Below are 71,580 nucleotides of genomic sequence, written 5' to 3'. Positions count from 1 at the left end.
ATGGTTCTCCCAAGGAATGCATTTATTGAACAATGACCCTGGAATGCATCACATTTTGGTTGGGTTATGTTTATGGTTTTGACACATGGACAAAATTCAAACTAATGAAAATTGCACTGGCTGTTTCAACCAGAAGTTGAACTGAGATATTATTTATTGTACACTGACACGGGATACCATCTAACATGAAGACAACATTCTTTAAAACTATAATGTCTAAGTAGACAATGTAGTGCATGATCGACAGCATAGGAGCTGTTCAGATAGATTTTTGCTTGGGTAAAAACTACAAAATCACTATACTTTAGGACAAATGTATTAATAGTTCTTCTCTTTCTGTGTGATTTGGAAGGAAGAGTGCTACTAAGTGGAGGAGCAAATCTGGTTTAAGATCCATGCAAATATTTATTTTTTTTGTTGTCCTATTCCGTAAATTAGCTTATAGCAATTCTTTGTTTGTTTCATGGAACATTTATTAATATGCATTTCTTAAGTTGCATATCATTGTTTTTCTGCAAGTATGATAAAACTGGAACATTTGATTTTGGATGTGATGACATGAATTTGGATCTACTGCAATCACTGCATGTCCATACTATATAAGGGAAGTGTGAGATTTGTGAGCAGAAATAAGAATAGCTCATAGTGCCAAGTGGGCCAATCTCTGCTAGGGTTGGCCTTGTTGGTTAATAAAGTTGTTAGTCAATTGTTAACAGTTAGTTAATTAGTTATCTAATTGTAGTAACAGAGAGGATATAAAATTATAAATAGAGGAAGGGAGAGTAAGTGAGGGGAGTTAGTTTTGATGAGTGGATTTTAGGTGGGAGAATCAGGCTCTCGAATTCCATTCAGATTGAGTTTTGAGTCATTCACAGTTCTCTTTCTCTTCCATCTCTTTTTCACTCTTTTTCAATATCTATCTCTCTTCTTTCCCTATCATACCCCATATCATATCTTTCATTTCTCTCTCATTTCTTCATCACTCACTTAGGTGGAATGGGAAATCAAGTGTGAACAAACATTTATTGCATTGAGACTCTTTCTTAGATCTTACTGATCCAGGGGCAGAAGGCTATCCAATAGAAATTCCTTTGTTGTTTTTTCTGTTTACTTTCTTTCTAATCCAGTACCTGTCAAGAAAACTCTGTTTTTCTATTCTGATCCAATACACAAAAAGAGGGAGGGGGAACAGTTTTGGGGTTCAACTCAGTGTCAACTATCTCCCAAAATAATAATGATAATAATAAAAGCTCTTATTGGGCCATTGAACCTAGCTCTTTATTTGCATAAAAGTAGTTTGCTTAGTGTAGATTAATGTGAAGAATAAGGACATAGATAGTAGGGAGAGCTTTGCCACTCATATCATAGTGGAACACAATTGACACACATGTGGTTTAAACTAAAAAAGATAATATTTAGGAGCACTGATAAAAATGGATCTCTTCCCATATAGGATGAAGAATAACCTATTTCGCTTTACGGGCTACATCTGATCTCTGTTATATGGGCTCCATGCACGTTTGATAAATTCATGACATTGTGAATCTGTCTTGCAGATCAAACTTGTCATATCATCCAATGTGAATGACCCTGCTTGATAGCCAGCAATTCAGCGTTTGTAACAAGTCCTTCCAATTTACAAACACCGTCCAAAATGACAAGCAACCCAGCTGGAGGCCTGTTCACTGACCATTTCTTATTGGCATATTTTAGAATTACAATTCGTATTTACCTAGAAAAAGAAATCACAGGTTGTGATTTGCTTTCATTTGTACAAAGGAAGAAAGCCAGTGTGCCAAAGTTTGAAACAAATTTTTTTCTCTCTGTTTATATGTATCATGTGTTTTAGTTTAAATTTTACTCATGGGGGACACAGTTCAAAGCATAACTTTAGAAGTTACACTTTGTATCTTCTCATCATATGTAATGCAATCATGGGGCTTTCTACTACAAAATAAAATACGTTCTTAGTATTGTAAATGTGTATGTTAATCAGTATTAAACGGTATATACTTTCAAAAAAAAAATAACGGTATATAGTTTGCAAATGTGTGTAATGTGTGGAACATCAGATACTAGTGAGGCAATGGTTTAGCAAATTCATGCTTTGAACATCTAACTTTCTTTCATTTTTGTTTAAAATTTACTCGAGCATCGCTAGTGCAAGTAATTGATAAACCACCGCAATTCCATTCCATTTCCAAATTTTAAAATTATGTTTAAGTTAAAGTTAATTCAAAATCATTATTTTATTATTGTTACATACTGGTATAAGCTTTGTTTAGATTGAGGGTACATAATGGAGCGGAACGCCATAACCGATATCCCGCCATATGACTGTCATATTCCGCCATATTTCACAATTATTTGTCATGTATGGCGGGATATCTTTCCGTCATGATTGCACAAATAAAAAACCAAATTCATGCTAATTGCATTTACAAAACAAATTGTTGGTTTCTTAAGCGTTTTATTCTGTGTCATACTCTCATAATCTCATCACGAACTGAGTGACTAGCTAAGCTTTGAAGCTGTTTTGAATTTGCCATTACCTAGTAGTACTAGATTGTTATAATGACATGTAAGAGAAACAGAGCAATGACAGAGCATGGGCAGTGACTAGTTTAGTTTGTATCCAAAGAAATCACGAGATGCTTGCGTATTAAGTGGGGTCCTCCTGCAGAAAAAGACTGAGAGGTACGAAATCCAGAAGCAACTGATAGAGAGACTTGCAGAGAAGAGAAGAGAAAAATGATCCGGTTCAACTAAACCAACCAACAAGATGTCTATTCATTCCACCTGTGAAGAAGAATAAATGCAGAGTCAGAGGGTCAAAAATTGGTCAGATGGTCAAGAATTTCAGTCACTGGATCCAACGGTGACCCATTAAATGGATGGACCCTGCACTGTTTTTGTGTTTTTGTTTCTTGTCCTAACCTCCTCGTGCTTCCATTTATTGTTAGAATGACTTGACTTTCGCATCCCAGCCAGCCTCGTCACGCATTTCAATATCAAAAATCCAGTTTTATTAATAACCGAAATTGAGGAACCTGAACTGAAGAATAACTGACAACAAAAACACTATACTGCTAGTAGTGGTAGATATGTATATTAGTATATATATCTTACCTCCCTCTGCTTCATTCATGTTACAATACAATTACTTACACACATCACACATGACATGACAAAATTGCTGCATTTGTTTGTTATATCAGTAGCGTTTACTTCTGTATCTGACTCACTGACTGACAGGTTTCTTAGTACGTAGTACTTGGGTGTCACTGATATCTGGTCCTGAATTGGATTGGGATAAGGAGGTGATTCAGAGGCAACTTGGCAGGTTATATATATGAAGAGGAAAGCAATTACTCAATTAGTAATAAGGTTATATATATTCGGATCCGCACTTTATTTCAGTGAAACTATTATCATGAATTAGTAGTAATAAGGTTATATCCATGCCCTCAGCTTCGCGGATAGGAAAAGAATACTCAATTCTCCTAAGGGTATGTTTGGAATGTAGAAGAAAAATGAGAGAACAGAAAAGAAAAGAAAGAAAAAAGAGTAGAAAATAATATGATTTTTAGGTTATTTAGTTGAAGAGAAAATGAAAAGAGAAGTGAGAGAAAAGAAAAGTGTATGCTTAAAGAATGACATAAATATCCTTAATTAAAAATTCAATATTGCTTTTTTAATTGATATTAAAATATAGTTTAAATATTTATTGCTATGCATTATTTTTTAATGTTTTTATTATTTTTGTAATAATTATGAATTATGTGATGAGAGGGTGTTTTGGTCAAAACAAACATCCTCTTACTCTCATGCATGTTTTCTTTATTATTTTCTTTGTATGTTTTCATCTCTACTAAATGAGAGAAATAAGAAGAAAAAAAAAGGGTTGTGTTATATTAAGAAGAGATTGTGTTATATTAAGTGAGAGTTGTGATAGTTGAAAATTGAAGATGATAATTAAGAGATATAATATTAAATGAAAATATATAAGAAAGAAAGAAAGAAAAATAGGTTTTGAGTTTGCGAAACAACTTATATTTTAGATCATGGTACAAATGCTTAAATAATTTATATTTTGGAACGGAAGGAAAAAAATTAATTATTTCTCTCTTGAAATTAAAAGTTAGTTAAAAAAAGAAATTATAAGTAAATAGATATATTAAAAAAATCTTCTAAGTGAATAGTGAAATTATATATATATATATATATATATATATATATATATATATAAGTACGAAATAAGTGTTCAGATGAGAAATGTAGAAGGGCATCGAGAGCATCACACACGGGTTAAATCTCTTTTTATTACACCTTAACCTGTAATCTTAAAACATTAAATGAATGAATTATTTTGAAAAGTTATATGGCTCTCATTCTCTACGATCATTTTCAAGCTATTGTGGTTTGACCAGTCAATGAAATCATAAATTCAAATTTCTTGTCATCATTAAACTTGATATATTTTTTATTTTCAATTTAATTGTTCTCACCCATGCTTAGTTCTGGAATTATTGAAAATGCAATAAATGATTGCACTTTGTTTGATAGGTGAGAGAAAGAGCGGAAATAGAAAATAAGTAGAGAGAATTTTTTTTTTTAGAAATAGAATATATTTTGTAAATTGTTTGGTATGAGGAAAAGAGGGGGAAGAATTAGGTGGCAAAAATAGAGAAAATTAAATTGTGTCAAAATATTTCAATTGGTAATAAAAAAACAAATTTCTAGCAGTTTATGACCGCCAGTTAGAGATGAAAGCACACTAAATTGTCGGTAGGAGTCTATGATCTAGTGTACATCAAACACAGATCATGTCAAAGCTGATCAAGTTAATAAATAAACAATGCTAAAGTTTTTTAAAATTCTATTTAGTTAAAAATATCAGACTTAGGGTACTCAAAAAGTCTTATACGCCTAACATGTTATAATTAATATAAAATTACTATTATTTCTATTATATTTAATTTGAATTTTTGTAATAATATCGTATATGTATATTGACTTAGTTATATGCTTAAACATGTTAGATTATATAGAGATTTAACCATATATATATATATATATATATATATATATATATATATATATATATATATATATATATAAACCTCTTCATAAAAGGATTGATGACATATTTACTTTGACTTAGCTAGACGATATAAAATTTTTAATGTATTTCAGCTCGTTAGCCTATAAGTTTGTTGACATGTTTACAAATAAATTTGTCATTTTACTCGAATGTCTTATTATAAAGTAGGATTTTAGTCTATCGCGTCAGTCTATAAGGCTCAGGCTCAGGCACAAAAGAAAGTCTATGACAAGTAATAGGCCAGGCTCAGACTTTGAGTTTTTTAAGTAAATAAGACTTATTTAAGCAAAATACAGTCTATTTCCACCCCATCGCTAGTATAAGGGAAATTATGCACGCGGGGGCGGGGGCAATGAGTGCCTCCCTGCTCACTGTCTTCACATCTCTCCTCTCTACTTGTCCCTATCCTTATCTCAATCCTTGCAACGTGATGAATTTTACCCATTCCATGCTCCCACGAGGACCTCGAACATGTCCCTAAATATTTTTAAAAAATTAAATTTAATTTAAAAATACATAATATATGCAATAAATTTGAAAACCACATGAAATTTAATGCAACTACATCAAATTCAATAAAATTCCGATAACAACAAATGTAAATTCATCCCACGATATCGGAAGTCTACAAAAGAAGCAATTCAGAATGTAAAGTAAAACTTTTAGACCATTATAAAAGTGAAGCCTAATAGTTAAAATATTTCCTCGACCATTTTAATTATCCGAAATGAAGTCATAATTATAAAAGAAAAATCCAATATGTGCAAGTGTGTTATTATATATATATATATATATATATATATATATATATATGAGGCAAAGACAATGCAAGGCAAAGATAGTGATATTCATCCTCATCCTCGTAGGGAAATTTCTTAAAATCATGGCCCTAATGTGGTAATCTTTGCGGGGTCCTCATGTGAAAATTGTCATTCCTACTCCCCCTTTCTCGATCTTCATTTTGAAAAAACCCCTAAAAGGCTAAAAGTGGTGAGACCAACCCATCGATCTCTCTCTGCCCCCACCAAACAAGATTAATTTTCTTCTCTCTTTTCTATTTCTTTTCATCCTCTTTATCTCTTCACAAACCAAATTCTACCAAACAAAGCATTACAAAAGGGCTTTTTTTCCCAGTTTGTCTCTTTGTATTGTGCATTTGTAGTGCTTCATTGCAGTGTTATTAAACTCAGCTCGGTGATCGACTCGGTCAGGGCACTGGATCAATGGGTCACTGGTCTGACCACTGAGTCACTGGTTGAACCGCTTGACTCGGTTTACATTAAATAAAATTCATAATAGGTTAGGCATAACATAAAATTAAAATTTATATCAAAATTATTTAAATAACTACTGAATAATCAATACTTTTAATAATTTATCTTGTCAATTTGTTATTAATAACTTCATTTTTATTATCTTTCATTTTTGTATATATTTATAAGTTAGGATTTGAATGGAAAAAAAAAGAAGACTATTAGGGCCCGTTTGGTGCGACGTATAGTATAAGGCCTGATAGTATAAGACCTGATAGTATTAGGCCTGATAGTATAAGCCCTGATAACTTTCTTATACTATCCAGCGTTTGGACATACTCTGTATAATTTACCATATCGTTTAAATTAATGCAATTTTATGTTTAATGAAGTATTGAATAATGATATATAATAAAAATCAAATATGGAGGTGATTATAACGGTGGTGGCGGTGGTGATGGAAGTAGTGGTAGGTTGGTGGTGGTGGTGGCAATGGTGGTAGGTTGGTGTTGGTGGCGGTGGTGGTGACAGTGGAGATAGGTTGGTGGTGGTGGTGGCAGCGATGGTGGTTGTGGTGGTGGCGATGATAGGGTGGTGGTGGTGGTAGTAAGGCGGTGGCGGCTATAGTGGAGGGTGGAGGCAATGGTGGTGGTGGTGGCGATAAGGTGGTGGTTGTGGTGTCGGTGGTGGCAATAGAGTGGTGACGGCGATTATGGTGGTGGTGGCGATAGGGTGGTGGTTGTGGTGGCGGTAGGGCGGCGGCGGTGGTGGTGGTGGTGGCAGCGATGGTGGTTGTGGTGTTGGCGACGATAGGGTGTGGTGGTGGTGGTAAGGCGGTGGCGGCTTAGTACGTGGCAGCGACGGTGGAGGGGGGAGGCAATGGTGGTGGTGGTGGCGATAGGGTGGTGGTTGTGGTGTCGGTGGTGGCAATAGAGTGGTGGCAGCGATTATGGTGGTGGTGGCGATAAGGTTGTGGTGGCGGCGATTATGGTGGTGGTGGCGGTAGGGCGGCGACGGTGGTGGTGGTGGCAACACCAGTGGTGATGGTATGGCAGTGGTGGCGGCGGTGGTGGTGCCAATGGTGGTGTAAGTTGGCAGCAATAGAGGGTGATGGTGATGGTGACTTATACGTCACAACCTTATCATGCCTTATCCATCACTCACATAATGGATTAAATAATACGTCATTTTAACGTATAAGGGGACTTTGATGGATAAGCTTATACAATACAATGTCATCACCAAACAATGGATAAATTCATAATATATTGTATAAGCTTATACTATCATGCCTAATACGGCGTGCCAAACGCGCCCTTAAGAAACACAGCAACTGTTAGCATGTTAATAAAAAAGGGCTGGTACATTTTACATAGCAGTAAAAGCGTTAAGTAGAGAAAGAGTATAAAAAAAAACACTATAATGAACCCAACTTTACATGGGCCTAGCATAAAATGACCCAACTTCTAAACCCTATATTCACATCTTCCTCCTTATAACTTCCTTAATTCCTTTACTGCGCCATCTCTTCTTCATTCATGCAGGGCTTTCCTCTTCAACTTTTTTTTTTCATAAATTTTTACTGCTTCTCCTAATGTGCCGTCTCCTCCACATTTTTTCTCATACATTCCAACTGTTTCTCCTACTGCGCTGTCTCTTGGATTGGATATATTAAATTCCTATTGCTTCTGCTTCGTAAAAGATGAGTTTGGCTCTACAGATCTGAGATTTTTTTCACCTTTCAAACACAACCGGTCCAACCATTACCGGCCGAGTCACCGATTTTTACACTAAACCGCCCGAGTCTAACGGTTTTTTCCGGTTCGATTGCACCTCCGATCCAATCACTGACTAGAACCGACTACCTGGCCGGGTCCCGGTCTAACCGGTTCAACCGGCCGGTCCGGTCCGAGTTTAATAACACTGCTTCATTGTATTGCTCTCAACATAATTTGGATACTTAAGTGTTGTTTGACTTGATTTCACTTTTAACATATTCTCCTTGAAAAAAAAGCATGATTATTCATTCATTCATGTAAACGTTTTCAGTGAGTCAAGCTGATTAAACCATAACTTGCTAATCAAACATGTTGTTCAAGTTGTGTGATACAAATAGATTGACCAAAAAAAAGTTGTGGCAATAGGATTGTATTGAAAGTGAATGCAAGTAAGTGTGGGTTGGCATAGCAAAATTGTTTGGATTGAATTAATTAGAGAGGCCAATGGCATGACAAAGAGATTGGTTGGGCGGTTAGATTAAACCCCCAAACAAAAACATGTACACCATCAGTATCATATATAATGCCACATGCATATATACATGTCAGACAAACAATTCCTTTTTGGTCGGTGATTGGCCCATTAGGTACTTGTCCTTCGATCGCCACCACCGCCCCTGTACTGTGTTGTGTAGCCCTACATTATTTCTTAATGCAACCATTTTTCATTTTAACATAGTACTACTATTATATATAGGCATAATCAATCAATAAAAACAACTTTTTGATTCTTTTTTATTAATAATATTGTCTTATACATTTATATGTATAAATTGAGTTTAATAACCATTCATTAACAGTGTAAATTTGTTTACAAAAACATCTAGAATTTACTTTTTTATTACATTTTATAAATAAATAGAAATAAAAAATATGACAACATATATATATATATAACTGAATATTTATGTAAAATATTTTGGTGACAAAACTATTAAGCCCGTGAAGTATTCTATGTGGATTTGGTATATACATTTAATAATTTTTGGCATGATTCTAACTCTAAGAGAGGGTCAATTTGTCTGTATATATTTGTAGAATTAATATCTATAACTAAATAAAATGTCTTATTAGAGATTATTGATGTCCACGTAAGATTTGGAGAGGAGTCGATTATTACCGCCAAAATGGTGGAAGCCACGAGCGTGTTAATGAGTGAGTCACCCTCAACCACAAGGACAAGTAGCCCAAATGGGTGGGTCCCTTTAAAAATGGTCCCATAAATTATCCATGCTCATCTTTAACTCTTATATTATGCCACTTTACTTCACTCTTCAATCTTCATATATTCTTACACAAAAGGCTGCTTACGTCATTATTGTCGTCATACACATACACTAGTTTTTCATGAATTATGGAACTTGGAGCATCCATCTCTCTTTGAAATTAATTGTGCAGTTTTTTGCATCTATTATATATGCAATATTTAATGAAGAGAAAAAGTTTGATGCACCGACGGTGTAAAGTTTTTTTACACCGTCAACCAATCAAATTTAAAGGATGTGCCACGTCAATTAATGAAATTAAATGAAAAACGAAATTTTCTCACATCCTTGAAATCTGATTGGTTGACGGTGTAAAAAAACTTTACACCGTCGATGCATCAAAATTAAACTCTTTAATGAATTATAATTATATATGTGTGCTTTTTAATTAGTTGAGTCCAACCAAACAGAGCGGTTTCAAAAAGATAATTCAAGTAGTAAGAGTTAGGAAATATGTGAGTTGAGAGGAAAAGATTCAGAGATCAATCCTAAAAAATAGAGAGATGCACAAAAAGAAGTGAAAAAAGTCGACCCTTTCAATTTTTTTAGGAAAATTTGGAAGTGTATTATTTAAAATAAATTTAAGTATTTTTAATGCAAACTAAATCAATACATACTCACTCTACTTCTTAATATAAAAAGTTAAAAACCACTGAATGATGTATCTTGATCTTTTTTCTAATAACCATATTAAATCTTATATGATATTAATTATTTTTTATAATATTATCCTTATTTAATCATGAATATGTAAATGTGTTACGTTAATTACAATATCCCTCATTTTTACTCTTTCCACTTATGAAGGCTATTTTTTTCCATTTAGTTAAGGATATATTTTAGAATTTCAATAGTATATGAAAACAATTTTTTTTCTTTACAAGAGGAATTCGTATGAAAATCTATTTCTGTTACCTTTCTCGTTTCTGTTTCTATTCTTTAGCTTTTGTGGCATGTGTTGTGATGTGAACTGTTATTTCAGCACTGCTAGCTTGTGTTATTTAATTTTAATGAATTCATTTTGCTTACCAAAAAAAAAGAAAATGCGTATGAAAACAAATTTAACTAAATTAACTATATAACTTTCTTAGTTTTTTTTTTTAAAACTATATAACTTTCTTAAGAAATGTGAATTGGTTAGTTTTTTGAAAGTTAGGAAGAGTACTGTACTTAATAGAAATTCTTTTACATTTCATTTTGTCAATTAAAAATAATATGTTGGGTGACCAAGTCTTTCCGTCGTCTATCATGGTGTTCTAGACGGTCCTTGTGACACCAAATTAAAGAATTAAAATTTCAAGTCAAACAAGTAAAGGACGAAAAAGGTGGAAATACTTACAAGGTCAATTCCAAAGAAATCACGTCTCCGTGCCAGGCAGGTCTACCAGTTTCATTAGGGGGAAAATGTTTTATTCACACCTCATTTTAAGGTGAAAGGAGGTGGAGGAGAAGAGAGATAGGAAGAAAATAAAAAGTAAGAGAGAGAAAGTTTTAGATGTGATAAATGATAAGAGAAAAAAGGTATAAACAAAAATAAGTGGAAATGAAGTGTTTGAAAAATGAGGTGTGTATATATCATTACTCGTTTCATCAGAATTTTGTACCAGTGAGTAGTGACAATGATAATTGATAAATATCAGTTTCAATCTTATAAAAGGGGTGATTAAGTAATTAGATATTTGGACAGTTTATCCAGAAATTATTTTTTACATGATTTTATCAACAAATAAGCCTTCTATACCGTCGATCAAGAAAATTAATATGTATGGTTCACAAATCAAAGGAATTTTTCTTTACATTAATTTTACCATATGAAAAATATTAATATAAATATTATATATTGAAGGTTTATTTTACAAGAGGAAAACAATATACATTGAAGGTTAATTATAAAACATGATTTATAAATTAATTAATTTTTTATATGATCCACCAGTAGACTGCTTTTACTTAAAAGAAGGTATGCATATTATTTTGTTGATCTAAATTGTCTCATGCTTTGTTGTTTGAGTACATTGTATGTACAAGGGGGAGCTAATCCATTTTAAAAATCTTACTCCCAATCCTAGCCCTTGACATTAAAATATGACATACTAAAGACGAACAACGAGAGCAGCTCGTGAAGGTTCTCCCTCAAACCACATTAAAATTTAACATAATAACTAGGTTTAATACATCAGAAGGTCCCTGAAATTGTAAAGGGAATCAGTTCCAGGACCTGTAAAATTTTTGCATCAAATTGGGTCCCTAAGAAATTTTTTTTAATTCAATTAAGACCAAAGTGTGTCAGCCTTCAATTTTATCCTAGTCATCAATTCCACGTGGCTTTTTCAAATTTTTAATTAAAAAATTATAAAAAAAAATTAATTTTTAATTCCAACTCAATTATTAAATCAGAAAAAAATTAAAAAACTTAATAAAATCCCTTTTTTAATTAGTTTATTATTTAGATTATGTAATTGTTTAGTTAAAGGATTATTAGATTAGGATTTTATTAAGTTTTTTATTTTTTTTCTGATTAAATAAATGAATTGGAATTACTAACGTAATGTTAAAGAATTATTAGATTATGTAATTGTTTAGTTAAAGAATTATTAGATTAGGATTTTATTAAATTTTTTATTTTTTTTCTGATTAAATAAATGAATTGGAATTAAGTTTTTTATTTATTAAGTTTTTTACACTTTTCATTTAGTATGTAACATTTTATATAATGCAAATACTAACGTAATGTTCTCAAATATGTAAAAGTGAGAAGCACAGTATAGAAACTTTAGAAATATTTTCATGTTTGGGCGTATTGTTTATAAAAGTCGATGTGATATATAAGTATAATAGAGATATTTTTTTTCTATTGCAAATATATCACTGAATTATTGTAAAAAATGAAATTAAATAACAAATTATTTTATGAGTTTTGCATATATATATATATATACACTAAATTCCACATTAGCTAACCCTAAATCTTAAAAAGTTAGAGTTGGCAGTCATCTCAACGGGTGCGCTGCGTAGACATCTGATACCAGTTGTATTGATGTGAGGAAAGGTACATGATCACAATTATGGAATTAGAGGGGCAAAGTCATGAATATATTTTTATTATCACACTGGATGAGAAGTAAACTACATTAGCGGATGATATAACATCTTTCACCCAAAATATAGGGCAATGTGTCCATGAATCCTTTCACTTATATACTATTTAACACTCTCCTTTTCACTCAATATGAGACTTCTTTATTTTAATTTTTTCGCACTTGAAAAATTTTCAACAATCTCTCTCTCAAATGTGAGTTATCATCATATTATCATGCTCCCCTTAGCAGGTTGTTGTCAGCTATCAGAGTTGTAACCATCGACTTTGATAACATATGTCAAACAATCAATTATTTCAAAAGTTTAAGTTATTGGTAAGGGTGATATGAATGGTTTTATATTATTATTTCTAACATGTTAGGAAGCTTTTGAGATAATTTGTTATTTGACATGGTTTTCACAACCTTTATGATCAAGCGGTCCAAAGTTCGATCATTGCAGCTCACATTTCTAATTAAAAAAAGAATTAAAGCACATGGTAGGTGGATATGTGCATTCGCCACACTTGAAGCCCAAAGGGAAAGTCCAAACGGGCTATTGCATGAAGAGACGTATTAGAAATAATAATATAAAAATATTCATATGAACTTTACCCAACAACTAAACTTTTAGGATAATTAGTTGTTTGACACGCCCAAACCGACTTTACGAGTTAACTTCAACCTTTTAACGTCCGCCCCGACATCAACGCTAAATTAGTTGTTGCGTCGGGATTTTGCCCATTAAAATCCGATGCTATTCAACGTTTTTTTAGTGTCAGATAAGAAAAAAATAAAATGCAAACTCCCACCAATCATAAAAAAAACCTACAATGAAAAAACATTAACCCTATCGCTTAAGATTAAATCTTAAAAAAAAATCTCAACAAATCATTTTTCAACATTATAATTGGCAACCAAGTTAATATCTTTCTTTTTTTTTTTTACAAAACTAAGATGTGATTATCCTATCAATATATGGTTTATAAACAACCACATTCGGAACAAGAACCACAATAACAGAAACCACAAATGATACTCAATTTTAAACAAATCAACTGGCATAATCATAATTCATAAATCCTAGGGTAAGCAAGCAGTCTAGCTCCTCCAACTTCCACCACCGCTGTCATAGCGGGAACCACCTCCACCTCCATATCCACCTTCAGGACGACCACCGTAACCGCCGCCGCCTCCGTACCCTCCTCCACCATATCCACCGCCACCGCCTCCATAGCCACAAGATCCACCACCACCGCCATATCCACCTTCACGACGATCGCCGCCGCCTCTATATCCTCCTCCACCACGACCGCCCCCGCGGGTCTGAGCTTCATTCACATTGATGTTACGACCGTAAAGGTCCTAGTCGTTCATCCCCTTGATCGCGTTCCTCATGGACTCCTTAGAAGTGAAGGTCACAAACCCAAAACCCCTGGATCTACCAGTCTCACGATCGTTCACCAAGTTAATATCCTAGTCCTAGTATTAACTAATAAAAGGGTTTTACTTGTATGTGGGCTATATGGCTCAGATGAATTATTAGGTTTTCACTTGCCAGCTCAACTCTGTCTTACTCTCTCACACACACACACACAAAGGAACGCGGTTTATCATTTTTGGAAACTTCTTGTTTTGGAAATATTATGGAAAAACTGTCTTTAATTTTTGGATGCATATGTGAGCAGCCACCCTCCTCCCATGATGCAAGTCAAGAGAGATGCTGGCTGGTTGTCAAATATATACTTTTCTTAATTAAGATCGAGAAAAGACAAATTAAAGTGTTAAAATCAAACAACTTGTGATTTACTACCTTCCATCCCCAAGTTGACACCATTAATTCCATGCACTTACTATCTTTGTTTCATTTTTAATTTCTTTTATTTTGAGATATTGGATAGTCTCTCAGCCTCAAATTGTTTTTAGTCAGATCAAGAGGATGATGATGATTCATATTTAGGACGCTTTGGCTTTAAACGACAAGAAATTGGGGAGGTACGTGTGCAAAGATTAGTACATGGTTGAAGATTAATTGGAAATGAAGTGAATAATGAATTAGGTCCATGATTGAGTGAGTTAAATATTTATATATATAGAAAAAATGAAAATGATATGAAGGAAGGAGAATATAATATAACAAATATTTAAAAGAGATAAAAAAGAAAAGTGAGTTGTTGTTGTCAGCAGAAGAGGAGAGAGTTGTCACGGGTTTCCCTTGACTCTTTGACAGGGATAACTACTTTACATAAACATATATGCATGCTGCTGCCTGTATCTGTAAATTGTAAATGACTAAATGCTATTCCTCCCAACACGTACACAGATAGCTATCTCAAGTAAGCAGGCACCAGCTAGCTAGCAAATTAAACCTCGTCAATTTTTTTCACAGAATTTGAACAGCCGTTAAAACTTGCATATATGGTACCAATAAATTCACAACTCCACCTTTTCTCCATCACCATTTGTCTTATTACTAGAGCAGGCTAATAAAAGAACAACCCAACCAGCTGCAAACACTATATAATCCCTTGCAAAAGCACTAACTTATAATTAAAATTAGCATTTACCAATGCTTCCTAGATTTCTACACACAATATTAGTATAATTTAGCAGTGTTGGGTAATTTATGTCTTAATCTACTTCATGCATGAGTATGTAGATTATATATCTATATTTGCAATGTAAACTCGATGATGACTTATATAATTTTCTAACAAATTGAAGGCCTCTAAGTTGGTTGTAACGTGCTGGCCTAACAGTTCCCCTAGCTTGGAGATGCTAAGTATAGCAACTTCAAGTTATGGATACTACTAAGCCTAGATGAGACCGACCAATTTAAAAGCCCTTAAGTAGTGAGCAAATGATTGTAATTCATCATACATTTGCATTGACAACCTTCATTAGCATCGAACATATATGATGCTATGTTTATAAAAAAATTGAAGTTTGTTGTGGGCTTAGCTGACGCTAAGTATTGTAAATACAAAATACAATCGGCATATACGATTAATGCTAATGGAAGGATAATAGAGGTCAGTCATCTAACTCTAAAGCAGTGACTTCAGTCCATTTAATGCCAGCCACTCAAAAATTAAAGGTCTACTTTAGAGTAAAAAGTTAACATTGGTCTCGACTCCAAAGCTTTTTAGCATCATTCAAACTAGCACGAAGATGGCACAAATCATTTATTTTAAATTTTACCGTACTTACATATATCGTCAACCAAGTCGTAGCGCTAACTAGCTTCACCCTAAATACTCCTTCACTATTTCTCATGGTTTTGGAAGTATGTTGAATGGGATGCCGAAGTTACCTTTTAGGCTTGGTTAGCTGAGAATTGAGACAATAACTTGTTCTATAAAATCAAGAGTAGTTCATTATACTTCCTCCGGTCCTTTTTATAAGAAAAATTTGGACAAAATTACACAAACGAAAGAAACTAATATTTTTTATAAAATTAACTACTATGCTTAATTCCAATGATGTTTTTTCCTTTTTACAAGAACAATCATGCTAATTATCATAAATGTTGATCATACCTATTGAGTGCTTGCAATTTCCCTCCATATTTTTGTATTGGGAATAGGTCCTTTTGCATTGGTATTGATTATTTGACTTAATTTTATAAGAGTGTTTCTTATAAAATGGACCAAGAAAAATCTCCAAAGTGTTTCTTATAAAAAGGACCGGAGGGAGTATAAGATATCTTATTAGATTTTAAAAATGAGTTTAATGGATATGCACTGACAGTGTAAAATAGTTTTACACATACATCCAATTGAATTCCGCCAAATAAAAAAATATCTTATTCTTTTAATTAAAATTAAAGTCAAATGTAATTATCTCTCATATGTGACATGCTTTGATTGGATGACTGTGTAAAACTATTTTACACTGTCAGTGCATATCCATTAAACTCTTTAAAAATAATATTTATTATTTTTTCCATGTATACATTTTGTATTTATTATATTTTAAAAATATTTATTATTGATTATCGTGAATACTCTTCCACACTACCCAATACATTTATTGAGGCAAATGGAAGATTCTATCAACATTTTTAAAACCAATGCATTAATTAATTTTCTTACTACATCTGTTTCTTATTAACTGTCAATTTTGAAGAAATTTTTTTATTCATTTATATTTGTCCATCTAGCAATTCAAAAGAGTATTAAATGATGTTTTTCCAAATAGTGTCATTGTAGGAGCAATAAATGAGGAAAGTTAAAACACATTTAGAGGGTAAAACAGGACAAAAAAATAATAATTTTCGGAAAATCAACAAAATTAATTACAATCCTTATTCTATATGTTTCTCATCTCTTCAAACAGTTAAATAGGAACGGAAATAGTACATATTTTTTTAATAAATATATTTGTCATAACAAAATCATAGAGGAAAGGAAGGGAAGTATTAGCTAGGGAGACCAACTCTGTCGTTTTTTATTGTTTCATCCTATGAGTGGTGAAAAAACTCGAAGATTCATGCGCTGCACGTGAAGTTGTAATGTACGGGTGCAAAATAAAATAATTACGCAATAACGAACTCATGAATTTGTGGAACATATAAAAGTCCAAGCGTTCTACCGGTCATGATTTGAAAAATGTTTGTTCAATATTGTATGAAGAATTAAACTGATGTCTTGGTCACATAATAGTGCATTTACCATTAATCTTTCATTTTCTAGATAAACGTAGTGTTAGCTAGCTTCACTAGATAATATAATAGAATATGATGAAAAATTTGCAGTAGTAGTTAAAACAATTTGTGAGACCTGACATAATCATTATCTACATTGGAAAAGGACGTAGAGAAAGAGAGATCAGAATCAGATAGCGCACGAGTGTTATCTTTTTCAAAATTAATTTCGTAGGGTAAAAACTGATCGATGCGAGCTGAGTGGTTTAGGTGAGATCGATCGATATATATTTGTGATACAAGCTAACTTTCAATAATATATATATTATATATTGTTGGGTGAAGGAAGAAATATATAGTTGAAAGCTAAGGGTGGTTTGAAATTTGTATGTATGGTGAAAGAAGAAAGATCCAAGGGCACCGCTTCTGGGGTGTGGCCACTCTGTCTAGTTCTTACAATGTCATTTTCTCATCTTAAAAACACGTTAGTTAGCGCGCGTATGTATACCCCCTTGCCATGTAGTGTAGGGCCCTAGACCTATACATGTAGTAGATCTTTCTATTAACTCCCCCCTCTCTTTTTTTCTTCTTTCTATATATCTATATAAAGACAAACTACATTAACCCGGCACAACAATGTCGGTCAGAAATTAAAAGCGAACTTAACTCTAAAGGAGATAAGTAAAATACAAATTTAAAGAGGCTAGCTTATCAGCACACGCGTTAGTCACTCTTGGGAAAACTCCCCTCTCTACCTTCTTTTAATTATTTATTTTTTGTCAATTTATACAATTAAATTAATCCATGTTGTCCAACTTTCTAGAGAGAGAAAGAGATAGACAAAAAAGAAAAGAAAAATCATTAAACTGATTATCATCTTCATTAATTTTCTTGATATATAGCAGCGAAAAATCTGTTATATATGTTTAATTTGCCTAACACTGTTACTATTGTACTTTTGGAGTACATAAAGAGGATGTGAGAGAGAAGGCAAGGCAAAGCAAAGAGTAGTTAATTTTCAGTTGCAGAGAAGAGAAGAGAAGAGAGTCAAAGCAGCAGGGAAGCATGAGCCATGAAGATGGAACCACCACAACAACCACATCCTCGGCAAACGAGAACTCTAACAAGCAATTATTAGATGATCACGAGAACGACACGGTGATGCCGGGGTTTCGATTCCACCCAACTGAAGAGGAGCTGGTGGAGTTCTACCTTCGCCGTAAGGTGGAGGGCAAGCGTTTCAATGTTGAGCTCATCACTTTCCTTGATCTTTATCGCTATGACCCTTGGGAGCTTCCTGGTATATATACTATACTATTACACACGCATGTACATACATACAAATAACAATTATTATTTATTCAAATTTGAAAGCAAGCTTCCCTTTTCTTGAAGCAATTTCTGTAAGAAAATTCATCATTTTTCATTTTCCACGCCGCCTCCTCTTCTTCCCTCTTTTTTCTGCCATCTATCTCCCTTCAATTTTATATTTAACTTTTCTTGATACAACTAGCTAAGCTAGGTTTATTTAATATATAGTTCATTGCACGCATGGGGGTGTGCAATCTTCTTTATCCCATGCTTATTAGTTAATATTTTGCTTGTTTCAAATTTTAGTGTTGTTTAATGTTTATTGTTGGATCTGTTATTGAATCTTTAATGAGCTGAGTTGAATCAATATCTATGATGAGGTGCAGCTTTGGCAGCTATTGGTGAGAAGGAGTGGTACTTCTATGTGCCGAGAGATAGGAAGTATCGCAACGGCGATCGTCCCAACCGTGTGACTACTTCTGGGTATTGGAAGGCAACCGGAGCTGACAGGATGATTCGAACTGAAAACTTCAGGTCAATTGGGCTGAAGAAAACCCTAGTTTTCTATTCTGGGAAAGCTCCCAAAGGCATCCGAACCAGTTGGATTATGAATGAGTATCGCTTGCCTCAGCATGAAACTGAACGATATCAAAAGGTACCGTACACACACAAATCTACTCTTACCATGAAGACGTACACTCAGAATCAATTATTAAACTCGGAATCTATTTACAGAAGATTTTCCACCAATTCTAAAACTCTAAGAGGATTTTAAAAACCTGCAATGTTACACGGGTATTTGATAAAAGCTTTAAAAACCAGTTCTAGTACATAGCCTTTTTTGCTCATTCTTCTTTCATGAAGCTAGCCCAGTCAAAGGTTTAAAATTCAACCCTAGTTTTAAAGCTATGATCATTAATTCTGTGTCATGTTGGTTTTCCCAGCTCTTTTGATAATTCGATCATTAGCAATTGCCATACATCATAAATCATCTTAATTTCTCTCACACACTTTAAGTAGCAAAATTTAGATCCAAAGCTAGCTATAGCATGCCAAACCAGTAGGTGCGTGAAACTCGCAGCCACCCATTAAATTTATATTCAAGAGTACTCTTTGCATTTAATAAATACTGATAGAAAAGATTTTGCAGGAAATGTTCACGCTTGTAGCACCGTTTGAAATTAACTCTCACTCGAACATATTTATGATTACACGCATGAATTGTGAATTCTGACACTCATGTCTCGTGACTTTGATCAATGATGAATAGTACTAGACATTTCTCAATTTCATCTCTAGTTACATATATTCATTGATTGATTGAAATTTGAATTTGAATTTGGATCAATTGAAGGCTGAGATATCGCTTTGCCGGGTATACAAGAGAGCTGGAGTAGAAGATCATCCTTCCCTCCCTCGTTGTCTCCCAATTACCAAGCAGCCATCATCCTCAAGATCATCAAAACCAAGTGAAATAGCTCAGCATCAACATCTGCCACACAACATGGGCTTATTTCTTGGCCAATCAAATTCAAAACCAGTTCATGATGGACAAATAGTTGAGAATCATGAAACGGAGGGAATTAGCAGCACTGGTTCGGGTTCGGGTTCAGAACATCATGTAACAACAGCTCTTGGGCTCTCCAAGTACAATGCTTACCGTGCTGCGGTGGGTTCACTCAGCAACACAAATACAATAGGACTGCCAGCGGAGGAGGAAGGGTTGATGCTCCTGCCGCAGCACCACCAATCTAATAATCCAAAGCAACCACCAAATAACTCTTTAGTCCATGCATGTTTCCCTGCAAATGCTGTGCCTTCAAATAATAACAATAATAATGTAGTGATGATGGATGATCTGAACAGGCTAGTAAGTTATCAACCACAGTTCTTCAATGTTCAAAGTCATCCCAATCATCAATTATCTGCTTTACTGATGCAAACGGCGCCACCAATGTCTCTCAACTCACTACCAAATACACTTCCAACTACCTTCTCTGACCGACTGTGGGACTGGAATCCAATCCCTGAGGTAAACCAAGACCACCCAAACATCATGCCCTTCAAGTAATTAAACTAGCTAGTACTGCCACTCTTAATTTTATCTTAATTTATCTATGAGTACTATTGCACATACATATATATAGAGAGAGGGGGACATTAATTTACTTGTGCTTGCTAATTTCCAAGTATCAACTTTATGTGTAGCTAGCTTGTTTTAATTTCCTTACTCTAGCTAGTTAATCAATAATCTAGTATCTTATCAATAACATAATTGTATGAGTACTCATATTGATTTATCATCAGTGTGTATATTTTGGTAGCTACCAATATATTAAGCTTTTTTATAGTTTTAGTCCCCTCCACAGTACCCCAATTCTTCTATTTTATACATTTTAATGTCCATATATATAAGAAACGAACTAGCTTAAAGAGTCCAAAAAAGCTTTTCAAACTCACCAATTTATATTTAATTTCTTCCAATTATTGGCGTGTTCCAACTTCCAACTAGCTGATGATGGATATATATATATAGGCCTCAATTAAGATAGTGTACATTTAATTTGCAATTTTTCATATCAAACGGCTACTGTGTGCATGTGTAGCTATATATGTCTAGGTTAAGTTTCACGTTCCTCTTTAATTAGTAGTAATATCCAAACACAAAGAGATTAGTTTATTGAATTTGTTGTTTCATGTGTAATGTTTTATTAAAAATGTACAACCCCATTTTCCATAAGTACTACGAAAAACAAAACCGCAAAAGTGATGGCATTTCGCGTTGGAACTTTACAAATTCTGTATGGGTGACCTCTGGGCTATTGTCTTATTTGAGACAGTTTCAAAGCAGTCTTAAATGTAATCAATAAAGGCATGACACGTGTTAATTATTTTTTTATTTTTAGTAGTAACTAGATATTCAATCTTTTAACACTAACATTTTACTAAACTAAATTTTAGTCCAAACTAATCTACATTATTATACTTTCTTCTCAAGATATCAAAAATTATGATTTAACCCATAACATTTAAATCTTCAGCAGTCAATATTTTATGTTGTATTTCAAAAACTATCACAAATCTTGACTTTGTAACCGTTAGTTCAAAAAAAAAAACTTAATAACCGTAAAAATCAATTCAACCACGTTAAAAAAAAAAGAAACTTCATCCTTAAAATCTTTTGCCGCCACCTCTCGCCATCGCCGCTTGCCGCAGACCGCCGCCGGTGACCCTAGCCTTTCGCCTACAAATCATCTCGCCATACGTGCCGCTCGACTTGTTGCCGTCGTCATTATTAAGTCTTGGATGCGGCGAGCGGTGATCTTCGGCGAACAACGAGCGTCAGCCGTCTGCGGCGAGCGACACTCTGCGGGGCGTACATCGGCGGACTGAGGAAGAAGATGATGTTCACGATGAAAATACGTTTTTTTCACGGTCGAAATTATAATTTATTACATCTTGAGAAAAAAGTATAATAATGTAAATTAGTCGTTGGGACTAAAATTTAGTTTAGTAAAATGTTGGGGTTCAAAGATTGAATATTTTGTGACTATTAAAAATAAAAAATAAATAAATAGAAATAACACGTGTCATGCCTTTATTTGTTGATTTGGGAATGTTTTGAAACTGTCTCATGTGAGACAATACCAAAAAATTACCCGGGCTTAGTAATACAATTGAATATTGCAATAAATTGAATAATAAAGTTATACAAAATCCTTTCAATAAATAAGAATAATTTATTCAATTTTTATATAATATTCTTCATTTTTTATAAACTTAATATAAATAATCAAAATGGTAATTATAACTTCACTCTTAAATTGATAAAAGTTGCATTTCACGTTGAAATTGTTGAGTTGGTACATTAGTGCAATTATATATGTTTCGGTTGTCCAAATGCGTAAGGTTTAATGGCGTTACCGAAATGACGCTTGATAGCACATATTTGGGTCGATAAAGTTTGGTAACCTAGGAACTCCAACAGTAGGAAGATTTTCCTGGAGTTAATGAACTTAATTTACCTCTAAAGTTAATGAACTCACTTTAGAGGAGTCGAACCTGCACTGGTACATGCCTCGTTGCGATTCTCACGTATGCGGACAAAGTTAGATTCCATGTGCATGCCCATGTAAGATGAGAAATTAGTGAGCTCATTGCCAGCAATTGGATAACTAGTTTGTCCTGAATCCATCGTGAGGGAAATTCTTCGGCTGATTGGGTTGCTAGACGAGGTGCCCTTTTCCCCCTTGAGGTGTTTGGATTGTGGATAAACTCCCCCCCCCCCGCTAGAGTTACTCCTCTTGAAGAATTCTTTATTCGTTCCCTAGTTTGTTTTCGTTTGTTTTGTTGTTAACTTTCTGAAGCACAAAATAAGTATTTTTGTATTAGATCTAAAGTTAATGGTAATAAAAAAAACTTTTGCTTATGTCCTGCAGTATGGCTCAAGTGATAATAGCTAGACACACATGAGTTTGAGATAGATATGTGGAAGGAAAAATTAAATGTTTCCTGATGTAAAAAAATAAAGTTTTGGTTCTTGATCGGTAAGTTTAAAGTTGACGATCTCAACTTGTTTCTTGTCAAATAATCATCTAAACTATATATCATAATAAATTTGAGTTTTTTTTTTTGTGAAACAAGGGGATAGAGCCCATAAAACAAACTAAGAGCGAGCCCTTTTTTGAGTCCGCAAGGAAAACAATCCAAACAATCAAAGGGACGGAAAACTCCAAACACTTAATATCATTGTCATTGACAGAAACAATTTATTATGTGGTTATAAAAAAATTAGGATGAGAGAATGATGTGAAAATTGTCGGTCTCAAAGAGCACCCTCTCAAGGGACTAATAGGGGTTCAAACCTGCAACGTATAAAAAAAAATCACAATTTTTTTTTATCTAAACAAGGTATAGATTTTTTTAAAATAAATTAAAACTAATTTGAAGTATCTCGATCAGCTTCTACTAATTAATTCAACAGCTAGCTCTATTACATTTTCCTTCTTTTTAATAGAATACAATTTCTGATATTGTTAACTTCCTAATCCTTATTAGTTTTTAAACCTCTTTCTCGCATGTGTAAACTCTGAAAGGTTTGCCACTTTACGTTTACTTAACAGAATTACATTTCCTTTACATTTGTATTTTATAGAGTTGTCAGCATTTATATCTATGATACCTCAAGATCTAGCAGATCTCAACACCTTTTGAGTTCTGAATATCGCTGAACTAATTAGGTGGTGGTTAACATCGATTTGACTGGACCTGTGCGGCGTTAATCACATTACAATCTCATCTTTTTCGTTTAATAAAAAACGTGCAGTGGCTGCCCTCATTCATGTGTCTATTGGAGTGTCATTTTTCTCTAATCTCTGGGGCTCTGGTGACCGGTTACCTCTCTAGATGGCAAGGCAACAATGGTTACTGAGTTCATCATCACTTCACACAGTTCAAGAACCCAGAATCAAGCTTGTGAACTGATAAATAATAAAATTACTGTAAGCATCTAATAAACTATAAGCTTTCATTTTGGTAATTATTTGCAGGATGAGGCAACCAAGAGATGAAAAGTGAAAAATGTCATTCAGCTAAGACGCTTCTCTTGTCAGACATCATCCTTTCAGCTACTCTGCCTGCTGAATGCCCACTCTTGCTATTTCCACTGACTTCTTTCTTAGTGACAGCACGTTGCATGATCCGTATAGGAATTCCACCCAAATCAAAGTCCTCCTTTAAGGATTTTGTCAAGAACCTAATGTCAGTGTCAGCAAGCTGAGTCTTCCCGCGCAGAAACGCAACAAATGTAGGTGGCCTGGCCTTGACCTGAGTGAAATATTTGATCTTAGGCTGCGCTGCCTGGTCTTTCCAAGAATGCCTGCTCATAACCTGAACGAAAGAGGGAGGAGAAAAGAATTACTACCAATTGCATGTTTTACCGATACATAAAGTGATGTTGAATGCAATAATATTACCTTTTGCATCCAACGGTTAAGACGAGCTGTAGACAATCTTGAGCACCATTTCTCGTATGTATCAATGACCTGTTCCAAGACAGCGGTCCGACCCCGTCCTTCTAATGCTGAAGTGAATACAACTGGGATTCCTGTTATCTGTTGACAATTGTCAAAACTCAAAGCTAAATCACAATACTAAAAATGGGTGAAGTTTGTTATATATACCTAAAAGAAAAGTAAGAGATAATGGTGAGGACTGAGGACAGTATGATGAGTTGATAGCCTAACAGACTTTTTTGTTCTGTTTGAACCATGACCATCATGTTCAAATAAATAATTTTGGCATCTAATTTAAAAATATCAGTTTAAAGCATGATGCGTAGCAATCCAATTTATTGAGCAGCTAGACTTAATGTTGACAATATTATTGCATTGCAGACCTGAGGTATAATTGTCTGAATTTCTTGTGGAACAATCTCCATAACCTTCTCAAACGATGATGCTTTGCCTCTTAGAAGGTCCATCTTGTTGACAATCACAACCAGCCCGCGTCCCTCTTCCACTGCCCGTCGGGCAATAACTACTTCAGCATGTTTCATACTTCGTCTTTCGTTTATAATCTGATCAACATAGATTTTTCAATAATTTTTTATCAATACAAGATGAAGTTACTGATTAGCATGTAGAAATGGTGATGGGAGGAAAATCTATTCTGATGAATCACGGTACACATACAAGCATACCTCACTCATTCACACACTAATGGACATTATAATTACAACTAAGGGTAAATGATAGAACCAGCCCAAATAGAAGAAGAACATTGATATTACTAGATGTAGGAAAGTACACAGTTGCTGAGATATTCGAGAATATCAGCTATTCAGCTTCTCTCCCCTAGTCCCAATCCCAAATGATCCAAAGGATCCTCAATCCCTCTTAGCACTCCCTTATTTATGGTTTTTTTTTTGAAAGGCAAAGAATATGTATTAAAGAGAAGCACTAGGGGTGCATCAACCCAATACAAATAGGACAACATTAGAAAGGAAAAGAATACAAGAACAGTCAAGAGAAGAAACTAGCTTAATAACTCCTACAACTGAAGCAAAACTTTAGTCAGACCCAACCCAACGCATGCTAATTTAGCAATATGTAAATGCTTTCCAAGCACTCTAGTATATACCCCCAAAATAAAACACATTCCAAGTCTGCAAAATTTATCAGCATATACAGGGCAACACCAGCAGATTTTGAATCCAAGACAGCACATCCAGTAGATAAGCCACAGAAAACAAGTAGAGATACCAGTAGACAGAAACAATTCTTCAAAGTCAATAATAGTAACTCTATTATGGTATCTCCTCCCCTACACTAATAGTAACTCCCTTATTTATGGTATCTCCTCCCCTACACTAACTAACTCTATTAGCTAACAGAATTCTAACCAAACCGCTTACAACACTCTAACTGAACTGCTACTCACTAAAGGGATGCGGGTACCTATCAGTGAACCAATAAGGAAAATATTGAATGGTACGAAAAGTAATTCAAACCTTTCGTACAAAAAGATAACTGCACAGGTTTCTTTGTGTTTTCTCTCTTCCTTTTCTTTCTATCCTACAATTTGTTTTTCTCTCTTCTCACCAATTAGTACTATTTGTCTCATACCAAATAGAAAAGCTGAACCAATATAAAAAAAGGGAATGAAATAGGATGCATGTTCCTATCATTAGATAGAACACGCCACCAATGCATTAGGGAACCTTCGATGACAAAAGTATTTCAAATCACAATCAGCAAAATCCAAGTATAATTCAACATTTTCCAATCAAAAAATGAAATACCAGAACAGTTATATTTTAATAAGCTTATATTAGTATTTGTGAATAGAAACACATTAAGTAAATTAGAATAATAGACTTCATGACATTTCAATTTAGCAAGTTTCAAACTTGTCTGATGATATACAGTAATGTGCTATGGTCCGAAATGTGCAATTTATGTAGCATACCTCTTCTGCATCTAGTACCAAAGCAACTACATGAGCCCGGAGTAGACTCTTTCTTGATTGCATAATGCTTAAGGATGCTGCCCCTTTCTCCTGTTTTGTCCGCTGTAACCAACCAGCCGTATCAACCTGAATGAGAGGAAACCAAGATATATTTTTAAATTGTAACCAAAGTTTCAAGATTAAATGTTACTTAGAATATAGAACCCATAAAGCAAACCATATTCAGCAGGATAATAAAGATTAAAGAATTGAAGGATAGCAAATTGTTGTGAGTTGACCATACTTACTAGACAAAATTGGGCAATAGCTCCCATGACAAGGCAAATAAAGGGTATTATAAACTTGAAAGAGAAAACTTCCTAAGTTGTACTGACAAACTCAACACCACATACAAAAGCCCACGGGCTTGCACACACAGATGAAAGGGAAATGAAATGTGCGCCAGTAAGGTCAGAGGAACGAATAACTTTTTGTATTTAGCTCTTACAAGCAACATTCCTTCATAGATCTATCAGTCTTCAACTCTATCAAGATTACTGGAAATGTAGAAAACATTCACGGATACTTACTAGATAAATTGTTCTTCCTTCAAATTCGAACTGGGTTCTGATTGAATCTCTTGTCAGACCTGCTTCCGGGCCCACGAGAACCCGGTCTTCTTGCAACAACGTATTCATTAAGGTAGATTTACCAACATTGGGGCGTCCTACGATTGCTAACTGCAACGGCAGCTTACTTTCTTCAGCCTCAGGGGAACTAGTGTCCTCACTGTTGCTATTTTCCTGAGCACCTTCATCTATGATTGAATGCAGAATTAAAAGAAGTAATTAGACGGCACTGTAACACCGAAGTCAAAGTTGCAAACTTGCATCACCAAAAGTTATGAAAAAGTAATTGGTTCGACATAACAAATAGCTTCTTTGTGGCCTCGAAAAAAGACAATTTGATCACATTTATATATAATAAGCTAGCAGCAAAGTAAAAAACAATGTTGCAATTAAGAATAAGAATTGGGGGTTGAGTTCAGTTACCATTAACATTCAATACACGAAGCATGTAGTCCTCAAGGAGGGGCTTGAGAGAGAGATACAAGTCATGCATGCCGAGTCCAGTCTCAGCAGAAATAGCAATAGGATCCCCAAATCCTAACCGGCACATTTCATTACCAGCCGCGGCGAGAGACGCATCGGCATCGAAGAGTGACTCGGATTTATTCATGGCAACAATAGGTTTGAGTTGAGGTGCGTTTTTCCGCAGCCATTTTCCAACCTCCTGATCAAGAGGATGAAGTCCAGCTCTGCAAAGGAACAAAAGACATTACTAGTTTGAATTGAGAATTGAGAATATATAAGGTTGGTTAGTTGCGTGCGTGCATTGGTGGTACTTGCCTTGCATCGGTGAGGAAGAGAGCGACGTGAGAGGCTGGCAAGAGATTAGCAGTGATGGAAGCGGTGCGGTGAAGGATGGAAGAGGAGGAGGTAGATTCGGTTTCCAAGCCAGCAGAGTCGAGCACTCTGAAACGCAAGTTACCCAACTTGGCTACACCTTCACGGATGTCGCGGGTGACGTGATCTTCCGGAGTGTTGTAGACGAGAGCCTCCCTCCTACGGATAAGACGGTTGAACAAGGCGGACTTGCCGACGTTAGGTCGGCCGATGATGATGACGGTGGGGAGGCTCGAAATTGGAAGTTGAGTGAAATCCAAATCCAGGGGCTTGTTTTTGGTGCTGCTAAAACCCCTCGTCGCAGTCGCAGAGGAATTGAACAAGAAAATGCTAGGAGAAGGACTGAGTTTGCTCCGGGTCCGGCGCAGAAGCAGCAAGAATAACTCAGACATAGTTTGTTAACTGGTGTGGTGTGTGGGTTTTAGTTTTACTGAAGCATTTTATCAAACACGTGGCAGCATAATTGGAACTGGAATTACAAAGCAAGCGTGGCTCAATAACAAAAGAGATTTGCTGGGTAGGTGTGCTTGGATTTTGTTCCTTCACTTAAGCTTGATCTGGTGTTAATTTGGGTGCCGCTTTTCTGGGCATTGCTCTTGTGGGATGCTGCTGCTGTCTTCTTTGTGTTTCCAAACTCTCAACCTTTTTTATATACTGCCGTTGCCCTGTTTTTCCCTGTTTTCCCTTGCTATGTGCGTTTTATCCTTTCTACTACGTATGTTACTTATGTACTTGTATTGCACACACACTCTAAAATATTACTCCATATCCCTCGAATTCTCCGCCTTAATCTATATGTGCTCAAACTCTTACCATTTGAGTTATCATGCAATGACTTTACCTAATTCTTTTAAATTAAGAAAAATAGTTACGAGTAATAATTTTGTAAAAACATTATTAGCATTCTTAGTTTACCTTTAATTACTTTCAAAAATAAAATTTCCCTTAATTAATTTCCTATAAATTTCTCTCTCCAAGTTAATATTCTAAAATCTCATCACCCCTTTCATATTAAATATGAGGGTGAATTTGGAAAAATTATTTAATGCTTCCTAGATATTTTAAAGTGACTTATATTTATGAACAAATTGTTTTCACAAAAAGTGACTTATAATGAGAAACATAAGGAGTAGCATACAGGCTGCATATTATAGCTTATAAATTAGGGTTTGAGTTTGGGCGATGAATGAAAGTGAGATATGCCTGAGTGAGAGGCGATAATAATGGATGTCGAGGTGAGGGTAGTCTCTGGCTGAGCTAGGTTGGGGTAAGGGCCAAGGGGGGCGGTATATATATATATATATATATATATATATATATATAGAGAGAGAGAGAGAGAGAGAGAGGGGGGATTTGAGTGATGTGATGATGATAGAGATTGGGGTAAGGGTTGCAGCTGGTTGGGCAAGGTAGGGGCAGTACAGTAAGAGTGAGATAGAGGTTGAGCGAATGATGGTGGTGATGGAGGTTAGGGTAGGGGGACTGGCTGGCTAGGCTAGGTCGTGGTGGCTAGGTCGGGCAGGGGAAAGAAGGAGAGAGATATGTAGTGAGAGTGAAGGGCTATGAAGTGAGACTCTATGACAATGAGAGACTCGAGAGTCTAAGAGCTTATAAAGAGGACTTAGCGTAGATTTTATCGAAAGTTGGCGTTGGCTAGATCAACACGGTCAATTAATGAACATATTGAATTAAGGTTACCGTTGGTCATAACCGACGCTAGATTGGCCGATGATAGCCATGTCTGTCAAAACCGACCTTATTGGTCGTTGGCTAGGCTTAAATTTGTTAGGTAAATTTACCGTCATCCCACCAAAGAGAGATAGACATTGAGAGTGAAGGGTATTGAAGTGAAGAGCTTTGAGAGTGAGAGACTAGAGAACATGAGAGCTGAATAAATTAACGCTAACTCATGGAACAATAGGCCTGTGGATAGAATTTACATTAGCATTGGTCATAACCGACACTAGATTGGTCAGTGACACTTGCGTCTTCCAAAACCAACCTTGTTGGTCGTTGGTTGGACGCAAATTTGGTATCGTCCCAAACTGATTCCAAATCCAGGAAAAGCTGGCGCTAGTTAAATCTTTAAGGGAAATACAATTGAATTTCAACATTTAGCGTTTGTTTGACTAATATTAACTAGGCAAAAATAGTGTTGCAGTCGGAGGCCGACTCTAATCTTTTACTCTAAATCATACTTTCTTGGAGTGGACTAATCTTATTCGAAAAGTTATATTAATCTCTTTCAATAAACAACTTTCGTATGGTTCGAACATGTGTCCTCATCTTTATAAAAATATAGTTTGTCTACCATTAAATGCAACACCTTATTAGCTTCATTTAAGCTTGAGCTATACTCTTTCATCATATGTCACACGTAAAGTAGAGGACTAATTCACCCACCCTCCTTGAATCAACTTCTTGTCCTTTATCTCATTGTCATGTTGTATGATGAACCCAAGGCATATAAAATGTGAGTCTTGTGTTCATCAAAAGAAAAACGTGAATTTATTCTATTATATTGGATTAAACTTCATATTGATTTTATAAAATTGATCAAAATAAATAGGCTTAAAGGGTCCAAAGGCCCCTGAAATTACAAAGGGAATTAAATCCAGGACCTAAAAATTTTTTGCATCAAATTGGGTCCATATAATTTTTTTTTTTAATTCAATTAAGACCAAAGTGTGCCAGAGCTCAATTTTGTCCTAGTCACATTTACCACGTGGCTTATTTATTTTTTTTAATTAGAAAAATTAATTAATTTTTTTTTAATTCCAAATCATTTATTTAAATAGAAAAAAAAAACATAATAAAATCCCTAATCTAATAATAACCTAAACAAAAACTAATTTAAATAAAATCCCTAATCTAATTAATCTCTAACCTAAACTAAACCCTAAATTTAAGATCATCTTCTTTCTTTCTCTCCAAATGGCAGCCACCATGAAAAGAATGAAGTGTCACCGCCACCACCCTCTCTTCTCGGTTCCGACATGCTCCGGCCTCTGTCCGCAGCAAGTCCACCACCATTGGGGTCTTGGTGAGTTCCACAACAAAACCCATGCTTCGGATCCTCGTTCCGTCGCCATCGACCGCCACAATCGCCGCTTTCAAGGGCGTTTTCCGGCCAAATCCGGCCACCAATGGGAAAAGGAGTTGGACCACGATGATCCTTGCCACAAGGAGAACAAAAGCCCTCAATCAATTTCTGTTTTGGACCACCTTTACCGTTGTGCACCACCGTGCCGTCGCCACGCCGCTAACTCTCTCGCTGCCAAACAACCATTGCCTCTCCATGGAATCACGACTGCTCCTTCTTCTTAGGTTATTGGGTCCTGTTTGGATCTGGGTGATTCCCATTCTGCTGGTCATTGTGCATCTGAGCAAGCGCAGCAACGACAGGGCTCTTTTAGCCCACTACATTTCAAGTGAAGCCTACAGAGCAGAAACAACCCGCATGTGAGTAGAATTATAATGCAAGTGGGTCATAAATTATGACCATGGGATTTTGAAGTGGAAAATGGTGCCTTCTCCATGTTGTGCGTGTTGAGAAAACATGGAAGAAAGATCATGGCCAACAAAGATGATTTGGATTCCACAAATTTTGATGGGAAAATAGGGCAGACCTTTGATGTGCTTGAATTGTGTGCAGAGACTCATGTTGTGCGTGTTGAGAATATGTACCTTGTTTTCACACTTCTTGATTTAGGATTTGAGCATCAATGTGGCTGGGTAAATTGGGTGTATTGTGGGTGCTTTTTGCTGGTTTTGGGTAATCTAATATCTGGGGTTGTTTTTTTTTTGGAACTCATCTGGGGTTGTTTCCTCTGTTTTTTTTTCTTTTCTTGTTTTCTCGTGTTGGTGGTGCTGTGGTGGTGAAGAATGACAGTGTGGGGGAAGAAGATGTTGGGGTTAAGAAAAGAAGAAGAAGAGGCTGAAGATTAGTGAAGAAGATGAAGACCATTTTATTTGGGTTTTGTTCTTGAGATGGAGATTGAAGAAGAGTGATGAAGATTATGTGTTTAGTTTGAATTTAGTTCAGGGATTTATTTAGATTATAGATTTTATTAAGTTTTTTAATTTTTTTCTGCTTATATAATTGAGTTGGATTTTAAAATAATTTTTAATTAATTTTTCTAATTAAAAAAAATAAAAAAGCCACGTGGTAAAGGTGACTAGGACAAAATTGAGCTGTGGCAACATTTGGCCTTAATTGAATTAATTTTTTTTTAGGGACCCAGTTTGATGAAATAATTTTCTAGGTCCTGGATTTGATTCCCTTTGTAATCTCAGGGGCCTTTGGACCCTTTAAGCCATATAACTGAGTTCCCTGTCAATATTTTCCTCCCGTGCTTTTGTCTAAACGTGCAAATTAAACAACTAGTTCTCGTATGAATGAGATTTATTGACTCTCCTCATATTCGATTGTGGAGTACGACCTAAATTGACTTTGTTTGTATGGCGAAGCAACATAAACACAATAAGAGTGCACTTGTTGAAGACACTCTATCGGTCAAGTAAGTGAAAGAATAAAGAAACAATCTCTAAACTTAGAAGAACTTGTAGTTTTGCATTATGAGCAAAGTGTTGTATAATTGGACAATTACATCTTTATTTATAGGCTCGAAGGTCACTGTCATTGTCCTTGCAAATAAGCATTGTAGCTGGTTTTCGGAGTGTGACATTGCTTTTAGACAGCCTTGCTTGTTCATGGTTAAATAGGTTGTTGTGCCACCGATTGATTTTAACTATGATGAGATGTTCATTGTTTAAGTCATCAAACCCGCCCATATAATATTTATTTAGTTGTGAGACATTTAAGCTGACTGAAATGATATTAGGCTTTTTGACTTTTGGGATGGTCGGATGCTTTTAAAAGCTAGTAAATCATATCTAGATTAAAATCAATTTTTTTTATGTTTGTAGTAATATTTATACAAAAAATGGAAAATTTATATATACAAGGACTAGAAAACTAGAAAATCTCTTGTGTTTAATTTGAATGGCATATTTATTTTGACGGGATAAGCACATGACATCCATTCCAATGTACCTGTTTCTAAACCTTGTTGTTACTACTGTGAGATAGAAGATAGAGAGGAAAGACAAGAAAAAGAAAACCCTAGCCAACAAAAAAATTGGTTTATTTGATTTGGGGGTTCATGTCAGAAATGATTTGGGGGTAAATTAAGCACATAACATTACAGTATTTATAGCAGCGAGCACTGAAATTGAAATTGTGGGTGGAGACTGGAGAGGAGAGAAAGAGGGGGAGAGGAATGGAAGCAATACCGCACCCAGTACCCAGAACTGTTGAAGAGGTTTTCAGCGACTTTAAGGGAAGACGTGCTGCTCTCATCAACGCCCTCACCACTGGTTCGCTCTTTCTTTCTTTCCTCTCATTTTCCTTCTTTTCCTTTTCCCTCACCATCCTTCTTGTTGTTGCAGACGTTGACAAGTTTTACCAACAGTGCGACCCTGGTGGGTTTTCTCTCTCTCACTCGCATATGCAACAGATTCATGATTCCATTCTGTTGACTCATTATTTCAATTATTTTGTCATTGTAGAGAAGGAGAATTTGTGCCTGTATGGATTTCCAAATGAAACATGGGAAGTCAATTTGCCCGTTGAGGAAGTGCCTCCTGAACTTCCTGAGCCTGCTCTAGGTATCAACTTTGCTAGGGATGGTATGCATGAGAAGGACTGGTTATCCCTCGTTGCAGTTCACAGTGACTCTTGGCTGCTTGCTGTTGCTTTCTATTTCGGTGCTCGCTTTGGATTTGGCAAGACCGAAAGGTAAGAATAACTTCTTCGCTTTATCATTAGCTTAGTCTCTTTGTAAATTGCAATGTTCATTCATGTTATTCTTGTGTAGTGTGTACTCATGGATGGCTTATAACTAATAGTGCTCTTTCTCTCATTTCTCTCTCATTCCTTGTTAAGAAAGTCATAATGCAGAAAGCTAGAAAAGCCAATTTTGGACTTGACTTCTTTATGTGTATTCTTTCTCATGCCTGAAGGTTTATGTTTTCTGGATACTGCATGTTCTATCACTTTTCTTTCTCACCACTTCTAGATGCTGACTGGCCATGTCTGTGTGCCTTTTCAGAATATAAATATATTATCCAATTATGTGCAAAGACTATCTTATTTCATATTCGTCAGTCTTACTATTGTTTATACTTTCCTAGTACCATCATGTTGTCAAATTTTCTCCATGTCAATTAAGAGCCACTTCGTTTTCTCTGTGTTGACACGGCTTCTTTTTTAATAATCTTTTTCCACTTTCAGTTTTTAATTTCCATCACTTACACTGTTTGCTTCATGTCATGGAACTTGTAACTCTTATGAGGTTTAAAATATTTCTTCATGAAGTTTTGAGGTTTAGACTTTGTTGATACATGGTTGGTTAATACTAACTTAAACCTGTTTTCCTCCCTTTCTTGAACACACACGTTATAGTTCTCCATGTTGCATGCTTTTAGTAAGGATTAGTTCAAGGTAGAAATTCTGGGTAGGGGGCCGATGCATCCACTAGTACGGTGAATTATTAATGCTTAAAAGCTAATGGACAACAAACACCTTTCACCTCAGTTTTCATATTGATAGACTATAGCTTAATGCCATGACGGCCTTGGAAATAATGTATTCTTGATTGGTAGATATGCTTTTAGACGTGTGTGTCTGTGCCTCCTATGGTAACTGATTCTTAGTCTTAAGCTAGAATTTGATCTTTCATTAGCTATTGAAAACCAATTTCCATGCTGTCAGCTGCATTAATCATTAAGTATATTATTACATAGCTCATCACAAATTTTTTTTTATTACATGGCTGATTTATTCTTAAATACTTTTTTCTGTCTCAAATTGGATAGATTGAAAGCCATCTACTTATATACTATGGAGTGTATCCAAGTTCCTCATTGGATCTCGTTTTCACTATCTGTTGACAAATCTTAAATGTGAACAAAATTAGTCTGATCAAATGCAATACTGTAATGAAGAAAGGAAAAAATTAAAATGCCTATGTTTAAATGGATATTCACAGGAAAAGGCTTTTTCAGATGATAAATGATATGCCGACTATCTTCGAGCTTGTGACAGGAGCTGCTAAGCAATCAAAGGACCAACTGGTTGCTAACAACAATGGTAGTAAGTTCAAACCAAGTGGAAAGGTATGCGGTTTTCCATTTATGTTCTAGTTTATGTTTCTATCACTGCCCTTGTGTGGAAAGTCACTTAGATATGTTCCTGTTTGGATACTTCCTTTGTACAGTCCCACCCATCTGAGCCTCAGGCCAAGGGAATGAAGATGTCTGCACCACCTAAAGAAGAGAATGAGAGTGGAGAAGAAGAAGATGATGATGAACAAGGTGCAACCTGTGGCGCTTGCGGTGAGAATTATGGCACTGATGAATTCTGGATCTGTTGTGATATGTGCGAGAGATGGTTCCATGGTAAATGTGTCAAAATTACTCCCGCTAAGGCTGAGCACATCAAGCAGTACAAGTGTCCAAGCTGTAGCAAGAGGGCAAGAGTTGGGTGAAAGCTCTGAAACTTTGGACCAGTGACAGTTTAAAGAAGAGCAAGCTTCAAAGTGTCTGATAACATATTTACAAGTGAAAAACATTGTTACCTGTCCTAGTCAATGCTCTTTAATCACTATGCGGAATTTCAAGTTTTGTTACTTTTCATTTCTACTGTCTAATCTTCGGAATTGTGTTTTTAAGTAGTCATTGGCAACAACAATACTATATTATGATATATATTTTGCAGCTTTTATGCATTTTTTTAATGTTGAAACCAAAGTGGTATTCCGCCTCACTGGGATTCAAGTCCAAGGTTAAGTAATCCTCCTACGGACTTCATTGCTGCTCGAGGCAAGGCTCTTGGTCAAGGTGTACATACCAGGCCTGTGCATCTTTGATTTTGAATTTAGAAAGAAAAGAGCAGGGTACTGAAAATTTGCAACATTTTTTTAAAGTGAGGATTCTTTTTAGCAGGTTTTTGAAGAAATCTTTGAGGGAACTCAAGCATGAATGTTCCAACTGTTGGCATTTTTAGATTGAGCTACTATGGGGAAATATTCTCGAGTCTTCTCTTGTATTGAGATCTCAATTAGTTCCCCTTTCCTGTTTTGATGTAAGGATTCTTTTTAACAGGTTTTTGAAGAAATCTTTCAGGGAACTGAAGCATGAATGTTTCAACTGTTGGCATGCTTAGATTGAGCAACTATGGGGAAAGATTCTCGAGTCTTCACTTGTATTGAAGTCTCAATTAGTTCCCCTTTCCTGTTTTGACGTTTTGTGTGGTGAACAGTAGGACATAATTTGAATATTGGTCGTAAGTTGTAAGTCAGAATGTTTCATATTCAATACTGACATTCCCTTGAACAGTAGGACATAATTTGAATGTTCAATATTGAATACTGAGTACTGACATTCCCCCTCCAAATTCTGTTCTACCACTTTCTGAGGCTTCAAAATTGAAGATTAAACCACTCTGAAAAACAAAGATGTTTGCTCCTGTTCTCTGTATTTCTGCTTGTTACTATCTTAAGTTTTTCCTTTGCTATGTTTTATTTTCAGTGTGTAGTTTCTTCAGAAAGCCTGTTATTAAGAAGAATATAAGGAAACACACCATTGATAATGAAGATGATGAGGGCGACTCAAACAGCGAAAGCTCTTTATTGCACCTTTCCTCCGGCTCTACAAAAACTTCTGCATCTGCTGAACCATGTGAATCTGGGAAACCAGGCAAAAGTTCTGAGGATGAAAAGTTTTACAAGGGAAGTGGAAAAGGTGGTGGGGCACATGGTCCTCTTAAGGCTTCTGATAGGGATAGAATTAGAGATAGGGAAAGAAGAAGATAGAATCAGAGAAAGAATAGAGAAACAGGGGGAAGAAGGGTTCCATTACAGGATATCAATCACAACATAGCAAATACAAGGACTGACTCTGGTATATATACCCTCTCCCTAAATGATGTGTAACATATCCCTCCCCTTAAAATTTTCCTTGTCCTCAAGGAAACACAAGAAAAAAATCCAATCGACAAAATGAACAACTAAACTAAATGAAACAAGAGTACAAGACTCGAAGCAACAATGGAATGGAACATACCCCAAAAAATAAAAAAATACAGCTGAAAGATAACATGAAAATTGAAATGAAACAAACATAACAAAAAAAAAAAAAACAAATGAAACAGCAAGCCCATCTTCTTTCTGATCCATGCATCCAGGCCCATCTCACCCAACTCCAGCAAGGCCCAATTCCCTCTTTGAGCAGCTTGGGCTTGACCCACTCGAATGGAAGAGGGGTTCAGAAGGCACCCACTCTTTTGTGGCCTCTTCCCCTTCACTGTAACAGCGAGTATCGAGCCTTTCACACCGTCATCTCCCTTTCTTTCGCCGCCGTCCTCCGCCGAATCCGGAGGCTTCGCCGGTGGCCGGTGCGCCATGACCAGCAAGCAAGAATCTCCGGCAACGACTGCAAAAGCACCGCCACACAAGAACGAATCTGGCGGCTTCGCCGGTAGACGATTGGACAAGATCAGAAGGTAACGATCTCTGACCAAGCAGCAGGGGTCTCCGCCGGGAAGAAACACGTCCGGTGGCTTCCTTGGAGGACTTCTTCCTCCGTCAATCTCAAAATCCACAATTATTGGTGAAACCACAAACCCTAGATATTTGATTTGCAACATTGCGAATCTGGAATCACCAATTGGAGGAACGACGACTCTAACGAACTCCAATTCGCCGCCGCTTTGGGCTGGAATCGCCATGGAAGACCCGATCTGCAGTTTCTGGACAAAGATCGGACACTCTGTTTTTTCATTTTCTTGAATCGCCGGCACCTTCGATGCCGCAACGCCCTCAGCCTCCGGAACGACTTCGAGTTCAGCCTCCCTCACCGTCGTCGCACGCTCCGCCACCGAGAGCACCTCTGCCTCGCGTTCCGCCGCCGGCACGTCCTCCACCGCGACAGTTTCAGCCTCAACCGTCACCGTCGTTGGGAGTTCTGTGCAGAATCGTTCAAATGACGATTCTCGCGCCGCCGCCGCCGCGCGCTCTTCCTCGGCGATGCGCACGGCCTCCGCCGCTGCTTTCGCCTCGTACCGCTCATACGCCGCCATGTACCGCTCGTATTCTGCGACGTGTCTCTCGTACGCCGCTGCCGCTTCTAAACGCCGGCGTCTTTCTTCATCTTCTCGCTTGTTCTTCTCGCACATCTGTTCGAATGAAATCCACCACGCTTCCATTTTTTTTCTTTTTGATTTTCTGGTTCAGTTGCACCGGATCGGTGCTCTGATACCAATGATAGGGATAGAATTAGAGATAGGGAAAGAAGAAGATAGAATCAGAGAAAGAATAGAGAAACAGGGGGAAGAAGGGTTCCATTCATTGTTCATTACATGATATCATTTTGAATACTACTTTTTTTTAACGTTTTGAAAACTACTTAGTTTACATTCTATTTCCACTCACACCATGAGTGAAATAAGAAATAAAGAGATAAATAAGTGATATGATAGATGAAGTGATAGGAAATGCAAAGAGATATATGAAAAAAATTATGTGGAAATAAGATGGAAGAGGAATTAAGGTGAGTTTTTTTTTGTTGAATTAAATAAGTTGGGAATGAATCATTACTCCAAATTATTTAGTAAATATTTGTCTAATACTATTAATATGTCAACAATATAACATGAGCACTTTTTAATGTGTAATGAGATCAAATGCCCAATTCTGGTTGCATTCTCCTGCAATTCTTTTTTTTTTGTTTGGTTCAATTTTTGACACATCAAATTGAACAATGACACGTCAAAGGGGAACTTAGTCAACAGTAACGGGTATTATTAGCAATCTGGCAAAGGCAACTCATGCTGATGCATGTTCCAAGGGTGAAAATTAAACACACCAACCATCCTCGTCATGGCAGGATATAGTATAGTAATCAATGTTGTTCTTTATTGCTAAATCATATCATTCAGATTGATTATCATGTGACGGACTCACATGACTAGAAAGGGAAACTATTAAAGCTAGCTATTTGGTGTATCATATTTCTTGCGGTGATCATGTTCGATTGAATTTGGAAATATCTACCAAAAGAGAATATTAATATAAATTAATTAATAGTAAAAGAACAATTGAGAGAAACTCTAGTCAAAGAAAGAGCTTTTGTGCTCGAAGGAGGTACTTGACATGCCAACTTGTGAATTCTTACAAATAGACAACAAGATAAAGACTACTACTACTTCTGCATAGCACGAGACGCCACTGTCCCATAGTTACTGTTTTGCCTAATTATTTTGTTTTGTTTTGAGGCTAAGTCACTGTTTGTACCTAATTGAATAATAGAAAGACGATTGGCAGGTAGCAAGAAATGAAATTAATTCGACATCCCAGCGCTATCAAACAGGAATTACAGTACCTTATTTGTAGACAGAGCACAGCCAAAACCAAACAAGTGTTACAAGAATTTGAAATCATCATGTAGCTTCAACTAACATTGATAAAGACACATGAAACTTGCAAGGTTCCCATGCATCCAATAAATGACTGTGGTAGAGTGGAACTAAGCTAAAAGCTAGTCTTCAAATAGTACCAAATAACTTCAATGTCCACACCAAATTTCACAATAAATTGGAAAATGATACTTTGGATTAGGAGTCTGTCACTCAGTCCAACAACTAGATTTTCTCAGGAAAAAAATGTACATTTTCTTATGACTGAAAAATATTAACCTCTTATCACACATAGCATTGGCAAGTAAAGGCAATCAATGATCTTCAATAACTTGATATTCATTTGTTCTTTTAGGCTTTAGCAAATAAAGAGATAGAATTATGAATTATCTTATACATACCTAATCATTTTTTGTTTCCTTTTTTAAAAAGCATATTTTCTTTGCGGATATGATGGCAATTAAATACATAGAAATCCTATAAAAGTAAAGAATTAGTGAGAGATGAATGAAAGGCAGTAAAAAAGGCATTTTAGAAAGAATTTCCATTTCCCACGAACAAGAGCAATTTAATTTGTCTCCGTGTTTGGAGGGAGTTTTCCCTTAAAAAGTTAGTTTTTCTCTCGGAATCATCCCACAAAAACAGACAAAGTGAGTGACCCCAGATTCAAGATTTCACTTCCAGCGCCAAATTAAGAAAAATTGAAAACCCTAGCCAACTAAGAAAACCAAAAAAAAAAGAGTTGTAGTAACAAGTAAGAGAGAGAGAGAGAGAGAGAGGCAGTCAACTAAAACAGACGGTGAACTCATTTTGGCACATGTCACGACGACTGACTAATGTCAATGTGTGTCTGTCAGATCTATCTCCCTTCTCCGTCGCCATCCACCACCCACCATTCATTTCAATCAAACTTATGATTTTTACCTGATACATCAATATTCATCAACTGCCCATCTTCAAATTCATGAGTACTTGTTGTTGTTGTTGTTGTGAGTTAATGTAAATCTCTCTCATTCTTTGTTTGATTTTGTTGAGGTTGCTGAACCATGTCGGAAATGCGGGTGTCTGACCCGAGCAAGCTCCACCTCAAGAAGGAGCTCACCCAAATTCGAAAAGCTGCTCGTGTATTGAGGGATCCTGGCACAACATCTTCCTGGAAATCACCCCTCAGCTCCTCAAGATCTGTAGCTGCATGGAAGGACAGTGGGAGTACAAGGTTCACTGCCACTGCCAACCCCAATTCTCAACTTGATTCAGCACTGCCACCTTCTATCAATGATAAAGACAAGAGGGTCTTCTTGTATAACTGGAAGAATTACAAATCGTCTAGTGAAAAGAGTGGAGTGCCCAAGTACAATGTGGAGGAAGAAGAACAAGAAGAAGAAGATGAAGATGGCGATGGATCTTCTTCACTTCTGGGAAGTTTTGAGGACAGCTTGAGTGACGCACGCAATGCTTGTGATTTGAAGAGTGATGCTGGGACTCGCGCTTCCATTTTCCTCTGTGGGGATGCAAATCCTGTTTCCAAGGGCACACCTGCTGCCAGAAGAACTACCCCTATGAAGAAAAAGAGTAAGAAAACCAACCCTCATCTTGATTTTTTAGCAGCAAAACACCAGCATAATAGACAAACCAATCTAGGTAGAAAACTTGTGAGCTCCAACTCCAAGCCATTGCTAGAGGGGCGTCCTTCCATGCCTTTTTTCACCAGGGATGACTTGGTTGAGCACTCTGATGATACTGAAGATTACTGTCATTCGGAGGATGTAAGAGGGGTTTCCGGGGCCTCTCCTTTGCTTGCCAAACTCAAGAACAAGAATTGGTCTCGTTCTTCCTCCAAGTTGTTGAGAAGAAGCCGGAAAGAGGACTCTTCTTATTCATATAGTACCCCTGCATTGTCAACCAGTTCTTACAATAGGTACTGTGGTCACCGTGATCCAAGCACTGTTGGATCCTGGGATGGTACCACAACCTCAATGAACGATGGTGATGATGAGATTGATGATCATTTGGATTTGCCTGGCCGCCAAGGATGCGGAATTCCTTGCTATTGGTCAAAGAGGACACCCAAACACAGAGGGGCGTGTGGGAGGTGTTATTCTCCTTCACTGTCAGACACTTTGAGGAGGAAGGGAAGCAGCATGCTATGTGGAAGTCAAACTTTTTATCCAAACCACAGGAGATCCTTTTCAGCCTCCAACAAGCGGAGAATTTCTTCAAGGAGTGCTCAAGGTGTTCTTCCATTGCTCACCAACAGTGGCGATGTTAGAGAAGGGTCATCTATAGGAACTGGTAGGAGTGATGATGAACTTTCTACAAACTTTGGGGAGCTTGATCTTGAGGGCTTGAGCCGACTGGATGGAAGAAGGTGGTCGACAAGTTGTAGGAGTCAAGAAGGATTGGAGATTGTAGCTCTCAACGGGGAAGGGGAGGATGGAAGCACGCCAGATAACAGTCGGAGTTTCAGCCAGAAGTATAAACCTATGTTCTTTGGTGAGCTGATTGGGCAAAATATTGTGGTTCAGTCACTTATCAATGCTGTTTCAAGGGGCCGAATTGCTCCAGTATATCTGTTTCAAGGTCCCCGTGGGACTGGTAAAACATCAACAGCTAGGATATTTGCTGCTGCCTTGAATTGTGTGGCTTCTGATGAGAGTAATAAGCCTTGTGGCTACTGCAGGGAATGCACTGATTTCATTTCTGGCAAGAGCAGTGATCTCGTGGAAGTTGATGGAACTAATAAGAGGGGAATCGATAAAGCTAGATATCTTCTGAAAAGACTGTCAATTGGGTCTTCATCCTCCTCCTCACGATATACAGTTTTTGTTTTTGATGAGTGTCACTTGTTACCCTCCAAGACATGGCTGGGATTACTCAAGTTTCTGGAAGAACCACCTCAGCGAGTTGTATTCATATTTATAACATCTGATCTTGACAATGTGCCACGGACAATACAATCTCGATGCCAAAAGTACCTTTTTAATAAAATTAAAGATGGGGATATTGTGATCAGGTTGAGGAAAATATCGACTCAGGAGAGCCTCGATGTTGAAACAGATGCACTGGACCTCATTGCTATGAATGCAGATGGTTCACTTCGAGATGCAGAAACAATGTTAGAGCAGCTTAGTTTGCTAGGAAAAAGAATTACCACTTCTCTTGTCAATGAACTTGTGAGTTTGCTGTGACTGTTATTCTTTGAAATGCAACAGCTCTAACTTCTTTCCCAGTGGGTTTTGAATTGATTCAATTTTTTTAGTAACATGGATATCATTTAAAATAATGCTGTTTTGTATTATTTGCAACAGGTGGGAGTTGTTTCAGATGAAAAACTATTGGAACTTTTGGAGTTAGCAATGTCATCAGACAATGCAGAGACAGTGAAAAGAGCCAGAGAATTGATGGACTCTGGGGTTGATCCAATGGTTTTAATGTCTCAACTAGCTGGCCTTATTATGGACATTATTGCTGGATCGTATACTGTCGTTGATGTCAAACCTGATGATTCACACTTTGGCGGACGTAGTTGTGAGTACAATTTCTGTTCTAAATTTAAAGAAGATTTGTATCTCTGTTATTCATCTTAATTTTGGCATTGATATGGTGAAAAATCTTCAAAACACGGAGAATAACTTAGGTTTTATTGAATGCAGTGCCCTTTCTCATTCAAAAGTTTACAGTGAGAATTACATGTACTCATCTAAATCAGAAAGGATATTGGCTAGCATGGACCAATAGCATTGTTTTGCACCATGATACTGTTATATCATATAATCTTAGAGTTTCAGTGTGTGTTTGGCCAACTGAAACATATCAATACTTTGCTATGATGTTACTTACTGGTTTTCTTTACTAGAAGTGGTTTATGCTACTGATTTGTTGTCCTGGTTATGTACTGCATAAAAACCACTGGGAAACCTGTGTATTATTTGGTTTATAATGCACAACTTCTCGTTTCTGATATTTAAGATATTCTTTTACTGTGTTTAATGGAGCTTCACAATGATCAACTTGGAAACAGTAAAACCATTTAAAAGTAATAAGTAAACAAGCCTTCTGGTTTAATGAATTTCAACAATGTCATTTGACTTCTTGAGTCTGCTTCCTCCTAAATCTTGTTTTCTGGTTGAGACTTTAGGCTTTGATACACATTATCAATACACAATGTTTATAAAAACTGATATCTGCTTTTGACATTTTCTGGTTACTTCTTGCCTGATCAAAGTGATTTCTGTCCCTTTTGAATGTCATCATTTGTTAATATAATGTAAATTCTACAATCCTTTGATGGTTTTTGAAATACAAACTTGATTTCATGTCAGTGAATGAATCAGAGTTGGAGAGGTTAAAGAATGCTTTGAAGCTTCTCTCAGAGGCTGAGAAACAGTTAAGAACATCCAGTGAACGCACAACATGGTTCACAGCGACTCTATTACAGCTTGGTTCTATACCTTCTCCAGATCTTACTCAGTCAGGCACCAGTAGGAGGCAGAGCAGCAGCAAGACAACTGAAGATGATCCATCAAGTGCTTCTAGAGATGTTACTTCTTTCAAGCAGAAGTCAGACCTATCCCCCGCATCACATCTAAAAGCAGCAAACGGAAGTTCCGTCCATCAAAAGGTTATATCCTCAAGGATTGATGGTTTCATCAAGAGACCGAAGCCGTCAAATAGCCCTGCTAGCTCCACAGTGGTCTCATCTGATGATCTTATTGTTGGGAATGCAATGTTTAGATGCATAGATTCAGGGCAGTTAGGTGACATTTGGGCACATTGTATTGAGAGGTGTCACTCTAAGACATTAAGGCAGCTGCTACACAATCATGGAAAGCTTGTGTCCTTATGTGAAGTTGAAGGTTAGCTGATATTTTTTTTTTCTCCAAACTGAAGCTTTTGCTTTTTTAAGACTATTTAGAAGCATCTTGGACAAACCTATTGTATTAACCTAGTTCTGTACCTTCTTCCTTGTTCCTATACAGTATCAGATATCCCTTTTTTCTTTCCCCTCAAAACTTGATCCTGCTTTTTGTACCTTAATGCTAAACTTCAGCTTTTGTTTTGTCATATAATGTTTCCCCCTCTCCTAATATAGTTCTTCTTTCAGGTGTTCTGGCAGCATATGTTGCATTTGGGGATGGAGACATTAAACTTAGGGCTGAGAGGTTTTTAAGAAGCATTACAAACTCCATGGAAATGGTTCTTAGACGCAATGTGGAGGTCAGAATTATCCACTTGCCAGATGAAGGTGAAATTCAGATTAATCCACCGGGTGAAAACCAGGCAGAGTCAAAAATGGCAAGTGCGAAGGAACAAAGACGAGGTCATATGAATGGAACAGAGTCTTATTCTAATTTGCCTCCTGTACTGGATGGAAAACTTCAATCTGCCACTAGTTCATCAGATATTCGGGCTGAAGGAAATGTTACGAGAGAGAGGAGACAGGATAATCCAATGCAGCGAATTGAGTCCATCATTCGGGAACAAAGGTTGGAAACTGCCTGGTTACAGGCTGTTGAAAAAGGTTCCCCTGGATCATTGAGTCGTCTGAGACCTGAGAAGAATCAGGTCCTGCCGCAGGATGGCATCTACTGCGTAGACCCGAAGGAGCCCATGGATTCAACTAGATTTTCCTCTCATCAGCATTGGGAAGATGACCTCAATAATAGTTTGAAAGCATTGAGTATTAAAAATGGAAGGGTCCTGCAGAAGGATCAGATTAGTAAAAGGGCAGATCATTATCCTATGTCCCCAAGTTTATTGCATGACAACAGTTTAGCAACAATTTCTGGAAAAGATAATCTGTAAGTCTTCCATCAATTTTGCAATTGGTCTCTCTTGTACAATATGATTAGAAACTGTTACAAATTGCAAGGTGAAAGCCCTGGCATGATTGTTGGTGGACTTAGTATCTGTCATGGTTACAAGATGCTTGTTTGATGCATGAATTAATTTCTAGGATAGTGGAATGCTTTTGTCTTTGAAGATAAATTAGATTTCATTGCCTAGATCGGCAAGTATGCTGATGGTTTTCACCCTTGCTATTGAAACATATTAATTTTTCCCCTTTAACATGTGATATGGAAGTGGATTGAATAGGTGGAATTTGAATGTTAAGTTTTAGGTAAAATTACTCATATTTCCGAAGAGTAAGATATCTTTTGGAGTTTGGATTGTTTCTAGTTAATTCTATGGTGGTATATGCATAGGTTGAAAGTCATTATGGTTGACATGCTTGCTTGTGGTATTTTAATGTTGCTTTAGCGTCTGGTTTGGTCATTTGGGGCTTTTGGAAGTTAGCTGACCCATGACTGTAGCTGTAACTTCTTTGATGGGGATTAGCCTGTTTGAATACTTCATCTTGAAATTTTATTTGTAGTTTTTCATTTCAATGATTTTTTTGTTGTTGTGACAAATCAAAATAAAACCCACAACTCAAGGCCTCTAATCTGATACATGTTCCTGCAGCTCGGTATTCATAATTTGCTACCTTTGTTTTATAACAAAAAAAAGTGTTATTCGTGCACCTTTTGTCACGCCTAATTTAGTTTAACATTTAAAAGTGAGGATGTGAATGATAGCCAACAATAAAATATTGTACGCTAGAGCAAAATGATTGCTTGTATCAAATTTACTTTGTTGTTTACTTCTGCCATTGTTTCTGTAGGGGATATGAGTCCAGCTCCAGACCAGGAGGTTGTGGATTTTTATGTTGGAACAAGTCCAAGACTAAAAGGGTAGTTAAGGTAACTTATTATTTTCTTTTTGAATTGAATATTTGTCTTGTCTCAATAACATGAACAAGTTGTGTGAAGAAACATGTTCAATTGTGTTGCAAGCAGGTGAAAGGCACCCCAGTTAGAGCGCGTAAAGCTGGTTGTTTAACGTTGTTTGGTGAATGTGGTGGTAAGACAAAGAAAAAGGAGCGGAGAAGATAAGGTGGTTGGTTTATCCGGCATTGGATATTTTCTTTCTTATTTTTTCCCCACAATTTTTCTATGTTTTTTTTTCCTCGATCTATTTTTGTAAGATCGGCTAATTCAAAGAAAGGCATCCATCCGGTCCGAAGTTGTCGGAACGAATCGTTTGCTTTATCGAACAAAGCTTTATTTTTTTAGGGAGTCGCGATTCTTCAAGGATGTGAGAGTGAAATGTGAAGGTTATGTAGTTCAGCAACTTGTGTGATCCTTTTGCTCCATCCTTTATTCACGGAAGTAATAAAGAGGAACTTTGAAACATTTTTAGTTTCCTTTGTACAAAATCGGAATTGCCTGAATAATTCTTGCTACTTTATCCTTCGAAATTAGTCTAGTCCAAGCAATCTAACACTGATGAATGTTAGAACTCTATTGTAAAGGAAAATGGAGCAATAAAATAAAATACAGTAAAAGAGGAAGAAAGGAAAATTACTAATATGTTGAAAAATGATTATAGTGGAGTTGGAAGAAAAGCTGGCATGCGTGAGTTTAGCGAGCGTGCATATAAAGGCACTTTACTTTGCCTACCAGCACCACTGGTAAAGTTGATTTTAATTGAAAAGCAATTGCAGGTTCATATCAGACTATGTTGCTTATCGTGTAGTGTGAGTGTGTGACAAATGCCCATTATAATTTAAAATGCAGGACCGTCGAGTTTAGAGGAAGTCTTTTTTTTTGGTAAATATTGGGCCTGGCAACAATCCTTTTGGGCCTGCTGCTGATTGTAGAGTCCAACCCGACCATGCTATCATCGGTTCCTTAAAATTGATTTGTAGCCAGTTAATGTTCTTGTTTATGTTTATGTTTATGTTTATGTTCCTCCACACCACTGACTCGAACCCAACCCTACTGTGACTACCGCCCCAACCCCTCTTCCGATCACCGGGTGATTACGCCGCCGTCTGCGTCTGCTCTCCTCTCCAGGTACCATGCACTCTTCTTCTTTTCCCCAATCTAATTCAATTGTTCAATGGGAATAATTTCTCGTTAATTCAAGTCATTGTTATGGTGACACACCATTGCTGCTTTAGATTTTAGATTCAATTTATTGAACAGAGTTGCTACTTGGATTATCAAAGCTGTATACAAATGAATGACTCACTATTTTTTTTAGCGTTATGAGGTTTGGCATAAGATATTAGGAAAGGAAGTTATCTTTCACATGATATATGGTTGCTAAAAGTTACCACTTAGTAGTATGAACTTCTTGGTTATTTTTATATGAAGCTAGAGAAGAATGCAATTGTTGTAATATATTAGGGTTTGTCATCTAAACAACAAGTAGGTTTCCCCAAACTCTAAAATTATACATTGGAACCGAATCCTAAGGTTTAGGGTTTATTTGCAGTTCATAACCAACGCAACACTAGCGCTTGATCGCTCATCTTCTTCCTTCCATAGCTGAATTTCTTTTCGGGATTTTCAAGTTACAATGGCTGCACCGCCTTCCGCCCTTGATAAAGAACAGGTATTCTTTTCAGTTTCTCGTTTTTATATTCCCAATTTGAATTTAAGTTTGGATTTTATTCGGGGGGGCTTTAATTTGATTACTTTTATTTGGATGCGTTTGGATAATTTATTTTGTAATGGAGCAGATTTTTGGAATGGCTGAGAAGGAGATGGAATACAGGGTTGAATTGTTCAACAAGTAGGTTTCTCTAAACTTGCCCTGCCTCTTACTGCTAAACAAAAGATAGAAGAATTGAATTCTAAGTGGGTGTTAATATATGGCCTTACACAGTACATTAGCTGAATCCTGATTGGTTGTTTGGTTTCACGGTTTGCGAATAATCCCGGACACGGGTGATTGTCTAAGATTCTGTGCAAATCATGAAACCAAACATGTTATAAGACTTGTAGCTACTAATCATTAGTTATTGACTTATTCTTGAGCATTTAACAATGGAAACAAACATGCTAAACCTACACTCCATGTTTGATGACTCCCAATAGAGCGACAGAATTAGGACAACAGGCAGCAAATGGGAGTTTCATTATTATCGACCAGTGACCACATACGTGCTAAATCCTAGCACCCTTATTGTGCAGATATATATAAATTCCTCTGCTACTGTGAAGTGTGAACCTTTTTCTTATCTTGGTAACTCACCTAATGAACTTCATTCTGATGTAGAAATTAAGGCAGGTTCTCAGTTAGAGTAGAATATTTATCTTTATGTTTGCAAGTTTCATGTAGGATCTAACTTTTTTTTTGGGGGGAGGGGAAGGGGGGAGGGGAGATGCATGGGTGGTATATCAATTCATTTGGCCTAATGTGCTGTTGTCTTTACCATTCAGGATGACCCAGACCTGTTTCAACAAGTGTGTTGAGAATAGGTAAGAATAACTCTTTTCCAATTGCATAAAACTGTTTGAGGAAGGATTATGTTTGATCGTTTAACTGAATGTGGCTGATACAATATTACTTTGTCTTCTCAGGTACAAGGAGTCTGAGCTAAATATGGGTGAAAATAGTTGCATTGACCGCTGTGTTTCAAAATATTGGCATGTAAGATGTTGCTTATGTTCCCTTTGGATGAGTCACTGCCATTTTTTACACTATTAGTCATTCTTTTTCCTCATATATATTCAATTCTGGTTGTTTTCCATGCTAACTGGTTACTGCTAAGACAAGACAGTTTCTTAGATGTTTTAGTATAATAGTATGCAATCTTGGCTGTGTTAAATATTTTTATCTGTTCATATGTGCGCTAAGTTTGAAATTTCTGCTGTTTAATGTTTTGATAATTTGATGTGATGCAGAACAGTTTAGGGTGCATTTTGGTAAACAACTTAATTAACCCATAAGCGCTTATTGCACAAGAGCTATTCCTAATCTAATTTGAGAAACTTAGTAAAAGCTAATCTGAACATCTTATGAAAAATAAGCTTCAAACAGCTTATAGGTAGGCCACAAGCTATTAACCTAACCCTCTCAAACACTTGCATAAGCGCTTATGTTATAAGTTAACATAAGCTAAGCTCAAATAAGTTCTTCCAAACAAGCTCTTCATTTATGGATTATAGAAGTTCTGATTTTATTATATTTTTTACTTTTACAAACTGGAAACTGCAAGTATTGACTGTAGTCATAGTCTTGTCTGAAGAGTTTTTTTTGTTGGGACAGGTTACTAATCTAATTGGTCAGCTGCTTGGTTCTGGGAAGCCTCCAATGTAAACCAATTATACTGCTGCTTGAGCCTTGTTTTGTGGTTAGCTCTGTCTTAGCTACCACTACATATTAGTAGTTGCTGCCTGAGGAAAAAACCTAAATTGAGTATTTTGCAAGTTCTTTATTTTTGCCCATGACTATTTTGAGATCAAACTATTAACTAAGAAAAGGGATCTGCTATGAGCTTGAGATAGCCCTTGGTAAACTCTAGAAATAAATTCAGTTAATTAAGTTCATTCATTATTTCTTTCTTAATTTGACTTTTAGGCTTTACCACAGTTTATCATCATGTTAACTTTATTGCTTTTGTGTTGCTCTTTCTCCATGCGAAGATATTTATGTTTTGTTTGGATGGGAAGTGGAAATAAGAGGGAAAAAACGAATAAAAAGAATATAGAAGGAAAAGAAAATACAGAGAAAATGAAAGAATTTTTAAGATGTGTGAATTGAGGGAAAAAAGAATAATATAAAATAGTTGAAAAGGAATTGTATCCTCTTACATGTTTTTCACCCCCCTTATTCATTTACTTCAAATATAATTTACTCTTAAGATGTAAATTAAGATAATATACATATATGATTCTCTTTAATGAGTTAAAAGATGCAATAATAGCACAGTTTAAATTTTATTAAGAATGATTCAACTACTAATATTAATGATAAAATTATGAATAAATCACTCAAACACAAGGGGTACGAGTATGGTTTTGTTAACACTCACTACTACACATTCTCTCGCATTATTTTAATGCACCTGGGAGCTCACGGGGGCTCCGCTCACGGGGGCACATTGGCATAGAGAGCCCCCGTGAGATCCCATGTCACTACTCATTTTCCACCTAAATTCGCATAGGTTAGTCTTGGAAATCCATCATTGGGGAATGAATTCTCAAAAATTGACATGGGAGCTCACGGGGCACCTTGGCATAGGGAAACCATTTGGGCAACGAGCCAACCCATGGCCAACCAAGAGGCCCTTCCAACTTGAGATTTTCCCTTGAAAACTCATTTTCCACCCAAATTCGCATAACGCCTTGGAAATCAATCATCGGGGAAATAATTCTCAAATATTGACATGGGAGCTCACGGGGGCACCTTGGTATAAGGAAACCATTTGGACAACGAGGCAAGCCATGACAAACCAAGAGTCCCTTCCAACTTGAGATTTTCCCTTGAAAACTCATTTTCCACCAAAATTCGCATAGGTTAGCCTTGGGAAATCCATCATCAGGGGCAAGAGTTCTCAAATTTTGACATAGGAGTTCATGGTAGCACCATGGCATAGGGAAACCATTTGGGCAACGAGGTATTCCATTGAAAAACAAGTCTCCCACCCAACTTGAGATTTTCCCTTGAAAACACATTTTCCACCCAACTTCGCATAGGTTATCCGTGAGAAATCCATCCTCGGGGCAAGAATTCTCAAATATTGACATGGGAGCTCACGGGGGCACCTTGGCATAGGGAAACAATTTGGACAACGAGACAAGCCATGGAAAACATAGAGTCCCTTCCAACTTGAGATTTTCCTTTGAAAACTCATTTTCCACCCTATTTCGCATAGGTTAGCCTTGTGAAATTTATCATCGGGGCAAGAATTCTCAAGTTTTGACATTAAAGTTCATGGGGGAACCATGACATAAGGAAACCATTTGGGAACCGAGGTATTCCATGGAAAACCATGTCTCCCATTCAACTTGAAATTTTCCCTTGAATACTCATTTTCCACCAAAATCGCGCAGGAACCAAATCACAACCCACCAAGAAAAAACTGAAGAAAGCTCGCGCAGAGAAACGAGCTTCACTCAGCTGAATCACGATCCACGTAGTCCGGGAATCGAAATCTACAGATCCCCACAGACGGCGCCAAATGTTCTATCCTAAGAACATCGAATGGGGGTAGAGTACCCAAAGCGTGAGGAGAGTGATATGAATGTGTTAGAGAGAGAAGTTATAACCGCTAAAGGGAGAGAGAATAACTGAATTTCAATCTGAATATTTCACAAATGAGTCACGAGTCCCTTACAATTGGTAACCGCCCCCTATTTATAGGTGTGGAGTTGGGCTTGACACTACTAATGTATCTTAATGGGCTAGTTGGGCCTCGGGGAGAGAGGCCCAAGCCCCTGGCGCGCTCCCCGCCTAAGGCCAAATACCCCTGGGCGAGGGACCCTGGGGTCTCGCCCAGTCCAGGAAACAAGGCATGCCAAGGCAAACCAAGTTTCCCTTCCAACTTGAGATTTTCCCTTCAAAACTCATTTTCCACCCAAAGTTGCGTAGGCTAGCCTTGGGAAATCCATCCTCGGGGCAAGAATTCTCAAATTTTGACATGGGAGCTGACGGGAGCACCTTGGCATTGGGAAACCATTTGGGAAATGAGGCATGCCATGACAAATCAAGTTTCCCTTCCAACTTGAGATTTTCCCTTGAAAACTCATTTTCCAACCAAATTTGCATAGGTTAGCCTTAGGAAATCCATCCTCGGGGCAAGAATTCTCAAATTTTGACATGGGAGCTAACGGGGGCACCTTGGCAAGGGGAAACCATTTGGGAAACGATGCATGCCATGACAAACAAAGTTTCCCTTTCAACTTAAGATTTTCCCTTCAAAACTAATTTTCCACCCAAAGTTGCATAGACTAGCCTTGGGAAATCCATTCTCGGGGCAAGAATTCTAATATTTAGACCTGGGAGCACACGAGGGCATCTTGGCATTCGGAAACCATTTGGGAAATGAAGCATGCCATGACAAACCAAGTTTCCCTTCCAACTTGAGATTTTCCCTTCAAAACACATTTACCACCCAAAGTTGCATAGGCTAGCCTTGGGAAATCCATTCTCGGGGCAAGAATTCTCAATTTTGACATGGGAGGTCACATGGGCCCCTTTGCATAAGGAAACCATTTGGGCAACGAGGCAACCCAAGCAAACCAAGAGGCCTTTCCAACTTGAGATTTTCCCTTCAAAACTCATTTTCCACCCAAATTTGCATAGGTTAGCCTTGGTAAATACATCCTCGGGGCAAGAATTCACAAATTTTGGCTTAGGAGCTCACGGGGCACCTTGGCATATGGAAACCATTTGCGAAACGAGGCAAGCTATGGCAGACAAAGTTTCCTTTCCAACTTGAGATTGTTCCTTCAAAACTCATTTTCCACCCAAATTTGCAAAGGCTAGCCTTGTAAAATCCATCCTCGGGGCAAGAATTCTCAAATTTTAACATGGGAGCTAACAGGGACACCTTGGAATTGGGAAACCATTTGGGAAACGAGGCATGCCATGACAAACAAGGTTTCCCTTCCAACTTGAAATTTTCCCTTCAAAACTCAATTTCCACCCAAAGTTGCATAGGTTAGCCTTTGGAAATCCATCATCGGGGCAAGAATTCTCAAATTTTGACATGGGAGCTCATTGGGGAATCTTGGCATAAGGAAACAATTTGGGGAACGAGGCATGCCGTGGAAAACCAAGTTTCCCATCCAACTTGATCTTTTCCCTTGAAAACTCATTTTCGACCCAAATTTGCATAGGTTAGCCTTGGGAAATCCATCATCGGGACAAGAATTCTCAAATTTTAACATGAAAGCTCACAGAGCCACCTTGGCATAGGGAAATCATTAGTGAAACGAGGCATGCCATGGAAAATCAAGTTTCCCATCCAACTTGAGATTTTCCCTTGAAAACTCAATTTTCACGCAATTTTGCATAGGTTAGCCTTGGGAAATCCATCATCGGAGCAAGAATTCTCAAATTTTGACATCGGAGCTCATGGGGGCACCTTGGCATAGGGAAACCATTTGGGAGACGAGGCATGCTATGGAAAACCAAGTTTCCCTTCCAACTTGAGATTTTCCCTTGAAAACTCAATTTCCACCCAAATTTGCACTAGTTAGCCTTGGGAAATCCACCATCGTGGCAAGAAATCTCAAATTTTGATATGGGAGCTCATGGGGGCATCATGGCATAACGAATCCATTTGGGAAACGAGACATGCCATGACAAATCAAGTTTCCCTTCCAACTTGATATTTTCCCATGAAAACTCATTTTCCACCCAAATTTGCATATTGCCTTGGGAAATCCATCCTCGGGGCAAGAATTCTCAAATTTTGACATGGAAGCTGACGGGGGCACCTTGGCATGGGGAAATCATTTGGGAAACGAGGCATGCCATGGAAAATCAAGTTTCCCATCGATCTTGAGATTTTCTCTTGAAAACTAATTTTCTACCCAAATTTGCATAGGTTAGCCTTGGGAAATCCATCCTCTGGGCAAGAATTCTAAAATTTTGACATGGGAGCACACGGGGGCACCTTGACATTGGGAAACCATTTAGGAACGAGGCATGCCATGGCAAACCAAGCTTCCCTTCTAACTTGAGATTTTCTCTTGAAAACTCATTTTCCACCCAAATTTGCATAAGTTATAGCCTTGGGAAATCCATCATCGGGACAAGAATTCTCAAATTTTGACATAGGAGCTAACGGGGGCACCTTGGCATCGGGAACCGTTTGGAAAACGAGGCATGCCATGGCAAACCAAGTTTCCCTTCCAACTTGAGATTTTCCCTTCAAAACTCATTTTCCACCCAAATTTGCATTGGATAGCCTTGGGAAATCCATCATCGGGGCAAGAATTCTCAAATTTTGATATGAGAGCTCATGGGGCCATCTTGGCCTAAGGAAACCATTTGGGAAACAGGGCATGCCATGACAAACCAAGTTTCCCTTCCAACTTCATATTTTCCCTTGAAAACTCATTTTCACCCAAAGTTACATAGGCTAGCCTTGGAAAATCCATTCTCGAGGGAAGAATTCTAATATTTTGACATGGAAGCTCACGGGGCCACCTTGGCATAGAGAAATCATTTGGGAAACGAGACATGCCATGGAAAACCAAGTTTCCTATCGAACTTGATATTTTCCCTTGAAAATTCATTTTCCACCCAAATTTGCATAGGTGAGCCTTGGGAAATCCATCCTCGGGGCAAGAATTTACAAATTTTGGCATGGTAGCTCACGGGGGCACCTTGGCACAGGGAAACCATTTGGGAAACGAGGCAAGCCATTGAAAACCAAGTTTCCCTTCCAACTTGAGATTTTCTCTTGAAAACTCATTTTTCACCCAAATTTGCATAGGTTAGCCTTGCGAAATCCTTCCTTGGGGCAAGAATTCAGAAATTTTGGCATGGGAGCTCACGGGTGCACCTTGGTATAAGGAAACCATTTGGGAAACGAGGCAAGCCATGGCAGACCAAGTTTCCCTTCCAACTTCAGATTTTCCCTTGAAAACTCATTTTCCACCCAAATTTGCATTGGTTAACCTTGGGAAATCCATCCTCGGAGCAAGAATTCTCAAATTTTGATATGGGAGCTCATGGGGCCATCTTGGCCTAAGGAAACCATTTGGGAAACAGGGCATGCCATGACAAACCAAGTTTCCCTTCCAACTTGATATTTTCCCTTGAAAACTCATTTTCACACAAAGTTACATAGGCTAGCCTTGGAAAATCCATTCTCGAGGCAAGAATTCTAATATTTTGACATGGAAGCCCACGGGGCCACCTTTGCATAGAGAAATCATTTGGGAAACGAGGCATGCCATGGAAAACAAAGTTTCCTATCGAACTTGATATTTTTCCTTGAAAACTTATTTTCCACCCAAATTTGCATAGGTGTGCCTTGGGAAATCCATCCTCGGGGCAAGAATTCACAAATTTTGGCATGGTAGCTCACGGGGGCACTTTGGTACAGGGAAACCATTTGGGAAACGAGGCAAGCCATTGAAAACCAAGTTTCCCTTCCAACTTGAGATTTTCCCTTGAAAACTAATTTTCCACTCAAATTTGCATAGGTTAGCCTTGGGAAATCCATTCTCGGGGCAAGAATTCTAATATTTTGACATGGGAGCACACGGGGGCACCTTGGCATTGGGAAACCATTTGGGAAACGAGGTTAGCCATGACAAACCAAGTTTCTCTTCCAACTTGAGAGTTTCCCTTGAAAACTCATTTTCCACCCAAATTTGCATAGGTTAGCCTTGGGAAATCCATCCTCGGGGCAAGAATTCACAAATTTTGGCATGGGAGCTCACGGGGGCACCTTGGCATAAGGAAACCATTTGGGAAACGAGGCAAGCCATGGCAGACCAAGTTTCCCTTCCAACTTGAGATATTCCCTTGAAAACTCATTTTCCACCCAAATTTGCATAGGTGAGCCTTGGGAAATCCATTCTCGGGGCAAGAATTCTAATATTTTGGCATGGGAGCTCACGGGGGCACCTTGGCATACGGAAACCATTTGGGAAACGAGGCATGCCGTGGCAGACCAAGTTTCCCTTCCCACTTGAGATTTTCCCTTGAAAACTTATTTTCCACCCAAATTTGCATAGGTGAGCCTTGGGAAATCCATCCTCGGGGCAAGAATTCACAAATTTTGGCATGGGAGCTCACGGGGGAACCTGGGCATAGGGAAACCATTTGGGAAACGAGGTAAGCCTTGCAGACCAAGTTTCCCTTCCAACTTGAGATTTTCCCTTGAAAACTCGTTTTCCACCCAAATTTGCATAGGCTAGCCTTGGGAAATCCATTCTCGGGGCAAGAATTCTAATATTTTGACATGGGAGCACACGGGGGCACCTTGGCATTGGGAAACCATTTGGGAAACGAGGCAAGCTATGACAAACCAAGTTTCTCTTCCAACTTGAGAATTTCCCTTGAAAACTCATTTTCCACCCAAATTTCCATTGGTTAGCTTTGGGAAATCCATCCTCGGGGCAAGAATTCTCAAATTTTAATATGAGAGCTCATGGGGGCATCTTGACATAAAGAAAACATTTGGGAAACGAGGCATGCCATGACAAACCAAGTTTCCCTTCCAACTTGAGATTTTACTTTGAAAACTCATTTTCCACCCAAATTTGCATAGGCTAGCCTTGGGAAATCCATCCTCGGGGCAAGAATTCTCAAATTTAGACATGAGAGCTAACGAGGGCACCTTGGCATTGTGAAACCATTTGGGAAATTAGACAAGCAATGGAAAACCAAGTTTCCTTCCAACTTGAGAATTTCCCTTGAAAATCATTTTCCACCCAAATTTGCATAGGTTAGCCTTGGGAAATCCATCCTCGGGGCAAGAATTCACTAATTTTGACATGGGAGCTGACTGGGGCACCTTGGCATGGGGAAAACATTTGGGAAACGAGGCATGCCTTGGCAAACCAAGCATTGATCCTCTGACCGTTGTATCTTCTGATTCTGAACTCAGAGCGAAGTACTTGGTCTTCTGAGCCATTTTGCTTCTGGACTTCAGAGTCTCCACTTTTCATCTTCTGGATCTTCAGAGTCTTCTACACCATCAGAACATCTGAACCTTCAGAGTGTCTGAGTTGTCAGAACGTCTGGATCTTCAGAACTTCAAGTGAGCTGAGTCCTTATCAGAGCTTGATATACTTCAGATCTTCTGAAGCTTTTCTACTGTTCAGACTGAACATAGAGATTGCGAAAGCATTGCTTGGGTCACTCTTTAAGCATAGTGCTTCTGATTTGTGTGAGATTGGATTAAGGTCAGAGCATGTAAGAGCACACTCAGAAAAACACGTTAGAGTACCATAATTGTTCATACTAAAATGTTAACTTGTAATCATCAAAACATAGAGTTGTACTACACGATCAAAACTTGATCTTATAAAGAGGCATGCCATGACAAACCAAGTTTCCCTTCCAACTTGAGATTTTCCCTTCAATACTGATTTTCCACACAAATTTGCCTAGGCTAGCCTTGGGAAATCCATCATCGGGGCAAGAATTCTCAAATTTTGACATGGGAGCTGACTGGGGAACCTAGGCATGGAGAAACCATTTGGGAAATGAGGCATGCAATGGAAAACCAAGTTTCCCTTCCAACTTGAGATTTTCCCTTCAAAACTCATTTTCCACCAAAAGTTGTATAGGCTAGCCTTGGGAAATCCATTATCGGGGCAAGAATTCCTAAATTTTGACATGGGAGCTGATGGGGGCACCTTGGCATAAGGAAACCATTTGGGAAACAAGGCATGCCATGGAAAACCAAGTTTCCCTTCCAACTTGAGATTTTCCCTTCAAAACTCATTTTCCACCCAAAGTTGCACAGGCAAGTGTTGGTCAATCTGCAAGTGCACAGATATCTCCGGGTTTTAATATCGAATCGACAGGGACCGGGAGTGAGAATTGTGGTTTAAGCTCAAAGCTTTTGAGTTTGAAAGCAAATAAAATTCAGTTTTTGGATTTGTTTGTTTGTAACAAGAGTTTGCAAAATTAGCAATGGTAAAGAGATTAAAATATCAATTGATGAAAATGCTCTGGGTTAATATTCATCCAATCCTTCCTAAACAACCTACCCTATGCAATTGAAACCTTGAATCATTCCCTTATTGTTATAGCCTAGATACTTACTCATTGATTCCTTGAGAAATCCATCATAGGGGCATGAATTCTCAAATATTGACATGGGAGCTCACGGGGTACCTTGGCATAGGAAAACTATTTGGGCAACGAGGCAACCCATGGCAAACCAAGAGGCCCTCCCAACATGAGATTTTCCCTTCGCATGGGTTAGCCTTGGAAATCCATCATCGAGGAAAAAATTCTCAAATATTGACATGGGAGCTCACGAGGTCACCTTGGTATAAGGAAACCATTTGGAAAACGAGGCAAGCCATGACAAACCAAGAGTCCCTTCCAACATGAGATTTTCCCTTGAAAACTCATTTTCCACCCAAATTCGCATAAGTTAGCCTTGAGAAATCCATCATAGGGGCATGAATTCTCAAATATTGACATGGGAGCTCACGGGGTAACTTGGCATAGGAAAACTATTTGGGCAACGAGGCAACCCATGGCAAACCAAGAGGCCCTCCCAACTTGAGATTTTCCCTAGAAAACTCATTTTCCACCTCAATTCGCGTGGGTTAGCCTTGGAAATCCATCATCGAGGAAAGAATTCTTAAATATTGACATGGGAGCTCACGGAGGCACCTTGGCATAGGGAAACCATTTGGACAACCAACCAAGCCATGGAAAACCAAAATCCCTTTCAACTTAAGATTTTCCCTTAAAAACTCATTTTCTACCCAAATACGCATAGGTTAGCCTTGGGAAATCCTTCGTCAGGGCAGGATACTCAAATTATGACATAGGAGTTTTAGAGGGCACCATGGCATACGAAAACCATTTAGGCAACGAGGTATTCCATGGAAAACCAAGGAACCCATTAAACTTGAGATTTTCCCTTGAATACTCATTTTCCACCCAAATACGCATAAATTAGCCTTTGAGAAATCTATCCTCGGGGCAAAAATTCTCAAATTTTGACATGGGAGCTCACAGGAGCAACTTGGCATAGGGAAACCATTTGGGCAACGAGGCAACCAATGGCAAACCAAAAGGCCCTTTCAACTTGAGATTTCCCTTGAAAACACATTTTCCACCCAAATTCGCATAGGTTAGTCTTGGGAATCCATCATCGGGGCAAGAATTCTCAAATATTGACATGAGAGCTCACGGGGGCACCTTGGCTTAGGGAAACCATTTGGACAACGAGGCAAGGCATGGAAAACCAAGTGTCCCTTCCAACTTGAGATTTTCCCTTGAAAACTCATTTTCCACCCTATTTCCCATAGGTTAGCCTTGGGAAATCTATCATCGGGGCATGAATTCTCAAATTTTGACATTGAAGCTCATGGGGGAACCTTAGCAAGGGAAACCATTTGGGCAACGAGGTATGCCATGGAAAACCAAGTCTCCCATCCAACTTGAGATTTTCCCTTGAAAACTCATTTTCCACCCAAATTCGCATAGGTTAGCCTTGACATGGGAGCTCACGGGGACACCTTGGCATAGGGAAACAATTTGGACAACGAGGCAAGCCATGGCAAACCAAGAGACCCATCAAAATTGAGATTTTCCCTTGAAAACTCATTTTCCACCCAAAGTTGCATAGGCTAGCCTTGGGAAATCTATCCTCGAGGAAAGACTTCTCAAATTTTGACATGGGAGCTAACGGGGACACCTTGGAATTGGGAAACCATTTGGGAAACGAGGCATGCCATGACAAACCAAGTTTCCCTTCCAACTTGAAATTTTCCCTTCAAAATTCAATTTCCACCCAAAGTTGCTAAGGTTAGCCTTTGGAAATCCATCATCGGGGCAAGAATTCTCAAATTTTGACATGGGAGCTCATTGGGGTATCTTGGCATAAGGAAACCATTTGAGGAACGAGGCATGCAGTGGAAAACCAAGTTTCCCATCCAACTTGATATTTTCCCTTGAAAACTCATTTTCGACCCAAATTTGCATAGGTTAGCCTTGAGAAATCCATCCTCGGGGCAAGATTCCCAAATTTTTACATGAAAGCTCACAGAGCCACCTTGGCATAACGAATCCATTTGGGAAACGAGACATGCCATGGCAAACCAAGTTTCCCTTCCAACTTGAGATTATCCCTTCAAAACTCATTTTCCACCCAAAGTTGCATAGGCAAGCCTTGAGAAATCCATCCTCGGGGCAAGAATTCTCAAATTTTGACATGAGAGCTCATGGGGGCATCTTGGCATACCGAATCCATTTGGGAAACGAAACATGCCATGGCAAACCAAGTTTCCCTTCCAACTTGATATTTTCCCATGAAAACTCATTTTCCACCCAAATATGCATAGGTTAGCCTTGTGAAATCCTTCCTCGGGGCAAGAATTCTCAAATTTTGACATGGGAGCTCATGGGGGCATCTTCGCATAACGAATCCATTTGGGAAACGAGACATGCCATGGCAAACCAAGTTTCCCTTCCAACTTGATATTTTCCAATGAAAACTACCCAATTATGCATAGGTTAGCCTTGGGATCTCAAATTTTGACATGGGAGCTCATTGGGGCATCTTGGCATAACGAATCCATTTGGGAAACGAGACATGCCATGGCAAACCAAGTTTCCCTTCCAACTTGATATTCTCTCATGAAAACTCATTTTTCACAAAAATTTGCAATGGTTAGCCTTTGGAAATCCCTCATCGGGGCAAGAATTCTCAAATTTTGACATGGGAGCTCATTGGGGAATCTTGGAATAAGGAAACCATTTGGGGAACGAGACATGCCGTGGAAAACCAAGTTTCCCTTCCAACTTGATATTTTCCCATGAAAACTCATTTTCCACCCAAATTTGCATAGGTTAGACTTGGGAAATCCATCCTCGGGGCAAGAATTCTCAAATTTTGACATGGAAGCTCACGGGGCCACCTTGGGATAGGGAAATCATTTGGGAAACGAGTCATGCCATGGAAAACCAAGTTTCCCATCCAACTTGAGATTTTCACTTGAAAACTAATTTTCCACCCACATTTGCATAGGTTAGCCTTGGGGAATCCATCCTCGGGGCAAGAATTCTAAAATTTTGACATGGGAGCTGACGGGGGCACCTTGGCATGGGGAAACCATTTCGGAAACGAGGCATGGCATGGCAAACCAAGTTTCCCTTCCAACTTAAGATTTTCCCTTCAAAACTCATTTTCCACCCAAATTTGCATAGGTTAGCCTTGGGGAATCCATCCTCGGGGCAAGAATTCTAAAATTTTGACGTGGGAGCTGACGGGGGCACCTTGGCATGGGGAAACCATTTGGGAAACGAGGCATGGCCTGGCAAACCAAGTTTCCCTTCCCAATTAAGATTTTCCCTTCAAAACTCATTTTCCACCCAAAGTTGCATAGGCTAGCCTTGAGAAATCTTTCCTCGGGGCAAGAATTCTCAAATTTTGACATGGGAGCTAACGGGGACACCTTGGAATTGGGAAACCATTTGGGAAACGAGGAATGCCATGACAAACCAAGTTTCCCTTCCAACTTGAAATTTTCTCTTCAAAACTCAATTTCCACCCAAAGTTGCATAGGTTAGCCTTTGGAAATCCATCATCAGGGCAAGAATTCAAAAATTTTGACATGGGAGCTCATTGGGGAATCTTGGGATAAGGAAACCATTTGGGGAACTAGGCATGCCGTGGAAAACCAAGTTTCCCATCCAACTTGATATTTTCCCTTGAAAACTCATTTTCGACCCAAATTTGCATATGTTAGCCTTGGGAAATCCATCCTCGGGGCAAGATTCTCAAATTTTTACATGGAAGCTCACAGAGCCACCTTGGCATAACGAATCCATTTGGGAAACGAGACATGCCATGGCAAACCAAGTTTCCCTTCCAACTTGAGATTTTCCCTTCAAAACTCATTTTCCACCCAAAGTTGCATAGGCAAGCCTTGAGAAATCCATCCTCGGGGCAAGAATTCTCAAATTTTGACATGGGAGCTCATGGGGGCATCTTGGCATAACAAATCCATTTGGGAAACGAGACATGCCATGGCAAACCAAGTTTCCCTTCCAACTTGATATTTTCCCATGAAAACTCATTTTCCACCCAAATTTGCATAGGTTAGCCTTGGGAAATCCTTCCTCGGGGCAAGAATTCTCAAATTTTGACATGGGAGTTCATGGGGGCATCTTGGCATAACGAATCCATTTGGGAAACGAGACATGCCATGGCAAACCAAGTTTCCCTTCCAACTTGATATTTTCCCATGAAAACTCATTTTCCACCCAAATTTGCATAGGTTAGCCTTGGGAAATCCTTCCTCGGGGTAAGAATTCTCAAATTTTGACATGGAAGCTCACAGGTCCACCTTGGCATAGGAAAATCATTAAGGAAACGAGGCATGCCATGGAAAATCAAGTTTCCCATCCATCTTGAGATTTTCCCTTGAAAACTAATTTTCCACCCAAATTTGCCTAGGTTAGCCTTGGGAAATCCATCCTCGGGGCAAGTATTCTAAAATTTTGACATGGGAGCTGACAGGGGCACCTTGGCATGATGAAATCATTTGGGAAACGAGGCATGACATGGCAAACCAAGTTTCCCTTCCATCTTAAGATTTTCCCTTCAAAACTCATTTTCCACCCAAAGTTGCATAGGCTAGTCTTGGAAAATCCATTCTCGAGGCAAGAATTCTAATATTTTGACATAGGAGCACACGGGGGCTCCTTGACAATGGGAAACCATTTGGGAACGAGGCATGCCATGGCAAACCAAGCTTCCCTTCTAACTTGAGATTTTCTCTTGAAAACTAATTTTCCACCCAAATTTGCATAAGTTATAGCCTTGGGAAATCCATTCTCGGGACAAGAATTCTCAAATTTTGACATAGGAGCTAACGGGGGCACCTTGGCATCTGGGAAACGAGGCATGCCATGGCAAACCAAGTTTCCCTTCCAACTTGAGATTTTCCCTTCAAAACTCATTTTCCACCCAAATTTGCATTGGATAGCCTTGGGAAATCCATTCTCGGGGCAAGAATTCTCAAATTTTGATATGGGAGCTCATGGGGGCATCTTTGCATAAGGAAATCATTTGGGAAACGAGACATGCCATGACAAACCAAGTTTCCCTTCCAACTTGATATTTTCCCTTGAAAACTCATTTTCTACCCAAATTTGCATAAGTTAGCCTTGGGAAATCCATCATCGGGGCAAGAATTCTAAAATTTTGACATGGGAACTGACGGGGGAACCTTGGCATCGGGAACCATTTGGGAAACGAGGAATGCCATGGCAAACCAAGTTTCCCTTCCAACTTGAGATTTTCCCTTCAAAACTCATTTTCCACCCAAATTTGCATTGGTTAGCCTTGGGAAATCCATCCTCGGGGCAAGAAATCTCAAATTTTGATATGGGAGCTGATGGGGGCATCTTGGCATAAGGAAACCATTTGGGAAACGAGGCATGCCATGGAAAACCAAGTTTCCCTTCCAACTTGAGATTTTCCCTTCAAAACTCATTTTCCACCCAAAGTTGCATAGGCTAGCCTTGAGAAATCCATCCTCGGGGCAAGAATTCTCAAATTTTGACATGGGAGCTGACGGGAGCACCTTGGCATTGGGAAACTGTTCCGGTATAGAACTAAAGAAGCAGGGCTAAGCAAGTCAGAAAGCCAAGAGAGAAAGAGAGAAAGTCAGAAATTGTGTAAAGAGTTGGATCCCCCACCGCTTGGGTGGTGTCTGATATTTATAGATTGAGTTTCGGTCCGCCCGGACCATGGGTTACCCGACCCATATTTACATTAGGCTGATAAGCCCAACTAATCAATAAGCCCATATCGGACCACAAGCCCACAAGACATCAAGTCTTAAAAGCTTTAAGATGAAGTGTGTCTTCTTTTCGAGCCCACAAGTAATCAACTCACCCAACACTACACAAAGACTAACAAGTAATTAACACGCCCAAAATGTGCAAAGGAAATAATGGGCACACAAGCTCCAAAATCAAAATTTAAAAGACATAAAAGTTATGTAGTCATTCCTTTGTCATTTCAACTTTTGTTGTTACTTCTTGATCTTGGTGTAGCATGTGCAAGTTGACCCAAATCGTCTCTTCGCATCAATCACAGCCTCACTGTCATTATCATGAATAATTTTCTCTTCCCCTAAACCATGATTACAACCTGCTCTCATAATACCACAAGTAATAATGCACAATAATTTCAAACTTGAACAAAATAAAAGTTGAAGACTTAAATGTAAATCAATAACATGGAACACACTTACTTCATATCGCTTGCACATTCATCTATGCTCAGTGTAGTGTATCCTTTGTAAGATGAACTTTCCATCAGAATCATTATGTGTTTCTTTACTTTTCATTAGAATTGATCCGCCTTCATCATTATTCAAGCACATCGCTTTCTTATTTTACTGTATATAGTAAAATACTCTTGAGTGAATCTCAAAAATTTTGTAAAGTTTAAACTTAATCAACTACTTTGGAATCATAAGTCCTTCGTGTATATAACTTAGTCAAATTTTTCATTTTTTGACGTAGTTACTAATGGAAATCAAAGTCACGATATTTGATTTCATTAATATGCTCGCGTGGAGACTTGTGCTTAGTTTGGACAAGCTTAAATCCAATTTAAGGCTGTGCTTATGAATTCGTGGCCAAATGCTATTGTTTTAAGAGACTTACTCTTTTCTCAATTGTCTGACGTCGCCCAATTGATAGACCTTAGTTGATAAGTTTCCGCTATGGGAAAAAATAAAATGTTGCACACTTGAACATTTTTTTTTGAAAGGTTATGCCTCCTTAAAAACTCTCCCGCCTGGGGTAGAGAAAAGAGTGCATAATGCTGAGTTTTGCAAAAACTCTCCCACCCAGAACTGGGCAAGCTTGCTTGTTCTGCTTTTTCTATTACAAGGAAAACAAATGTTTAATTCTTCTTAATCTGCCATGCTTCTCTCTCCATTGTCAAACCATTCCATCTCGGAAACAACTACTGTCTCCGCAAGCTAGTCACTTCTGATTCAGAAACACAGTAGAGAAAATTATACCAATAACAATATATCAAAGTTACCCATTCAAACTCATTCTGCACCAAAAATTAAAGACATTTGATCTTCTCAGCATGTAATAATGAGCCAAACAATATTTCCACTTCTTACATCACAATGCGCACACATACTTATGACAATTCCATCTCACAACTCACTAACCAATACAAAATCAAAACCTGCTGCAGGTAATTTCTAAAGCAACTTGTAGTTAACCGGGAGTAACAGCACATGGAAGGAGCATACATTAGCTAAGTCTTAAAGAAACAATGAAATATTTCCCTTTAAACACTTTTAAAAACTGTTCAGCAAGCATAAAGCATAAGAAATATGCAGTGTTTAGGAAAGAAGGTTAACATTTTTCTTCAATTATCAAAATCAAATGATCACGCATTCTATTTAATAGCTTCTCAATACAGATAAGATTAATTTCACCATAATTTTCACATAATGAACTCAAACATGTCAACATACATTCAGACTCATATTCAATTACTGATTAACACAACCACATAAACATTTCATCCAGATTTAAAGACATAACAATTTGCTGCTACTACATTCACTATACCCCACTGGAAGATATAACAATTTGCTGCTACTACATGCCATATTCATATCTAAATGACAAATTAAGTTTCCTTTTGAATCATTTCACCAAGCACCTTGAGCGCAAACTATTTTCACAAGTCCATGGCACAGCATATATATATCCAGAAGCAAACAATTTATCAAGAATAAATTCAGTCCAAACGACATATCTAGCACGTTTTAAAAAAAAAACAGCATGATAGAAGAAGTTTCAGTCATTTGCATATGAGTCATGCACATGTTATAAGCTCATTTTGATATTGACCATTCAAACATATCATGATAGCAAAAGGGTAACAAATTCAGAAATTATTGCAAACCCAATGCGCTGCATCTCATGTTGTGATTGGAGCCTGCCAAGGTAATTTAAGGAAGCTCCTCCTTATCCTGCTTTTTCTTCAAGTCTTTCCCTCATGGTTGCATTTTGTCATAGAAATATGAAACAAGTAACAATTGTAAGAAAACACAATACATGGCAAGGGGACATTTGTATAGTTCATGATTTCATTACAAAATAAGTCCACAATAAGGTGCATGTCCACGTCTTACATAAGACATAGCAAATCAAAGGATCACCTAAGGTCAAAAGCATACTACACTTTGAAAATCATGCATGATTCACATGCTTATTTTTTACAGAAGTAGTGTAATTATAGTTCCTAAGAATTGCATGTTAAAGAGCCAAGTATATGCAATCTGGTTTCCAAGTAAGCATACAACCATCTAAACACTACTTATTAATGGTTCAAGCAAAACTAACAATCAATGAAGCCTTTACACCTTGTTATAGGCATTGCAGGTCATAATACTAATTATAAGCAGTTAGTTACGAAACAATTCTTTTATTCCAATCATCACCAAAGTTATATAACACATCATACTGTCATCTAACATAAACATCTTCAGAACGCGAAACAGAACGCGAAACCATCAACACATAAAAATTCAAATAAAGATAAGTTAGATTGTGCAAACCCAGCGTGTCATTTCGACTCCAGTTTCTTAGCCTTATTCGAACACTAATATCATTCAGTTCGACTAGCCACCATCGCCTCAGTTTGCTCAACCAAAATCAGTAATCTGCCATTTTGCTCTACAATCACTCGCTGCAACGCCGATACTGGATGTGCCACCACCAGCAGCAGGGAAGAAGTCATCCTCCTTGTGCCGATTCTAAAACTGTGGCGTTCAAAGAAACAACGTTTCTCTGAAGCATTTCGTCGAACAGTTGGCGTGCCACTCCGATTCTCCACTACTTCTTCTTGATCTGATCCAATTTCTCCATCTTGAATCAACACAGAAGAGAATAAAGAAATTAATTTCGAACTATTGGTAATCAAAGTGCAAAACTATTAGAATCAAAACCGAACAGAAGGTAGAAGAAAATTTCAAGGAAAAAGGATCAATTTCTCTGGTCTTGAATTAATTTGGTTTGATGTAACTCATAGTCGAGCATGGAAGAATTCGATTCAGAGGTGGCGGTTGAAACAACATGAGCGGTTGTAACTCCGAAGTAGCAGTTGAGACAAAATGACAGTTTAAATTCTGGGCATGGCGGTTGAAATTGTGCGGGCGGTTTTAATCCAAAAGTAGTGGCTTCATCTCTTTAAGTGGCGGTTGAGCAGTTCCAAAATTGAATGAATTGGGATTTGTTGACGGTTTTGAATCAGGTCCGGACACAGGGGCGGTTCTCCATCTTGATTTTCAAGCCCAAATTGTGATCCTCCAACCTTCAATCCACTTGACCTCTGTCCTTTGTGAAGTTTGGGAACTGCAACATTGAAAAAGGATTGAAAGAAAAGGAGCATGGATGATGACAAAGGCGAGCCACTGCGTTCAACCCTTCCACCGCCCACAAAACGCATCGCTCCAAGCACCATGGAGTTCCACGACCTCGGTTAACGTCCTGGCGTCGATCCGAAACTTTTCTCCCTTGTCGCCGTTTTCTCTTCTCTACTCCTTCACGTTTCCTCAATCTGTTTCCTGATGTTCTATGCAACCATCTTTTGAAACTGACATTTTGACATAAATTGATTGCATGGCTTCCCCTTCCATTTCGTTCGCCCTCCTCTCTCAGAAGTTGAAATCACATAGCCTCTTGTTCGTGGTAGTGGGGATTTGTTTTACAGAAGCCCCACGGTGGGCGCCAATGTTCCGGTATAGAACTAAAGAAGCTGGGCTAAGCAAATCAGAAAGCCAAGAGAGAAAGAGAGAAAGTCAGAAATTGTGTAAAGAGTTGGATCCCCCACCGCTTGGGTGGTGTCTGATATTTATAGATTGAGTTTCGGTCCGCCCGGACCATGGGTTACCCGACCCATATTTACATTAGGCTGATAAGCCCAACTAATCAATAAGCCCATATCGGACCAGAAACCATTTGGGAAATGAGGCATGCCATGGCAAACCAAGTTTCCCTTCAAACTTGAGATTTTCCCTTGAAAACTCATTTTCCACCCAAATTTGCATAGGTTAGCCTTGGGAAATCAATCCCAGGGCAAGAATTCTCAAATTTTGACATGGGAGCTGACGGGGGCACCTTGGCATAGGGAAACCATTTGGGAAACGATGCATGCCATGACAAACCAAGTTTCCATTCCAACTTAAGATTTTCCCTTCAAAACTCATTTTCCACCCAAAGTTGCATAGGTTAGCCTTGGGAAATCCATTCTCGGGGTAAGAATTCTAATATTTAGACATGGGAGCACACGGGGGGGCACCTTGGCATTGGGAAACCATTTGGAAAATGAGGCATGCCATGGAAAACCAAGTTTCCCTTCCAACTTGAGATTTTCCCTTCAAAACTCATTTTCCACCCAAAGTTGCATAGGCTAGCCTTGGGAAATCCATTCTCGGGGCAAGAATTCTCAAATTTTGACATGGGAGGTCACATGGGCATCTTTGCATAAGGAAACCATTTGGGCAATGAGGCAACCCAAGCAAACCAAGAGGCCCTTCCAACTTGAGATTTTCCCTTCAAAACTCATTTTCCACCCAAATTTGCATAGGTTAGCCTTGGGATATCCATCATCGGGGGAAGAATTCACAAATTTTGGCATGAGAGCTCACGGAGGCACCTTGACATAGGGAAACGATTTGAGGAACGAGGGATGCCGTGGAAAACCAAGTTTCCCATCCAACTTGATATTTTCCCTTGAAAACTCATTTTCGATCCAAATTTGCATAGGTTAGCCTTAGGAAATCCATCCTCGGGGCAAGAATTCTCAAATTTTTACATGAAAGCTCACAGAGCCACCTTGGCATAGGGAAATCATTAGGGAAACGAGGCATGCTATGGCAAACCAAGTTTCCCTTCCAACTTGAGATTTTCCCTTGAAAACTCATTTTCCACCCAAATTTGCAATGGTTAGCCTTGGGAAATCCACCATCGGGGCAAGAATTCTGAAATTTTGATATGGGAGCTTATGGGGGCATCTTGGCATAACGAATCCATTTGGGAAACGAGACATGCCATGGCAAACCAAGTTTCCCTTCCAACTTGAGATTTTCCCTTCAAAACTCATTTTCCACCCAAAGTTGCATAGGCAAGCCTTGAGAAATCCATCCTCGGGGCAAGAATTCTCAAATTTTGAAATGCGAGCTCATGGGGGCACCTTGGCATAGGAAAACCATTTGGGCGACGAGGCATGCTATGGAAAACCAAGTTTCCCTTCCAACTTGTGATTTTTCCTTGAAAACTCATTTTCCACCCAAATTTGCACTGGTTAGCCTTGGGAAATCCATCATCGGGGCAAGAATTCTCAACCTTTGATATAGTAGCTCATGGGGGCATCTTGGCATAAAGAAACCATTTGGGAAACGACACATGCCATGGCAAACCAAGTTTCCCTTCCAACTTGATATTTTCCCATGAAAACTCATTTTCCACCCAAATTTGCATAGGTTAGCCTTGGGAAATCCTTCCTCGGGGAAAGAATTCTCAAATTTTGATATGGAAGCTCACGGGGCCACCTTGGCATAGGGAAATCATTTGGGAAAAGAGGCATGCTATGAAAAATCAAGTTTCCTGTAACACCCCGATTTCCAGGTGTCACTTTAGTAACCAAAAATAGACTTTACGCTGAAAACAGGTAATTTTTTCGTTTGATACCTTTTAAATCAAGCAATAGAAAATAAAGACAAAACCCAACCAACACACAAATATTTACACATGTACAGCCTCAGCTGCACTCCCATGTCACGCGCACTCGCAGTGACTCCAAAGTAGTGTGCCCGTAGGCAAATAGTTACAGATCCAGAAGTGTGAGTGAAAAGGTTATAATTACAATCCACTGGGAGAAAGTCGGCCTCAAAATGGCCTAAGCAAAGACCCCTATAGTCCGACTGACTCACTGTGATCCCTCAATAAGAGAACCACACAAAAGCCATGCGTCGGGAACCTACCCCGTCCCAAAAGCAAAACGAATCAGAGCTCTACACAAATATGACGCCTGCCTAACTCTACCAACCCATAACTGCTCACACATCCGAGTCCTCGGCGAACTGAAGACGGCAAGTTGAAGCTCAGCTCCATGCGTCGTAGAACTTCTTTCGTCAGATGTTCACACTCGTCAGTCCGGTCCTCCATGACCCTTCCCCGGTACGTCGCTCGATGACCCACAACATCGATCACCCAAGCGGTGGGGGCATCCCGATCCACAAGCTCATATCTGATCCCCCCCGAGGGAGAGACCATCGAACACCAGTCGGCCATCGACATCTGGCAGCAGGCCGACCGCCCAAACACAAACATACAAACAAAGCCAAGGCGCTAGGGTCAACTCACAGCAATAAGTAGATATACACTCAACATGTGATATGGGGTATAGATATATGTTGATATATATACATATAAACAATCCTAGCATGTTATGGCTCTAACATTGCTTCAATAAACAAACAGCACACAATCTCAGTCAGCATGAATGTATGCGTGAAATGCACAATATGTATCCGGATTTGTGACGCGTTCCCGTTCGCCACAAGTGAAGCATTTTCACTATGGATGGACCATTCCCGTTATCCATCCTGGATGAAATCCATCCTGGATGAACCATTCCCGTTATTCATCCTTGGTGAACCATTCCCGTTATTCACCGAATGATGAACCATTCCCGTTATTCATCATTAATGCAAGGTGAACCATTCCCGTTATTCACCATGATATGCACAGGTGAACCATTCCCGTTATTCACCCGATTGAATGCAACGTGGTTAGCCAAACAACGAATCGTCCTTACCACGAAAGTGTTTAGCTCACAACCCAATCTCAACAAACCCATGAGTTAGTGTCGGTCAATACAACACAACTCGGAGTAAGTGTCGGTCAATACAACACAACTCCACCCACAGAATACACAAGGGTCTAGTGTCGGTCAATACAACACAGCCCAAACAACAAGAGCACTAGGTGTCGGTCAATACAACACGGCTCCACAACACTCCCCAAGAGTACTAGAGTACTCGGTGACTTTCAATCATCACCATAGCTCACCTTAGTGGCTTCCCCCAATTCCGATAACTCTCCAAACCCACAACAAAGTCGACTTTTCCCCGTCTTTCGTAAATATTTTCCCCTTCAGTTCTCCTATGCTTAAACGTTAATAAAAATTGTTTCAATTCGAATTAGTCAAGTTATGAGTTTATTTCTCAAAGTCTAAGTTTCCCAAGTCTTTAGATTTTCAAAGCTCTATCATTCTAAGTTTTCAAAGATCAACCACCCAAAATACATTTCCCGGGGAAAGTCTAAGAATTCCAACATATGGCTAAGTCTCAAACCCCACATTTGGACTTGCCTAGGGTTGTTCATCCAACCCGAAATATCAAAGATCACCAGATCAATGAATCTCCACTCCGAAATTGCGTCAAAACGCACAATCCAACAAAGCACAACATCACAACATCAGTTCATCAACATAATCAACATCAAAGTAAAGCATAAGTCGAATTGATCGACGCCTATCATGCATTCATAGCTAATATATATGTAAGTTGCCCTAACCTCGAGCTGATCCAGCTTCGCAAATCAAATCTCCTTCACAGGAATGCCTTGAAACTTCCAAAGTTCCTTCAACTGAACCTCGGAGGAAAAACAAAGCAGAATCCACACAAAATCGATTAGTTCGATCG

At 38.1% G+C, this 71,580-nt stretch overlaps 6 protein-coding genes across 7 annotated transcripts in view; 5 read left to right on the top strand and 1 right to left on the bottom strand.

Moving 5' to 3' along the window:
- Positions 1 to 1,973, top strand: part of LOC130714142 (uncharacterized) — a 6,114-nt gene extending 4,141 nt beyond the window's left edge. For both annotated transcript variants that reach the window (XR_009011170.1, XM_057564035.1), the window contains one exon: positions 1,557 to 1,973. The gene's annotated coding sequence lies outside the window, so the exon portion shown is untranslated. The remainder of the gene's footprint in view (positions 1 to 1,556) is intronic.
- Positions 1,974 to 18,037: 16,064 nt separating this feature from the next.
- On the top strand, positions 18,038 to 20,801 carry LOC130715724 (NAC domain-containing protein 35). The gene is made up of 3 exons (XM_057565843.1): positions 18,038 to 18,422; positions 18,820 to 19,088; positions 19,788 to 20,801. Exons 1-3 carry the CDS (start codon positions 18,188 to 18,190, stop codon positions 20,502 to 20,504), a joined length of 1,221 nt encoding a protein of 406 aa, XP_057421826.1. The 5' UTR covers positions 18,038 to 18,187; the 3' UTR covers positions 20,505 to 20,801.
- Positions 20,802 to 23,887: 3,086 nt separating this feature from the next.
- On the bottom strand, positions 23,888 to 28,543 carry LOC130710193 (uncharacterized). Its single transcript, XM_057559374.1, has 7 exons — positions 27,790 to 28,543; positions 27,433 to 27,698; positions 26,971 to 27,197; positions 26,402 to 26,527; positions 24,831 to 25,010; positions 24,409 to 24,546; positions 23,888 to 24,322 (listed from the first exon to the last, which is right to left on the bottom strand). The coding sequence occupies exons 1-7, from the start codon at positions 28,236 to 28,238 to the stop codon at positions 24,017 to 24,019; spliced, it is 1,692 nt and encodes a 563-aa protein (XP_057415357.1). The 5' UTR covers positions 28,239 to 28,543; the 3' UTR covers positions 23,888 to 24,016.
- A 4,334-nt stretch (positions 28,544 to 32,877) lies between these two features.
- On the top strand, positions 32,878 to 35,645 carry LOC130710194 (PHD finger protein Alfin1). Its single transcript, XM_057559375.1, has 5 exons — positions 32,878 to 33,225; positions 33,298 to 33,330; positions 33,418 to 33,646; positions 34,899 to 35,025; positions 35,127 to 35,645. Exons 1-5 carry the CDS (start codon positions 33,129 to 33,131, stop codon positions 35,394 to 35,396), a joined length of 756 nt encoding a protein of 251 aa, XP_057415358.1. The 5' UTR covers positions 32,878 to 33,128; the 3' UTR covers positions 35,397 to 35,645.
- A 4,350-nt stretch (positions 35,646 to 39,995) lies between these two features.
- On the top strand, positions 39,996 to 46,557 carry LOC130714992 (protein STICHEL). The gene is made up of 6 exons (XM_057564978.1): positions 39,996 to 42,495; positions 42,631 to 42,850; positions 43,645 to 44,178; positions 44,427 to 45,123; positions 45,987 to 46,065; positions 46,162 to 46,557. Exons 1-6 carry the CDS (start codon positions 40,369 to 40,371, stop codon positions 46,255 to 46,257), a joined length of 3,753 nt encoding a protein of 1,250 aa, XP_057420961.1. The 5' UTR covers positions 39,996 to 40,368; the 3' UTR covers positions 46,258 to 46,557.
- Positions 46,558 to 47,061: 504 nt separating this feature from the next.
- LOC130714993 (mitochondrial import inner membrane translocase subunit TIM10-like) lies at positions 47,062 to 49,708 on the top strand. The gene is made up of 6 exons (XM_057564979.1): positions 47,062 to 47,220; positions 47,645 to 47,764; positions 47,892 to 47,944; positions 48,595 to 48,633; positions 48,736 to 48,805; positions 49,424 to 49,708. Exons 2-6 carry the CDS (start codon positions 47,729 to 47,731, stop codon positions 49,472 to 49,474), a joined length of 249 nt encoding a protein of 82 aa, XP_057420962.1. The 5' UTR covers positions 47,062 to 47,220; positions 47,645 to 47,728; the 3' UTR covers positions 49,475 to 49,708.
- Positions 49,709 to 71,580: the final 21,872 nt, after the last annotated feature.

The sequence above is a fragment of the Lotus japonicus genome, chromosome 4 (genome assembly GCF_012489685.1).
Source record: "Lotus japonicus ecotype B-129 chromosome 4, LjGifu_v1.2".
In the NCBI taxonomy this organism is placed as follows: domain Eukaryota; kingdom Viridiplantae; phylum Streptophyta; class Magnoliopsida; order Fabales; family Fabaceae; genus Lotus; species Lotus japonicus.
Note: the sequence above shows the minus strand (reverse complement) of the source record. Positions and strands in the feature narration are given on the sequence as shown.

Bases quoted from the DNA above. Each gene is read 5' to 3' on its own strand.
- LOC130710193 (XM_057559374.1), bottom strand. From the start codon at position 28,238: ATGTCTGAGTTATTCTTGCTGCTTCTGCGCCGGACCCGGAGCAAACTC. The intron at 26,528-26,970 runs GTAAGTATCCGT...CCTCTCATTCAG, and splicing joins AAGGAAGAACAATTTATCTA to GTTGATACGGCTGGTTGGTT. The intron at 24,547-24,830 runs GTCTGCAATGCA...AATTGTCAACAG, and splicing joins TTCAGACAATTATACCTCAG to ATAACAGGAATCCCAGTTGT.
- LOC130715724 (XM_057565843.1), top strand. From the start codon at position 18,188: ATGAGCCATGAAGATGGAACCACCACAACAACCACATCCTCGGCAAAC. The intron at 18,423-18,819 runs GTATATATACTA...GATGAGGTGCAG, and splicing joins TGACCCTTGGGAGCTTCCTG to CTTTGGCAGCTATTGGTGAG. The intron at 19,089-19,787 runs GTACCGTACACA...GATCAATTGAAG, and splicing joins AAACTGAACGATATCAAAAG to GCTGAGATATCGCTTTGCCG.
- LOC130710194 (XM_057559375.1), top strand. From the start codon at position 33,129: ATGGAAGCAATACCGCACCCAGTACCCAGAACTGTTGAAGAGGTTTTC. The intron at 33,331-33,417 runs GTGGGTTTTCTC...TTGTCATTGTAG, and splicing joins TTACCAACAGTGCGACCCTG to AGAAGGAGAATTTGTGCCTG. The intron at 33,647-34,898 runs GTAAGAATAACT...GGATATTCACAG, and splicing joins GGATTTGGCAAGACCGAAAG to GAAAAGGCTTTTTCAGATGA.
- LOC130714992 (XM_057564978.1), top strand. From the start codon at position 40,369: ATGTCGGAAATGCGGGTGTCTGACCCGAGCAAGCTCCACCTCAAGAAG. The intron at 42,496-42,630 runs GTGAGTTTGCTG...TATTTGCAACAG, and splicing joins CTTCTCTTGTCAATGAACTT to GTGGGAGTTGTTTCAGATGA. The intron at 45,124-45,986 runs GTAAGTCTTCCA...TTGTTTCTGTAG, and splicing joins ATTTCTGGAAAAGATAATCT to GGGATATGAGTCCAGCTCCA.
- LOC130714993 (XM_057564979.1), top strand. From the start codon at position 47,729: ATGGCTGCACCGCCTTCCGCCCTTGATAAAGAACAG. The intron at 47,945-48,594 runs GTAGGTTTCTCT...TTTACCATTCAG, and splicing joins AGGGTTGAATTGTTCAACAA to GATGACCCAGACCTGTTTCA. The intron at 48,634-48,735 runs GTAAGAATAACT...TTGTCTTCTCAG, and splicing joins AACAAGTGTGTTGAGAATAG to GTACAAGGAGTCTGAGCTAA.